The sequence below is a fragment of the Somniosus microcephalus genome, chromosome 25 (assembly GCF_052327205.1).
Source record: "Somniosus microcephalus isolate GS21.2 chromosome 25, FLI_Smic_1.0, whole genome shotgun sequence".
Classification (NCBI taxonomy): domain Eukaryota; kingdom Metazoa; phylum Chordata; class Chondrichthyes; order Squaliformes; family Somniosidae; genus Somniosus; species Somniosus microcephalus.
Genome location: NC_141011.1, coordinates 29,412,168 through 29,483,862, shown reverse-complemented (window position 1 = coordinate 29,483,862; position 71,695 = coordinate 29,412,168). Strand labels below are relative to the sequence as shown.

Below are 71,695 nucleotides of genomic sequence, written 5' to 3'. Positions count from 1 at the left end.
AGATTCAGAAGCTGAGGCAAACGCCCTGGAACACAGTGTGCCCCTCCCTCAGCCAGGGACTGATACCGACCCAAGACGATCTAAAGTGAGCAGGACATTCCTGACTATCCAGCTCTTCCTGGGGTTTTGCTCCATGTTTTAATTTGTTCTAAAAGGGTTTGGAGAATTTAAAAGGTGAGTAATGGCTGGATGAGGCCTTGAGATTAAGCAGGCCTTGAGATTTTTTTCAGGAAAAATCAACAAGGAGCAGATTTGAGTATTTTATATTTCCATACCAAACATTTCTGGAGTAACTGTTAATGGACAGGGCACGCTGTACCCCTGCTGTTAAAGGGACAGGAAACCCTGTACCCCTGCTGTTAAAGGGACAGGGTACGCTGTACCCCTGCTGTTAAAGGGACAGGAAACCCTGTACCCCTGCTGTTAAAGGAACAGGAAACGCTGTACCCCTGCTGTTAAAGGGACAGGAAACCCTGTACCCCTGCTGTTAAAGGGACAGGAAACCCTGTACCCCTGCTGTTAAAGGGACAAGAAACCCTGTACCCCTGCTGTTAAAGGGACAGGAAACCCTGTACCCCTGCTGTTAAAGGGACAGGAAACCCTGTACCCCTGCTGTTAAAGGGACAAGAAACCCTGTACCCCTGCTGTTAAAGGGACAGGAAACCCTGTACCCCTGCTGTTAAAGGGACAGGAAACCCTGTATCCCTGATGTTAAAGGGACAGGAAACCCTGTACCCCTGCTGTTAAAGGGACAGGAAACCCTGTACCCCTGATGTTAAAGGGACAGGATACACTGTACCCCTGCTGTTAAAGGGACAGGATACCCTGTACCCCTGCTGTGAAAGGGACAGGAAACCCTGTACCCCTGCTGTTAAAGGGACAGGAAACCCTGTACCCCTGCTGTTAAAGGGGCAGGGTAGCCTCTACCCCCAGCTGTTAAAGGGACAGGATACCCTCTACCCCCCTGCTGTTAAAGGGACAGGATACGTTGTATCCCTGGCTGTTAAAGGGATAGGATACGCTGTACCCCTGGCTGTTAAAGGGACAGTGTACGCTGTACCCCTGCTGTTAAAGGGATAGATACACTCTACCCCCGGCTGTTAAAGGGACAGGATACCCTCTACACCCGGCTGTTAAAGGGATAGGAAACCCTGTACCCCTGCTGTTAAAGGGACAGGGTACGTTGTACCCCTGCTGTTAAAGGGACAGGATATCCTGTACGCCTGCTGTTAAAGGGACAGGATACGCTGTACCCCTGGCTGTTAAAGGGGCAGGATACGCTGTACTGTACTGCAATGTTATTAAATACTACAGTCCTGCTGTCAATGAAAATTAAAATAAAAACAACTTTAAAAATCTTTCTTTAAATTTAAAGTAAAATACAATCACCCTCTCGGTAATTAGCCAGTGTTGCCCTCCCACAGTCCCCAGGGTTGCACTGTACACCCCCTAATCTTGACAATCTAGCCTCCCGACCTTGTTTCACAGTTGGTGCATTGGACAGTGACTGATATATTAGGACCAGTTGGCTGTGGTGCAAAGGATATGTTACTGGTGTCTGGGGAGAGGAGTGGAAGTCCGTTAGTGTGCGATGGATGTACAATAAATGAGTTGATTAGTTCCTGCAAAAATACAGTTATTAACCCCAAACTGGAGCAGAAAAAAGTCAGTAGTGACTCCTGCAGTGTGTGTAACAGATGTCAATATAGTTTGGTTTTGCTACCTTCACTGTTCCCACCATCGGTTGTCCGGTAAAATATGTGCTGCCTTGTCATACTTTGGAAAGTTTACTTGGCAACGCATTACCTGACTTACAAAAGCAAAATACTGCGGATACTGGAAATCTGAAAAAGAAACAGAAAATGCTGGAAATACTCAGCTGGTCAGGCAGCATCTGTGGAGAGAGAAACAGAGTTAACGGCCCAGAAATTCGGGTCGGGGGCTTCCCGCAGGTGCAAGCCCCCGACCTGCACTTACCTACCGCGACGGCCGTTGAGCTGTGGGCCCCCGTGGGATTCCGATCCTGGGCCTCCGCCAACTGCCGGCGCGCAGTGCTTGCGTATCCCAGGGGCGCAGTTAGTTCGATGCATCCCCTGGGATCACGTGGGCCATGGAGAGCCAATGGTAGCAGGGAATGCTTCATTCATAAGTTTGACAGGAAGAGTTGTCAAACCTATAAGTATTATAGGCCCCAAAACATCACTAAAACTTCAAATAAATTTTTTAAAAAACATCACATTTTTAAAATAACTTATAAATTACATGAAATAACTATTTTAAACAATAATTTAACATTTTTGAAAAAATTAATTCATTTTCTAACGGGGCTAAAAATAAACTTACCTTTCTTTAAAGTATTTAAAAATAATAAACCTGTGGAAAAAATGTTTTAATTTAAATTAATTCACCACTTACCTTGTTAAAAGCAGGCCTTGTGCCTGCTTTTTAAAAGTGTAACTGCCAGAGACTTACCCTCCCGGAGAAACCTGCAAAAAAAACGTAAGTTCGATGCGCACGTGCAGCCTCTCCCGCGCACGCGTTCCACCTGTCAACCCCTTCTTTCAGGGGAATGGAAGTGCCGGTTTCCCGCGCAGTGCATGCACGAAACCGGCACTTTCGTTGGGCCTATGTGTGAGTACCCCGTGCGTACTCACGTGTTGGGACCCGAATTTCTGGGCCAACGTTTCAGGTCGATGATCCCTTCGTCAGAACTGGAAAAAGCTGGAGATGGAACAGGTTTTTAAGCAAGTGTAGGGGCAGGGAAAGGGGGGAGGGGAGGAAAGAACAAAAGGGAAGGTCTGTGATAGGATGGAAGGCAGGAGAGAGTAAGAGACATTAAGAGAGATTAAGAGATGGTGCAAGGCAAAAGGAGATGGTAATGGGACAAGTTAAGAAACAAAAGATGGCTCTAGATGAAGTGTAAATGGCACTGGCAGAATGAAAGACAGCTGCCATGTGGGAGAGAGAAAAAAATAAGAAAATAAATAAATAGATGGGAAAAAAAAGGATAGGGGCAGAGGTTATGGTCTGAAATTGTTGAACTCTGGGTTGAGTCCAGAAGGCTGTAAAGTGCCTAATCGAAAGATGAGGTGCTGTTCCTCGAGCATTACCTGACTTGTTTGTTTTATATGAAATATATGATAAAAATACAGATTACAATCTAATGACATGTTACTTATTGTTATACACTCTTACATTGTTGGTCTCTTTGCACGGGCAGTTCCTCCAGACCCTTCACTGCACCTAACTCAGCCTAAAGCTCACCCTCATCCTCAGTATCTGAGTCCTGAGATATGGCAGTCTGCAGACAGCTGTTGAACTTTGCCATAATGGGCAATGATCCTTCCCTTTCAGTACTTACCTGGGTGCCTTGGGCATGTTTGAGCAACTGACGTGGAGAGCCGAGACAGAATTGGAATAACCTGTGACCCGGATCTGAGTCAACACATTGATGAGAATGTTGATGCATTGACTCAACCTGGCCTTGTGCTCAGTGCTGCTAAACCAGTGCTGGCAAAGATCAATCCTCATCTGGAAAGTCCTGAAGCTCTTTTCTCTCAGACTACTGGAACCTCACGTTTTTGCCGAATCAGATTGCAGCTGCCCACACTCCTCCCCATTTGGGAATTGAGGGATTAGGAGGGAAAAAGACCAGGAACTCCAGCACAAGGGTGGTGTGTCCCAACTGAATGACTCCTTCTGCTTGCCCTAGGCTGTGCTTATGGTGGTCCTGCTCCATTTTGCAACCCAGAGGGTCCAGGCTGGGGCAAACTTCCCTTTCTTGAAGAACTTGTCTTAAAACCGAATTTTTCAGAAGGAACATGATACACCCTTGTCCTAAAAAACAATAAATACTTTCATCTTGGAGAAATTGTTCAATTATTATTTTGAAACAACACATTACTGCACATCTGTCATCTCCCACTTGATATGGTAAAAGAAGCCTACAAACTTGCATTAATCTGTGGATAATTTTTCCTCCACTCATGCTGGGGTTTGGGTTCCATAGGTCCCAACCACAAATGGCCATTCTCCATGTGTGCACCTAGACAATGAGTGTTGGCAAGCTATTTGACTCTGGAGGCATGACATTAAACCCGATCCTGTCCTCATTCAACATCCATGCTTGCACCTTCAGGCAGGGAACCTAGTTAGAAATAAGGACCAGGAATCCTGGCCGAATTTTTTTCTCTCTTTCCTAACCAAGGGATGCAGAGGCCAATTGAAGCCCCTAGTGAGATCAGTTAATTCAGCACGCAGCCTGTGGATTTATGAACATTCAGCAACTTACCAAGGCTTCTTTGACAGCACCTCCCAAACCTGCGACCTCCACCACCTAGAAGGACAAGGGCAGCAGGTGCATGGGAACACCACCACCTCCAAGTCACACACCATCCTGACTTGGACATATATCGCCGTTCCTTCATGGTAACTACATCAAAATCCTGGAACTCCCTCCCTAACAGCACTGTGGGGGTACCTTCACCAGATGGACTGCGGCGGTTTAAGAAGAAGGCCCACCACCACCTTAAATGCTGGCCTTGCTATCGATGCCCATATCCCTGGAATGAATTTTTTTTAATAACCAAAGGTATTACCAAACAAATGTTAACGGGCATGAGAGTTTAGAAGAATGAGAAGGGATCTCATTGAAACTTATAAAATTCTAACAGGACTGGACAGACTGGATGCAGGAAGGATGTTCCCGATGGCGGGGAGTCCAGAACCAGGGGTCGCAGTCTAAGGATAAGGGGAAAGCCATTTAGGACTGAGATGAGGAGGAATTTCTTCACCCAGAGAGTGGTGAACCTGTGGAATTCTCTACCACAGAAGGCAGTGGAGGCCAATTCATTAAATATATTCAAGAAGGAGTTGGATATATTTCTTAAGGCTAAAGGGATCAAGGGATATGGGGAGAAGGCAGGGACAGGGTACTGAGTTTGGATGATCAGCCATGATCTCATTGAATGGCGGAGCAGGCTCAAGGGGCCGAATGGCCTACTCCTGCTCCTATCTTCTATGTTTCTATGCATCTGTTTAAAAGGAAAAAATAGGCAAAGCGATTTATTACAGAGTTACTTCTCATTCGGGCCTTGAAATCCCAGTTTGCTGCCTGCACCCTGCTGAGGTGGGCAGTGTGCCCATTAGCTGAGGCGGATGACTCTGTGTCATCGTGTCCACTTCCAGCTGTCTTCAGACACATTAATCTTGTCTGCAGTGTCTTCTATGGTTTTTCCTCTGTGTGATCCTGGGGTGGATTGTCCTAACATGTTCGCCTTGTGAAGGATTTTTCATTGTCTGCCACAGGATTCTGAATTTGCCTTTGCAGTTGCTGCTATGATCGCCCATTGCGGTTTCTACCATTTTGCATAGTTCCCTTTGAGGTAACGTGCCCTAAAACATTAAACTAAGGCCCTCAAACATCAGAGTTGTGTGATGTGCCATCATTGTCTGTACCATTTGACCGTGGGATTGAGGATTTTTTCCCAGCAGAAGGCTCACGAACGAAACTCTAATCTGAAAAATGTAGGAAGAGCTTTGCAAATTGCTTGGTGGATAATTCCACTGCCCAGCGGACAAATGGGCCACATTGACCAGAAGAGGCGGACTTGTTCCCTGGCCTGTGCTGGGTTAGCTGATCTCAGCTGGTGTGGTGGTCAGGGCTCCTCAATTGGCCCCAGCACCCCTGAGCGAGGAGAGAAAATTCAGCCAAGTTTCCCACTCCTGATCATTATCCAGTAAGCCTTGCTGGAAAGTACCTACCTGAAGAGATTAGGTGTGAACAGGTTTGGGGCTGGCTGTCAGGTGCCCCAGGGCAGACTATCCTGCCAATACTCGCCTACTAAACTCTCACATGAAAAATGATTATTTGGGAGAAGTAACAAAAGGAATGTACTCCCATGGGATTGCAATCCCCCCACCCCACCCAAAAGCATTAGTCAGTACCTTCAGGAGAGGAGGGAAGGACATTAGAAATGGAAGAAATTAAAAGTGTACAAAACTAGAGGTTCTACTGTTGCGCTGGTTGTAAGTTTAGAGAACTGAAAGTCAAAGCAGTCAAACTGTGAGATGGAGCAGCAGGAGGCAAACTGAGTGCAAAGGTAAATATTAAATCCTGACTCATTTGTGTTTAAATATCTATGGTCAATGATTAATCTCTTTGATCTCTCCTGGAAGACAATTTAGGGAAGGCGTGGGTAGATAGTATTTCTTAAACTGACATTTCATCACAAGGGCGAGGTTCTCAATCAGCTCATTCAGTAATTCCCGAGATTCTGCACTCAGTCTGCCTTCTCAAATGGATCATAGAATCGTAGAAATTTACAGCAACATCCTCGTAAATCTCCTCTGCACCCCCTCTAGAGCAATCACATTCTTCCTGTAATGTGGTGACCAGAACAGCACGCAGTATTCTAGCTGCGGCCTAACTAGTGTTTTATACAGTTCAAGCATAACCTCCTGTAGCGGGCCACGCTACAGGCAGTGGACGAGAACACTCCATTTCAAGTGGAAAGTGATGCGTCTGACTTCGCCTTGGCGGCCACCCTCAACCAGGCGGGGCGGCCCGTAGCTTTCTTCTCGAGGACCCTCCAAGGGCCCGAGATCAGACACTCCTCCGTGGAAAAGGAGGCCCAAGCCATCGTGGAGGCAGTGCGCCACTGGCGCCACTACCTAGCCGGCAAACGCTTCACCCTACTTACCGACCAGCGGTCGGTAGCGTTTATGTTCAATAATAAACAGAGGGGGAAGATTAAAAATGATAAGATTCTTAGGTGGCGGATCGAGCTCTCCACCTTCGAGTATGACATCATTTACCGGCCAGGGGCCCTTAACGAATCCCCTGACGCCCTCTCACGAGGGATGTGTGCCAGCGCCACCGGGGATCGGCTACAGACCCTCCACAACGACCTCTGCCACCCAGGGGTCACGCGGCTGTTCCACTTCATAAAGTCCCGTAACTTACCCTACTCGATTGAGGAAGTTCGGTCTCTGACCAGGAACTGCCGCACTTGCGCTGAGTGCAAGCCTCGGTTCTACCGCCCAGATAGAGCCCACTTAATCAAAGCTACACGGCCCTTTGAGCGGCTCAGCTTAGATTTCAAGGGCCCCCTCCCGTCGTCGACCGCAATGTTTACTTCCTGAACATTGTGGACGAATACTCCCGGTTCCCATTCGCCTTCCCCTGCCCAGACATGACCAGCGCCACGGTCATTAAATGCCTCAACAGCCTGTTCTGCCTGTTCGGTATGCCGAGCTACATCCATACGGATAGGGGGGCGTCCTTCATGAGTGAAGAGCTACGCCAGTACATGCTGTCCAGGGGGATCGCCACGAGCCGTACCACCAGCTACAACCCCCGGGGTAACGGCCAAGTGGAGCGAGAGAACGGGACAGTATGGAAAGCAGTCACTCTAGCTCTAAGGACCAAGGGCCTCCCTATCTCCCGCTGGCAGGAAGTCCTCTCGGATGTGCTCCATTCGATACGGTCGCTATTGTGTACTGCCACTAATGCCACGCCTCATGAACGAATGTTTGTCTTTCCCTGGAAATCCACCTCAGGCGTATCCATGCCGTCATGGCTCTCCACCCCAGGTCCGGTATTCGTGCGAAGGCATGTGAGGGGCCACAAGACGGACCCTCTCGTGCAGCCAGTGTACCTACTCCACGCCAACCCCCAATACGCATATGTCCGGCACGCCGACGGAAGGGAGGACACCGTGTCCATAAAAGACTTCGCCCCAGCCGGTAACGACAACAACCACGGCGATAGCAGCGACAACGATCGCAGCAACCCTTACCCACCCACTACTCTTTCATCACCCCCGGAAGAACATCGACCAACGGCACCCTCACCAACTACCCCTTCAACAACCCTGGCGGCACCCCCGGCAGAGACCCAGGAGGCCCCCGGGGACACCCAGCCGACACCCGCGACACCACATCAGCCACGCCGGACAGACTAAATCTATAGAAGGGGTGAATGTGATGAAATATTCCATTCATCACTGCCTGTGACTGTGGTCGGTTTCAGGTTTCTCCTCACCATTGTATTGTATATCACTGCCTGTGACTGTGGTTGGTTTCAGGTTTCTCCTCACCATTGTATTGTATATTGGAATGTATGGAATGCATTGTGTGTAGGGCTCCGCCCATACCTGGCCCCTATGTAAGCAAGCAGTCTGGCCTCATATCCAGTACTGCAGATCTCCAGATGGAAGATACCTCTCTCCACTGCGTGTTATCTTCTAAGTTAATAAAAGCCTTGTTTTGTTTTGCTAACATCGAGTCTCGGAATTATTGAGGCACATCACCTCCCTGCTCTTATATTCTATGCCTCAGCTAATAAAGGCAAGCATCCCGTTTGCCTTCTTAACCACCTTATCTACCTGTCCTGCTACCTTCAGGGATCTGTGTACATGCACTCCAATGTCCCTCTGATCTTCTGCACTTCTCACTTATATTGTTTTCCCTTGCCTTGTTAGCCCTCCCCAAATGCATTACCTCACACTTCTCCAGATTGAATTCCATTTGCCACTGTTCTGCCCACCTGACCAGTCCATTTATATCTTCCTGTAGTCTGCAGCTTTCTTCTTTATTATTAACCACACGGCCAATTTTTGTATCATCTGCAAACATCTTAGTCATACTTCCTACATTCAAGTCCAAATCATTGATATACTGTATACCACAAAAAGCAAAGGACCCAGTACTGAGCCCTGCAGAACCCCACTGGAAAGAGCCTTCTAGTCACAAACACACCCTTCGACCATTACCTTTTGTTTCCTGCCTTTGAGCCAATTTTGGATCCAGCTTGCCACTTTGCCTTGGATCCCATGGGCTTTTACTTTCATGACCAGTCTGCCATGCGGTACCTTATCAAAAGCCTTGCTAAAATCCATATAGACTACATCAAACACACTACCCTCATCGACCCTCCTTGTTACCTCCTCAAAAAATTCAATCAAGTTAGTCAGACACGACCTTCCCTTAACAAATCCATGCTGACTGGCCCTGATTAATCCGTGTCTTTCTAAATGAAGATTTAGCTTGTCCCTCAGAATTTTTTCCAATAATTTTCCCACCACCGAGGTTAGGCTGACTGGCCTGTAATTACTCGGTCTATCCCTTTCTCCCTTTTTAAACAACGGTACCACATTAGCAGTCCTCCAGTCCTCTGGCACCACACCTGTAACCAGAGAGGATTGGAAAATGATGGTCAGAGCCTCTGCTATTTAACAGTCTGGGATACATTTCATATGGGCCTGGGTATTTATCCACTTTCAAAGATGCTAACAAAGATTCACTATGTTTATTTCATCTAATATTTCACACTCCTCCCTGATTGAAATGTCTGCATCGTCCCTCTCTTATGTGAAAACAGACGCAAAAGTATTCATTAAGAACCATGCCCATGTCTTCTGCTTCCACACGCAGGTTACCTTTATGGTCCCTAATAGGCCCTAATCTTACTTTAGTTATCCTCTTGCTCTTGATGTATTTATAAAACATCTTTGGGTTTTCCTTGCCAATATTTTTTCATGCCCTCTCTTTGCTGCATCTGCTGATGTAAAAGATCCCATGACACTATTCGAAGTAGACTAGGGTGAGTTTTCCCAGTGTCCCGGCCAGTATTTATCCCTTAACCAACATCATTGAAACAGATTATCTGGTCGTTTATCTCATTGCTGCTTGTGGGACCTTGCTGTGCCCATATTGGCTGCCGGGTTTCCCTACATTAAAACAATGACTACCAAAGCAGTTAATTGGTTGTAAAGCGCTTTGGGATGTCCTGAGGTCATGAAAGGTGTGATATAAATACAATCTCTTTCTTCCTGCGATTGTGAATCTGCCTATTGCACAGAGATGATGGCATCAAGTGCCTTCATGCTTTTCCCTTTAGATGTTTAAACTACTCCTCTGCAATACTTGACACCTCCTGCTCCCTGCTCTCAGAGTAGCGAAGTGAGATTCTTGAACGAGAAGGTAAATAGGCACATTCACCACAACAGAGCAATCCTCCCGGCCCAACTACATGGCAACACAACGTGGTCACACGCGCACAACAGCACCAGGAATGAAATGCTGATAACACTGCAAAATGCTGCAGATGCAGGAAATCTTGAAATAAAAACCGAAATGCTGGAAACATTCAGCAGGTCAGACAGCATCTATGGAGTGAGAAGGTGCAGATACCCTCCGTCCGCACCTCGATTTCAAAATTCTCATCCTTGTTTTCAAATCCCTCCATGGCCTCGCCCCTTCCCTATCTCTGTAATCTCCTCCAGCCCCACAACGCCCCCCACCCCCGAGTTATTTGCGCTCCTCAAATTCTGCCCTCTTGTGCATCCCTGATTATAATCGCTCAACCTTTGGTGGCCGTGCCTTCTGTTGCTTTGGCCCTAAGCTCTGGAATTCCCTCCCTAAACCTCTCCGCCTCATTAGTTCTCTTTCCTCCTTTAAGACGCTCCTTAAAACCGACCTCTTTGACCAAGCTTTTGGTCAGCTGCCCTAATTTATCCTTATGTGGATTGGTGTCAAATTTTATTTTTTTGTCTGTGAAGCGCCTTGGGACGTTTTACTACGTTAAAGGCGCTATATAAATGCAAGTTGTTGTTGTTGTCCAACGATCAATCCAGCAACCGCATTGGTGACAACAGTTCAGTGTTACTCGTTCGGACTGGCAGTGGTAGGAAGCCCCTCCCACAGACGGCCAGTGATACAGAGCCCCTCTGACAAACTGTCAGTAATTAGAAGCCCCTCCGACATTCTGACATTGTTTGAAAGCCTCCCCTGTCGCTGGCTGACAGCCACATAAATCATGCCTTTGACTACCAAATTCAAGATGAACAATATGACTGAATGGGATTCAGTTCATTTCCCTCTGCTGTTTGAATACAATGATTTAGGAGGGGGGAAGCAGCCCCTTCACCTTTAACAGAATTCTACTTGTTGCATAACTGTTAAAAATAGTATCAGCTTATTCCGTGTGACCGTTTGGGCTTCCCCTTTGTATCATTATTGACCCCTTGGGGTTATTGGCTGTTGTTGTCTCTGCAGAATTGATGCTTATCTTTGTGGAATTCTTACATGTTACACAGTCTGATAATTGGCACTCACTCCAATCCAGCAGGGTTTCCTGCTGTCAGTAACACACACACACAGCCATACTCCTGTATCTCAGCCAAGTGGCTGTTTTTATGTGTGAGCTTGGACTGCGTGCGGCTGGGCCAAAGACATTGTTGCACGTATCTCCCAGTGCATGTGCTGTGACAGTTGGGAGTTTCACAGCTATTGTCTAACAGTGTCAGGGTACTGGTATAACCCTGCCAGTGCACATCAGGTGCTGTTAGTATAACCTTGTCAATACATGAGATAGTGTTCCAAGAACCTCATTTGTATTGGTGCAAGACACCTTAATGTGTACGGACAGTAGATTGAGGGCAGGTGGGTGGTGGGCTGAGGATGGGTCTGCGGGTTTTAGGATAGACAGGTGGTGGATATAGGATGAGTTAAGTGGTGGGTTTAAAATAGGTTGGTGGTGGGTTGAGGATGGGCGGGGGTGGGTTGAGGATGGGCGGGTGGTGGGTTGAGGATGGGCGAGTGATGGGTTGAGGATGGGCGGGGTAGGTTGAGGATAGGCGGGTGGTGGGTTGAAGATGGGCGGGTGGTGGGTTGAGGATGGGCGGGTGGTGGGTTGAGGATAGGCGGGGGTGGGTTGAGGATAGGCGGGTGGTGGGTTGAGGATGGGCGGGGGTGGGTTGAGGATGGGCGAGTGATGGGTTGAGGATGGGCGGGGTAGGTTGAGGATAGGCGGGTGGTGGGTTGAGGATGGGCGGGGGTGGGTTGAGGATAGGCGGGTGGTGGGTTGAGGATGGGCGGGGGTGGGTTGAGGATGGGCGGGGGTGGGTTGAGGATGGGCGGGGGTGGGCTGAGGATGGGCGGGGGTGGGCTGAGGATGGGCGGGGGTGGGCTGAGGATGGGCGGGGGTGGGTTGAGGATGGGCGGGGGTGGGTTGAGGATGGGCGGGGGTGGGTTGAGGATGGGCGGGGGTGGGTTGAGGATGGGCGGGTGTGTGTTGAGGATGGGCGGGGGTGGGTTGAGGATGGGCGGGGGTGGGTTGAGGATGGGCGGGTGGTGGGTTGAGGATGGGCGGGGGTGGGTTGCGGATGGGCGGGGGTGGGTTGAGGGTGGGCGGGGGTGGGTTGCGGGTGGGCGGGGGTGGGTTGAGGATGGGCTGGGGTGGGTTGAGGATGGGCGGGGTTGGGCTGAGGATGGGCGGGGGTGGGTTGCGGATGGGCGGGGTGGGTTGAGGATGGGCGGGTGGTGGGTTGAGGATGGGCGAGTGATGGGTTGAGGATGGGTGAGTGATGGGTTGAGGATGGGCGGGGGTGGGTTGAGGATAGGCGGGGGTGGGTTGAGGATGGGCGGGTGGTGGGTTGAGGATGGGCGGGTAGTGGGTTGAGGATGGGCGGGGGTGGGTTGAGGATGGGTGAGGGGTGGGTTGAGGATGGGTGGGTGGTGGGTTGAGAATGGGCGGGGGTGGGTTGAGAATGGGCGGGGGTGGGTTGAGGATGGGTGAGGGGTGGGTTGAGGATGGGTGGGTGGTGGGTTGAAGATGGGCGGGGGTGGGTTGAGAATGGGCGGGGGTGGGTTGAGGACGGGCGGGGGTGGGTTGAGGACGGGTGGGTGGTGGGTTGAGGACGGGCGGGGGTGGGTCGAGGACGGGCGAGGGGTGGGTCGAGGACGGGCGGTGGTGGGTCGAAGATGGGCGGGGTGGGTCGAGGATGGGCGGGGTGGGTCGAGGATGGGCGGGGTGGGTCGAGGATGGGCGGGTGGTGGGTCGAGGATGGGCGGGTGGTGGGTCGAGGATGGGCGGGGGTGGGTCGAGGATGGGCGGGGGTGGGTCGAGGATGGGCGGGTGGTGGGTCGAGGATGGGCGGGTGGTGGGTCGAGGATGGGTGGGTGGGTGGTGGGTCGAGGATGGGCGGGGGTGGGTTGAAGATGGGCGGAGGTGTGTTGAGGGTGGGTGGGGTGGGTTGAGGATGGGTGGGTGGTGGGTTGAGGATGGGCGGAGGTGTGTTGAGGGTGGGCGGGGTGGGTTGAGGATGGGTGGGTGGTGGGTTGAGGATGGGCGGGGGTGGGTTGAGGATGGGCGGGGGTGGGTTGAGGATGGGCGGGGGTGGGCTGAGGATGGGCGGGGGTGGGCTGAGGATGGGCGGGGGTGGGCTGAGGATGGGCGGGGGTGGGCTGAGGATGGGCGGGGGTGGGTTGAGGATGGGCGGGGGTGGGTTGAGGATGGGCTGGGGTGGGTTGCGGATGGGCGGGGGTGGGTTGAGGATGGGCGGGGGTGGGTTGAGGATGGGCGGGGGTGTGTTGAGGATGGGCGGGGGTGGGTTGAGGATGGGCGGGGGTGGGTTGAGGATGGGCGGGTGGTGGGTTGAGGATGGGCGGGGGTGGGTTGCGGATGGGCGGGGGTGGGTTGCGGATGGGCGGGGGTGGGTTGAGGGTGGGCGGGGGTGGGTTGCGGGTGGGCGGGGGTGGGTTGAGGATGGGCTGGGGTGGGTTGAGGATGGGCGGGGTTGGGCTGAGGATGGGCGGGGGTGGGTTGCGGATGGGCGGGGGTGGGTTGAGGATGGGCGGGTGGTGGGTTGAGGATGGGCGGGTGGTGGGTTGAGGATGGGCGGGGGTGGGTTGAGGATGGGCGGGGTTGGGTTGAGGATGGGCGGGGGTGGGTTGAGGATGAGCGGGGGTGGGTTGAGGATGGGCAGGTGGTGGGTTGAGGATGGGCTGGTGGTGGGTTGAGGATGGGCGGGTGGTGGGTTGAGGATGGGCGGGGGTGGGTTGAGGATGGGCGGGGGTGGGTTGAGGATGGGCGGGGGTGGGTTGAGGATGGGCAGGTGGTGGGTTGAGGATGGGCTGGTGGTGGGTTGAGGATGGGCGGGTGGTGGGTTGAGGATGGGCGGGGGTGGGTTGAGGATGGGCGGGGGTGGGTTGAGGATGGGCGGGGGTGGGTTGAGGATGGGTGGGTGATGGCTCTAGATGAAGTGTAACAGGGTCTTGGTTTAACATCTCATCCAACAGACATCACCTCTTACAGTGCAGCACTCCTGCAGTACTGTACTGAGTGTTATAGATGTGTTCAAATCCAGTGGAACTAACTGAATTGCTCTTCGAAAGAGCCAGCGCAGACTTGATGGGCTGAATGGCCTCCTTCTGTGCTGTACTGTTCTATGATTCTAAGGCCTAGGCAGTTGGGACCCTATAAGAGAGGTCTAAAATTTGGAAACCAAAATATCAAACGTGGATTCAGGTGAAGTGGAGTCAGAGGGCGGGGGATGACTGGACCAGGGCAAGCAGACATAATTTAGTCCCTATTTTAAAGCCATATATTCTGTCCTCATTATTGTATAATACTTTGATTTATATTATTATATATAGTTAAATAGCAAAACTTATTACAATTAGAAAGCGGAGTTGAGTGGTTGAAACATGGGAGTTTCTCTGTAGTACAGGCTGAGGAGCTGGGAAACTGTGTATGGCAGAAGGATCTAATTATAGCATGACATATTTACACAGGCAGATTCATTTATAAATGTGGACATTTATAATTTATAATCAAAAAAGTTGGCAAAAACATGACACCAGGAATGTAAAGGTTTATTAAAAAGGAAGTGCATGCAGATTTAAGACATTTAATATATTATATATATATGTATTATATCATTGTTCATTATTTGTTTGTTTGCCTTTGGTGGAATAAATCACTGAATAATTTATCGTTAAAATGAGGCCAGATGTTGTGCTGCTCTATAACTTATTGAAGGTGGCAGAAATCCTATAGAGGCACAGGATAATTAGAGTAGTTAAAAATGTAACCGTGAGATTGGGCTGGGTGGATGTTGCATTGAGGATAGATAGGTGTTGCAGATATAACATGCTGGATTGTGATTGATGTCGCAGTCTATGTCTGCGAGGGACCTGAAGGTGACAATCTTTATTTACACTTTCACAGACAATTGCTTCCACCTTTAACAGGAGACTAATTGAGAAGATAACCTGTTAGGGAGGGGATGCTGAACTGGGATAGACTGATGATAAGAGAAAGCAGAGAGAGATTGTATAAGCAAAATGTTCAGAGTGTTACTTGGTGGAGAGCCAGAGGAATTGGTTCCTGCTCTTAACCTTTGTCCTCAGATGAGGTGATATTTGGTGTAAAAATTTGTAATGGCCCATTTCTGGGCATATAACTGACGGCATATAACGGGCTCAGTCGTTGAGTACATTCAAGACAGAGATCGATAGATTTTTGAATATTAAGGGGATATGGGGATAGTTCAGGAAAGTGGAATTAAGGTAGAAGATCAGCCATGATCTTATTGAATGGCGGAGCAGGCTCGAGGGACCAAATAGCCTACTCCTGCTCCTATTTCTTATGGCATGCTTCCACCTGCTCCAGGAGGCCCAAGGATCTACACAAATTAGGCCTCAGGCCATTGTAATAATAGTGGCGAGTTGCCAGGGCTGCCTCCAGAGGCAGTTCGCTGGTGCACAGCGAGCCAATTGAGCTCATTTACCTCACCAGCTGCAGCCCTCGGGTAAGTCCTTGACGGGGCGGGGAGGAAGGAATAACAACCAAAAGACTGAAAGTGCCAGGAACACTTTACAGCTCAGTTAGCATCTGTTGAGAGAACCAATTTCTTCAGTTCTGATAAAGGGTTGCATAATGTGGCATTCCAACTATTTTAGGTGCAACTTGTGTTATCGTGACTCAAGAACATCCAGGAGCTGAGAGGGACCCCGATTGTCTCCTTTCCCTCACACATTGATGTAATTCAGTTGGTCTGTTTGACCAGTAAATAAACTTGTTTGAGAACCTGAGCCTGACATTTTTTGCAGCGAGCCTCTCAGCAGTGCTAACACGAACACAGTGGAAGCTTTGATCCCCCTCGGGGGTGGAGGGGGGGTGGGGGGGTTGGGGGTGGTGGGGGGGGTTCTTTTCAAGCAAAAAGTGTTGGGGTCTTTAAAAACATTTAAACAAAGGAAACAGAAGTCTGTGGTGCATTGCACTGATCAGAAAGCTCCAGGCCTGATTTCTGATAAATGCACTGGTCAGCCACTCACAACCAGGACACCAGTGGGGCAGTAGGCCCTAGTGTCCCTGAGGCTGGGGAGGAGTAAAAGAAACCAGTTCGGATCCACGACATATGCACAAAAGTATGACCGGCTCTAAATTCCTCTGTTGGCATTTTGAAGTGTTGTACAGACACTCTTCAGTCCACCCACTTGCACCCCTTCTTCTTCTTAGGCAGTCCCTCGGAACCGAGGATGACTTGCTTCCACATTAAAAATGAGTTCTCAGGTGACTGATGAGTCCACTGCGGGACCTACAGTCTCTGTCACAGGTGGGGCAGACGGTGGTTGAAGGGGTGGGTGGGTGGGGTGCTTGGGTTGACGTGCGCTCCTTGCGCTGCCTGCGTTTGGCTTCCGCTTGCTCCCGGCGAAGAGACTCGAGGTGTTCGGCGCCTTCCCGGATGCTTCTCCTCCACTTTGTGCAGTCTTGGGCCAGGGATTCCCAGGTGTCGGTGGGGATGTTACACTTTTTCAACGAGGCTTTGAGGGTGTCCTTGAAGCGTTTCCTCTGCCCACCTGGGGCTCTCTTGCCATGCCGGCGCTCCGAGTAGAGTGCTTGTTTTGGGAGTCTCGTATCGGGCATGCGGACGATGTGACCTGTCCATCGGAGCTGATTGAGCATGGTCAAAGCTTCGATGCTGGGGATGTTGGCCTGAGCAAGAACACTGACAATGGATTTGCAGGATAGAAACATAGAAACATAGAAGATAGGAGCAGGAGTAGGCCATTCGGCCCCTCGAGCCTGCTCCGCCATTCAATGAGATCATGGCTGATCATCCAAACTCAATACCCTGTCCCTGCCTTCTCCCCATATCCCTTGATCCCTTTAGCCTTAAGAAATATATCTATAGAAATCTTGCGGAGGCAGCGTTGGTGGTACCTCTCCAGTGCCAAGGAATGCTGCGCCATGATCTTCACAGAGACCTGGCTGAACAACGACATCCCTGACACCACCATCCAACTAGAAGGACGCACGGTCTTCCGCGCCGACAGAACTGCAGACTCCGGTAAGAGCAAGGGAGGCGGTTTGTGCATTTACACTAACAATGCCTGGTGCACTAACATGGACATAATCGATAGATCCTGCTCGGCTGATTTGGAATTCCTCATGGTAAGGTGCAGACCCTTCTACCTGCCTCGGGAATTCATGGCTGTTATCATCACTGCGGTCTACATCCCACCACACGCTAATGCCAAACTAGCACTGAAGGACCTCTACAGGGCCATCAGCGAACAACAAACTGCGCACCCAGATGGAGCTTTTATCGTTGCGGGGGACTTCAGTCACATAAACCTAAAAACTGTACTACCGAAATTCCACCAGAATGTCTCCTGCCCCACAAGAGGGGAGAACACTCTGGATCAAGTCTACACGAGCATTGTAGACGCTTATAAGCCCATTCCCTGCCCCCACCTTGGGAAGTCTGACCACCTCTCCCTGTTTCTAGCCCCGGCATACAAACCACTCATCAAAAGAGGGAGAACATCAGTGAGAGCAGTGAAAGTATGGCCAGAGGGGGCAGTATCAGAGCTTCAGGATTGCTTCGAACGCACTGATTGGGGCATGTTTGCCCATAATGACATCGAGGAATACGCATCCACAGTGCTATTCTACATTAACAGCTGCGTTGAGGTCGTCACGACCCATAAAAATATCAGGACATACCCCAACCAGAAACCCTGGATGAACGGAGAGGTCCGCTCACTGTTGAAAGCACGCGACGCAGCATTTAAATCTGGCGACGCGGCGGCTTACAGTGCAGCTAGGACCAACCTAAAAATGGGGATCAGGACTGCCAAAAGGAAACAGACACTGCGGATAGAGGATCACTTCCGCAACAACTCGGACCCCCGGCGCATGTGGCAAGGCATCCAGTCCATCACTGACTATAAGGGCAAAAACACCAGCCCCCCGGTTAGCGATGCCTCCCTTCCGAGGAGCTTAGCAACTTCTACGCTCGCTTCGACAGGGACAACAGGGAGCCGGCTACCAAAGCCTTGCCACCCCCGGAAGACCAGGTGCTCACTCTGTCGACCTCTGATGTAAGGGGTGTTCTACGCGGAGTGAACACACATAAGGCTGCTGGACTGGATAGCATCCCTGGACGGGTACTCAAGGAATGTGCTGATCAGCTGGCTGATGTCTTCACCGCCATCTTCAATCTGTCATTGGCCCAGGCAGTAGTCCCTACATGCTTCAAGACCGCTACCATTATTCCTGTGCCAAAACAAATGGCTGTGACGTGCCTGAACGACTATCGACCTGTCGCACTCACACCCATCATAATGAAGTGTTTCGAGAGACTGGTCCTGGCTCACATCAAAGCCAGTGTTCCCGCCTCTCTTGACCAACACCAGTTTGCCTATCGTGCAAACAGATCAACGGAGGATGCAATCACAACTGCTCTACACTCGGCACTGAATCACTTAGATGGTAAGGAGACCTACATCAGAATGTTGTTCATAGACTACAGCTCAGCATTCAACACTATCGTCCCCAACAAGCTGGCCACCAAACTCCAAACTCTTGGCCTGAACACTTCCCTCTGCAACTGGACCCTGGACTTCCTAACAAACAGACCCCAGTCTGTCAAATTAGGTAACCACACCTCCCCCCCCCCGACCCTGAACACGGGGGCCCCACAAGGATGTGTGCTGAGCCCCCTCCTCTACTCCCTCTTCACCCACGACTGTGTGGCTGTTCATGGTTCCAACACCATCATCAAGTTTGCGGATGATACCACGGTAGTAGGCCAGATCACCAACAACGATGAGTCAGCCTACAGGGAGGAGGTCCAGCATCTCGTGAAGTGGTGCGCCGATAACAACCTGGCCCTTAACATCAAGAAAACCAAAGAAATCATTGTGGACTTCAGGAAGTCTAAAGGCGGAAGTCACACCCCCAGCCACATCAATGGGGCTGTGGTGGAAAGGGTGGACAGCTTTAAGTTCCTCGGAGTCCACATCACGGAGGACCTCTCCTGGTCCCTCAATACCTCCTCTCTGGTGAAGAAGGCCCAGCAGCGCCTATATTTCCTAAGGAGGCTGAAGGGATGTAACCTGTCACCCCATATCCTCTCTAACTTTTACCACTGCACAATAGAGAGCATCCTGACAAACTGTATCACAGTATGGTATGGCAGCTGTAGCTACTATGACCGGAAAGCCCTGCAGCGGGTAATCAAAACTGCCCAACGCATTACCGGCACCCGGCTACCGACCATAGAGCACATATACCAGAAACGCTGTCTACAGAGGTCACGGTCCATCATCAAAGACCCTACCCACCCCAGCCACAGTTTGTTCGCCCTCCTGCCATCTGGGAGACGCTACAGATGCATTCGCACCCGTACGACCAGATTTAGGAACAGCTTCTTTCCCAGGGCTGTCATCCTACTGAACTCCACAAATAAACTCTAAAGCCTGCACATCTGCCAATGCACTTTATTATGGTTATGTTTATATGTTAATGTATTACAAGCCAAATGTATGTTGAATGTTTAAATGTCTTAATCTAAATGTACACTCTCGGGAGCCGCAAGCCTACATTTCGTTGTACTGCACTTGTGCACTAACAATGACAATAAAAGTTGATTTTGATTTGATTTGATTTGATTTGAGGTGCCTGCTGTACATGGTCCATGTCTCTGAGGCATACAACAGGCGAGTATCACTGCTGCTCTGTAATAAACAGCTGTAATAAACGTGGTGCAAAAAAAAGGGTCAAAGTCCATTGTGTACGAGCAAGGTTTGAGAAAGACAAAGTACATGTAAAAGCGGTGGTGGGCAGACTGCCAAGCCTGGCTTTTAAACACCTTTCGTAGGCGGAAGGTATGAGGAATTCCTACTAATGAGGCACTGCAAAAGTAGGAGAAATGGTGCGATAAATCGCGATTTCAACACGGTAAGGGAGGAGCATCTAGGATGGTGCTTCGGAGGAACAAGACAAAAAAGGTCAAAGGAGCAGTGAACTTAGTTTCCAAAGGAAAATAGAGACAGGTTGGAGACGACGTGAATGACTTGACTCAGGTGTTGGGTTAGCTCCAGCCTTTCAAACGCAGAATTAAATTCTCCCCAAAGCTTTAAATCTACCTGCCCGGGCCTGTCGGCTCGCCGCTAATGACAGGGCAAGTCAGAGTGCAGTATGTGGGAATAGCAGAATTCTCAGGCTCCTCGCCTCCTCCCAGTCCCGGGCTGGCAGCCAAAGCCCCGCCCCCTGAAACTGACACACTGCCCAGGAATGTCGGCCGCCCGCTGATTGGATGTCTCCAGGTAGATTTGTATTGTTCAATGGAGAGGGGGGCGGGGCCGTTTAACGTCACTGGGGAATGAATGAAAGTTTGGCAAAAGTTTCCTCAAAGTTTCAATTGAAGTTTGCTCGCGTCCGGAACGGCGGCCCGCATTCAGCATGGAGCCGCGCCACCTGCACCTCGCCGGCCTGCTCTCGCTGCTTCTCTGCGGCGTGCTGCCCACACACCAGGCCGAGGAGGGTAAGGATCGCTTCTCGCCCCCCTTTTAACGTTTAATAACCGGACCGGGAGATCGTTGCGTTCCGCTCCGCTGCTCGGTTCCCTGCGGTCGATCCCGGATTAAGGGGAAAAAATAGGGAGGGAGGGGATTTTTTTTTTAGGAAATTCCCAATGTTTCTCAGACATCCCGGGGCTGAGAGCAGTCCTGCCTGCAGTGTGTGTATGTGTTCACTTTGAAATCGGATAGGCAGGTGTCCCATTCCCTGCTCTCCCATTCCCTGCTCTCCCATTCCCTCCTCTCCCATTCCCTCCTCTTCCATCCTACGGGGAAAAGAAAAGATATCGAGAGTTTGAAAAACTTTTGAGTGAGTTTCATCCTCGACTTGGATCGATTGCAGGGACTCGGAGCCTGTCGTCTCTGTTGGGGAACAGCCCGTGATTGTTTCTCTCTCTCTCTGTAACTTTGAAGAACTGCCGGTGAGTGGGTCCCGGATCACCGCACCTGCCACTCCCTCCCTCCGGTGTCTGACGGCGCCAGAGGGAGTCTATGTTGTGAAAGGTCTGTGAATCGTACAATGATACAGCACAGAAGGAGGCCATTCGGTCCATCGTGTCTGTGCCGGCTGTTTTGAAAGAGTCTCACTCCCTTGCTCTTTCCACAGAACCCTGCGATTTTCTCCCCATCAAGGATTTACCCATTTCCTTTGGGATGGAGGGGATTGAGTTTCTGGAGCGGAAAGGACCTCTTCATTCGGTGTGTGTGTGTGTGAGATGGTTTAACACAAGTACCTTATTTGATCAGTGATCAAGGTCTTGGCTGTATTGGGAGGAGACAGTTTGGGAGGACAGGGCATAAACTGCAAATGTTGAAATAAAACCCCCCAGAAAATGCTGGAAATGTACAGCCGGCGGGTCAGTGTCTGACAGAGATAAGACAGTTGAATGCTCCAGGGTGGACGCTGCATCACTACTCAAATTCTGGCACCTGGAGGTTCCTGACATTTTTCTCTCTCAGATACTGACGGACCTGCTGCATCTTTCCAGCATTTTTCTCTTTTGTTCGGGGCGCTGCCCAGTTTGAAAGTCTTGGAGTAGTTCTGATCGAATGGGGACTGGGTGTTGACTGGCATCTTTCAAATGAGTCCGATGCAGAACAAGCGACTCTGGCACTGACAGTAGCGGACATGAGGCCGCATAATTGGGGCGCTCGAGTTCGCCTCGACGGCCCTTGGTCAGAGGCAATCGGTCAGAGTGGCGGCTCCTGATCCTGCCATGTGTGGCCGTCATTGGACTCGGCTGTGATGGCGTCCGTGGTCGAAGAGCCAGCCGGCAGTGGTTGTCTACGCGTGAATGACCATGTGAGGCGGCTACAAGGTGACACGCAGCGTCTGTGGAAGCTTGTCAACACCTTCAGGATAAATTTGGACAATAAAATGGACAAAAAGATGGGGGGACCCCGCACTCCCTCTGAGTTTAAAAATCCTGTACGTTTGAAGTACGATATGTGAGGTGTGAAATGGAAGGTGCCGGTTTAGATTTCAAAGTGGTTTAATCCTTTGAAGCTTTAACGAGACTGTCTCCCGTTTTCTCTAAGCAGACATACACAGGCTGGGAAGAAATGATTCCTCCCAATTTCTTTCATGCAGAAAATGCCTGCAATTATTGTTGGGGTTTCTTTATTTTGTTTTACAGCTAATTAAATGACAGATTCTGCTGGGAATTGGGTATTGTTTGTTGTCGATTGGATGAAAGATCATTTCTTTGCCCTTTGTGTACACTTTAAGGATCTTAATAAAGTGAAGGGACAAAAAAAACGTAATTGGACCCCTCCCCTTGACACTCTCTGTGCATTTTACACGGCCTTCTCCATCCTGTTACAAAATTCTTTTTGACCGCAAACAAAATGATTCCTGTTTTCAGGAAACGTGAAGTTAAAATGCAGCTGGCGGAGTTCCTTTACACTCTCCCTGTGTCGTGATAGCGTCTTCCCATTTGGCTCCTGACTGTGTTGCTGAGAGGATGTGAATGAAGTATAAATGTTGCTGTAGAGCTGCTTTTCCTGCGAAACCAACAATAATTCCCCAGGGAGGGCTGCTGGTATCCTGTTACTGGCTGAGTCGGTTACTGGAGCTCGCGGGGGGGGGGGGGTGGAGAAAGCGATTCGAGGCCGGAAGCATATCTTTCAAAGTTGACTATATCCCGGGCGGGAGTGATCAACCTGTGTCTCCTGAGCCCTGGCAATGTGGCGCGGGAACCCCAGCCGAACTCCTGCTTATTTATGTCCACACATTTCTCATTTGCTGGTTTGTCCTGGTTTGAGTTGTGTGGGTCTGGAGGTTTGGTCAGGGTTGCTTTTTTTTTAGCACTGTTGTTTCGTTGGCGGATCTGAACATCAAGGTCTGTTAGGTCCCAGTAACTGGAGATGTATGTAAATTAATGGGAACGTGTGCGTGGCCCCTGACCTTCCATGGTATGCCTCTATTCAGCCCACAAAGTCAAGAATTTGGTCGCCCTGATCTAGGAAATCAGTGAAAAACCGAATTCGCTGTAACTAGATACTTGAACTAAAAGCCGAGAATGTTGGAAATGTACTGCAGGTCCATCTCATCTGAAAGGTTACCGTTTCATGTGGAAGCCTCCTATCAGAGCACAGTGGAGACACTGACTGACCTGCTCTTTATCTCCAGCATTTTCTATTTTTACAGTAGATCTCTTCAACTTTTTGGGGGCTCAGTTTTTGTTGTCTAGAGCAGTTTAGAACCTAGTACCCAGTACTGTTTGAAATGTTAGAGTCCTGATTTAATGTACTCACCTAAACCCAACCAGTGGAGAATTTGTATCCTGGCCTTCATTGAAACTCTTCCCCGAAGATCCAATTTCAGTAGTTGCATTCAATTCTGATTTTTTTTTTTGCGGGGGGTGGGGGATATAGAGAATATCATCATCATGAAGTATATAATATATTGCCATGGCCCTACTCTCTGGAACTCCGTCACTCCTCCACCTCTACTGCGCAGTCCTCTTTTAGAAACCTTTTTTTTTTCAAACCCCATTTTTGACCTAACCTTTAGTGACCTCTTCCCCGTGGCTTGGCGTCCGTTCCCCATATAATTTCTCTATAAAATGCCTCGGAAGATTTTGACTGTTAAAGGCACCGACGCAGGTTAATAAGGCCATTTAAAAAAGCAAACACAGCACTGGGGTTAATTTCTAGAGGGATAGAATTGAAAAGCAGGGAAGTAATGTCAAAGTTGTACAGAACATTGGTTAGACTAAACCTGGAGTACTGGGCACAGTTCTGGTCTCCATATTATAAAAAGGATATAGAGGCATTGGAGAAGGTGGAAAAAAGATTTACAAGGGTAGAGACTAGAATTAGGGACCATAAACATAACATAAACATAAGCTAGTCACTAATCAATCCAATAGGGAATTCAGGAGAAACTTCTTTACCCAGAGAGTGCTTAGAATGTGAAACTCGCCACGGCAGGGAGCGGTTGAGAAGAATAGTATCGATGCATTTAAGGGGAAGCTAGATAAACACACGAGGGAGAAAGGGATAGAAGGATATGCTGATGGGGTGGTTAAGAAGGCATACCGAATGCTTGCCTTTATTAGCCGTGGCATAGAATACAAGAGCAGGGGGAGTTATGCTTCAACTGTATCAAACACTAGTTAGGCCTCAGCTAGAGTACTGCGTGCAGTCTGGTCACCACATTACAGGAAAGATGTGATTGCACTAGAGAGGGTACAGAGGAGATTTACAAGGATGTTGCCGGGAGTAGAGAATCTTAGCTATGAGGAAAGACTGGATAGGCTGGGTCTGTTTTCCTTGGAACAGAGGAGGCTGAGGGGAGACCTTATTGAGGTGTATAAAATTATGAGGGGCCTAGATTAAGTGGATAGAAAGGACCTATTTCCCTTAGCAGAGGGATCAAAAACCAGGGGGCACAGATTTAAAGTAATTGGTGGAAGGTTTAGAGGGGATTTGATGGGAAACTTCTTCACCCAGAGGGTGGTGGGGGTCTGGAACTCACTGCCTGAAAGGGTGGTAGAGGCAGGAACCCTAACCACATTTAAAAAGTACTTGGATGGGCACTTGGGATGCTCTAACCTGCAGGGCTACGGACCAAGAGCTGGGAAGTGGGATTAGGCTGGAGCATGGACCAGTTGGGCCGAATGGCCTGTTTCTGTGCTGTAAATCCACTAATATTATGTATGTAGTCTGTTGAGTACTAAATCTGAATTTGTCAGGATGCTCATTATCAATGACAGCAGATAAGATTACAGAGATTCTTAAAAAAAACCTGAGAAACTTGGGTAAAGGGATAAGGGTCATAGTGAAGGACAGCGTCATGGGGTAGAAGAAAAGTTAAAATAAATCCAGAAGAAGTACTGATTTAAGTGACTCTAAACATGGGTTTAGACATAGGAGGAAGGTAGGACTTCCACAGACCAGTTTAGTATGTCTGTCCTATCCCTGAACATCGTTCTAAGCTCATTCTTGGTAAAATTCTGGTTGGAGCAGGAGTGTTTAGTGCGGGACAGTCAGAGACTATTTCAGAAAGTGAACAACTAGTGCTCTCCCTCCCCGGGACACGAGGTGATTGGTCTTTTTATTGGTCCCCGTTACATTGCAGGATTTTGTTACTGGCACCAGTCGGAGCTCCACGTACACAACTTTCTCACAGACTTTTAGTCTCGCCGAGGTACCCCTCCCTCCCGGTCATGACCACCTTCCTCAAACAAAAAAGCTACCGTTGATTCCTCCACCCTCTCCTAGATCCTTTGAATGTGTCATCTCCATCCAGCTCTGCTTCACCTCTTTCACAACCTCCTTTGTAGAATCCCTGCATCGGGCTTTTGCCTTGTACCCGGCAGTGATTCAGCTCTCGCCACCAGCGATACTGTCTGTGACCGTGGGACGCTGTCCTCTCCCAGGAGTGACTGGCTCCGTGAGCTGCTTGCTCAGCAACAATGAAACTCTTGATTGGTGCAGGAGGGGAATTCAGGAACTAGTAGTGAGCTCAGGTGATCACGTGGGCCAGCCAGTGCATGAACTCCCACCACAGAAGTCAGCGGAGCCAAAGTGGCCCCCTAGGTGGTTTAGTGGGTAAAGAAGCCTCTTTGTTGTGGTATTGAGCCAAATGGACGAAGAAGGCCCCAGATCCATGATCTGGGTTTACTCGGACACTGGATTTGGAAGGGGGCAGGGGCGTGTTACATTGGCTTCAGTTCCTGCTCCAGGGAGGGAAAATCAGCTGCTAAAATTGTGTCCTGAAGCTGGATGAGGTGCAGGATTGAACCCCTGATCGCCACTGCTATAGCGGGATAGCTTGTTACCAATTTGTAGCTAAGCTTGCATATAAAGTATGCTGACTTGGGTATGATAATTGCCAGCAAAGTTGAAGCCCATGGAATAAAAGGGACAGTGGCAGCATGGATACAAAATTGACCAAGTGACAGGAAACAGAGAGTAGTGGTGAACGGTTGTTTTTCGGGCTGGAGGAAGGTGTACAGTGGTGTTCCCCAGGGGTCGCTTCTAGGGCCACTGCTTTTCTTGATATATATTAACGACTTGGATGTGGGTGTACAGGGCACAATTTCAAAACTTGTAAGTATAGTGAACAGTGAGGAAGATAGTGATAGACTTCAAGAGGACATAGTGGAATGGACAGACACGTGGCAGATGAAATTTAACACAAAAATTTCGGTAGAATTTTGGTAGAAAGAATGAGGAGAGGAAATATAAACTAAAAGGTCCAATCCTAATGGGGGTGCAAGAACAGAGACCTGGGGGTATATGTGCACAAATCGTTGAAGGTGGCAGGGCAGGTTGTGAAAGCAGTTAAAAAAGCTTATGAGATCCTGGGCTTCATGCATAGAGGTATAGAGTACAAAAGCGTGGAAATTATGATGAACCTGTATAAGACACTAGTTTGGCCTCAACTGGAGTATTGTGTCCAATTCTGGGCACCGCACTTTAGGAAGGATGTGAAGGCCTTTAGAGAGGGTGCAGAAAAGATTTACGAGAATGATTTCAGGGATGAGAATGATTACGTGGATAGACTGGAGAAGCTGGGGTTGTTCTCCTTAGAGCAGAGAAGATTTGATAAAGGTGTTCAAAATCAAGAGAGATCTAGACAGAGTAGATAGAGGGAAACTGTTCCTATTGGCGGAAGGGTCGAGAACCAGAGGACACAGATTTAAGGTGATTGGCAAAAGAACCAAAGGCGACATAAGAAAAAACTTTTACCCAGCGAGTGGTTAAGATCTGGAATGCACTGCCTGAAAGAGTGGTGGAGGCAGATTCAATCGTGGCTTTCAAAAGGTTGGATAAGTACCTGAAAGAAAACAATTTGCAGGGCTACGGGGAAAGGGGAGTGGGACTAGCTGAGGTGCTCTTGCAAGGAGCCGGTACAGACTCGATGGGTCGAATGGCCTCCTGTGCTGTAACCATTCTATGATGGCAGCCGGCTCCTGTGGAGCCTGGACCCTAGCAAGATTACTACTTTCAGGATAAGAAGGGGGATACAATTTGAGGGGGAAAGTGTTGCATTCTTTTTGACTTATGTCCTCTTTGTTCTGGTAGTTTCTGAATGGTTTTACACAAGAGTCCTCTTATCTTATTTAATGATGGACTCCGTGGAATTTTGCTGACAGCCCACAGGAATGTTCAAAGGCCGAGTGTGGCTCAGACACTGATTAATTCTGACAGGTTGTCTGTGTCCCAACAGTAAAAAGGAGATTGGTTTTTACAACAAAAAAAAACCCCTCAGCAGCCCACACCAGTTTATGACATGAATCAACTTTCTGAGGTTCAGGGGTCACTCTGCATTTTGCTTTAAGTGTACTTTCTAATGAGCTGCAGATGTCAGTGTATCCGTGTTAAGAGTATGTAAGTGTGTGTGTGTGTGTGTGTATAAGTGCAGTGTAATGTAATTCTGCTGCCATTTTCCTCCAATTTGATGAGGTTTCTGCAGGTGTTTTTCAGTTGAGAAATCTAGGTGATGGGGGCCAAGGCCCATCATGCAGACAGCCCCAAAGTTGGATAGAATCAACCTGAAAGTATTGATTAGGTGATGCCAAAGATGGGTTTTAAAAGCATGAAGATTGTAGAGAAAGGAAAAACTGAGGAATGTCAGGAATTTCACAGTTTCTGAATCCCGAGATAGAATAGGAGACAGTGCAATGTGTCTTGATATCTACGGAATGAGGATGCAGCGAGGAGAGTGTGTAGGATGGGGTATCTGAAGCCTAGCAGGAACGAGAGAAAGTCCAGAGAAGCATTGACCAGAATATTGATACAACAGGAACTCTAGGGTCTCCGCAGGTGCTTATTCTGGTGCACTGGCTGTTGAGAGGACCGTGTCCAGTAACTGACCTTGTGCCATGTTCTCAGGGGACCCTTGACCTGTGTGCCCGAGTATGAAAATACACATCGGTTTTGAGCAGGGCTCCTGCAATGAGTCTGAATCAATGGAACATTAAACAGGCACCTGGGGCACTTGGAGACAGTCTTCCGTGAAAAATTGAATCACAATAGTCATGCGTTGGATATTTTCAGATATTCCATGCTGCCTGTATTTCACCTACACAGTGATTCCTTCCAATACTTCATTTAATATAAAAATTGGTAAATGTTCTGGAATATTTTATGGTTTCTGTATTTGACTGTTGTAGCGTTCCCCGTCACATGGTATAGTGGATTACCATTTGAGGCTCACTCTAACGCACTCCTGTATGTTTGTCCTTCAGTTGTCCTGTTGGATTTCGCTTCAGCACATGGAGAGCTTGGCTGGCTGACCAACCCGTACAACGCAGCTGTAAGTACAGAGGCTTGATGGCCTACCACCCCTTGCCACTGAACGGCTCGAATCCATCTCCAACTCGCACTAAAGTACTGATGATGGATTCTATATTAAGGAGTGGGGGTGGAATTGGCAATTTCAAAGTCCACGGGGAGAAGTGATGTGACAAGAGTTACAGAGGGAGGGGCAACTGCTTGAAGTGGAAAGGATGCCCTGTTGGCATTAATTAATTGGATATAAAGTCAAGGCTTACTCGCTTTCTTTTCCTGATCTCCTTCCTTTCACACCCCCGCCCCTGTCACTCCCTCCAATAGCTTCTTCCTCCTAACAGGCAATGATTCTTTCTGGGATATAGTTCCCTGGCCACTAGCCTCACTTATCTTATCTAAATGGCCATTCCTCATCTGTGAGCTATTCAGCTGTGGAAGCATCACCGTTAAATCCAGTTGAACCCAGTCACTCGACATCTGCACTTTCCGGTCAATGGCCTGTGGTCAGCAGTAGTAACCCTGGTGGATTTTTTTTCTCTCTCTTAATTGGGATGCTATAACTTCCTGTACCACTCCAGGGTTAGAGAAGGGTAATTCAATTGGGGTTTCTGTTCCTGATCGCTATCCAGTGACCTGTGTAGGAAAATGTACCCATGTGGCTGTTGGATGAGGGCAGGGTTAGGCTTGGCTCTGATCCCCCCCCCCACCCCCCCCACGGTCTAGTCATCAGCTAACACTCAAGACATTGTTAACTGCTATATACTGGTGGCATACTGGAGGTGACTGTTGCCATGACGCTGTACTTAGAAAGTTGTCACCTTCAGGAGAGATGGGGAGAAGATGTGGGGGGGTGGGGAAAATAAATGTCCTTTTTTCAATTAAACCTTTCACCTTCAGCTTTGAATAGTTGTTCACTTGTATCTTTTGCTTCCGTTCTTGTTTCAAAGTGGGATCTTCTTCAGAATGTGTGGAACGACACACCCATATACATGTACAGTGTGTGCAATGTGGTAGAAGGTGATCAGGACAACTGGTTACGGACTAACTGGATCTACCGCGGAGAGGCGCAGCGCATATTTGTCGAGCTCAAGTTCACCGTGCGCGACTGCAACAGCTTCCCCAGCATCGCAACCTCCTGCAAGGAGACCTTCAACCTCTTCTATGCCGAGTCAGACTTTGATTACGGAACAATCTTCAGGAAAAGCCAGTTCAAAAAAATTGACACCATAGCGCCCGATGAAATCACAAGGAAAGAGGACTTCAGCTCCCGAAACGTGAAGATAAATGTCGAGGTGCGCGCTGTTGGCTCACTGAAGCAGAAAGGCTTTTACCTGGCATTTCAAGATGTCGGTGCCTGTGTCGCGCTCATATCCGTGCGCGTGTACTACAAGAAGTGTCCGTCCATGGTGCGCAACATGGCCGTCTTTCCAGAAACCATAGCCGGGGCAGATGCTCAAGCACTCTCTGAAGTTATCGGGACTTGTGTCGATCATTCAGTGGCCCAGGAGCCTCCGAAGATGCACTGCAACGCTGATGGGGAGTGGCTGGTCCCAGTTGGTCAGTGCCTGTGCGAGGCTGCATTCGAGATGGTGAATGGTACTTGCAAAAGTAAGTGAAGCTAAATGTTGTCCAGTCCGGCCTCTCCTACCTACTAGAATAAGGACTAACCAAGCAATAGTTTGAGCGAGTAGGGCCAAGACTACTAGAGGGGACAGATAATTATATATTGCAAGGCCTTTACTTCAAAGTCCCAATCCATCCATTAATACATGGTTCAGGATTAGTCGTCTTTACGTTTATTTCAAACCTTTCTGTTGGCAATTAGATTATTGATTATTTAAATAAATTTCATTTTGGTCACAATTTATCTCCTGTGTTCCATCCCTGCCCAATGTTTGGTGGTTTGCCTTGTTGCACAATTTTCTTGTTTGTTTCTCTGGGATGAAGTTGGGGCATAATTGTATCACGTTGGTACGGTCCACGTATAAGTGCACTTTGCAGCCAGATCCTAGTAGAGAATCTGCTCCTATTATACTCAAATACGACCAATTCTGCCAGAAACCTGTGCATTGTTTGCAGAGTCTGTGTGTGTTCACGTGTACGGTTTGTTTTGTGTTTTTTGTTGTTGTTGCTATATTTAAATTGCACAGATGTACAGTTGTGTTGGGTTCTAGTCTCAGGAACTGACTTCACTTGGATACAGCAGCAGAACGTGGCTGGGCGAGAGAGGGAGTGCTGATCACCGAGCAAAGCTATGCTTTAAAAGTTGACGAGGGACATTACACGTGGGAGGGGGATGGGGGGGGGGGGGTTGCGGGCTGGGGAAAAGAGAGCTGCAGAAAGAATTCATCGGACAATGGGCACTGTTGTGCAGCGAGTTTGTTTAATGAGATATGGCCTCCATCACTCATCGGTGATTTACTGGAGACCCTCCCTATTTCTGGGCATATGTGAAATTCCATTACTGTATATAATAAACAGACATTCCACAGACTCTGCCTCCCTGTTGCTGGTAGGAATTTGAGAGTCGATTTTTTTTTTTCTCTTTAGATTTTAAGCAGTTTTAACAAGTTGTAATGGGGAGAAGGTTTCTTTTTGTGCCCCGTGCTGTCCTCACTACTGTTGGTGAGACACCATGAAGAAACCTGGGGACATTTTATTTCTCCGTGCTGCCCTTGCGTTCTGTTAGTGATGTTGGAATATTAACCATTTAGTTTTGATCTTGTGGTTTAACTCTGACGGCGAGGCTAATTTCTGTCCTTACTCGCAGCAAAGAAGTTTTAGGAACAGGTAAAGGTCAAACATTAGTACGATAGCAAAATACTGCGGATGCTGGAAATCCGAAATAACACTTTAGGCACTTTACAGCCTTCTGGACTCAATATCGAGTTCAACAATTTCAGATCATAACCTCGGCCCCTATTACATTTTTATATATATTTTTTATCCACACCTTTGTTTTGTGCCCTTCCCCCTTTTTCTCTCTCCCACATGGCAGCTGTCTCTCATTCTGCCAGCGCATTTCACACCTCATCTAGAGCCGTCTTTTGTCTCTTTACTAGTCCTATCACCATCTCGTCTGGTTTTGAATACCTCTTAATGTCTCTTCACTTCTCTCTTGTTCTTTCATCCCCATTTCCCAGCCCCACAAACCGGTCTTTTAATCTGTTTCATTTCCTGTGTTTTTTCAGTCCTGACGAAGGGTTTCGACCCGAAACATTGACTCTATTTCTCTCTCCACGGATGTTGCCTGGCCTGCTGAGTTTTTCCAGCATTTTCTGTTGTTATTAAAGGTCAAACATGCCCATCCCTGTTTGATGGATCCACCCACCTACTCGCCATATCCCTTGATCAACTCTATACACACGTCTAATTGTCGGTTTATTCCATTTACCTTGTCTGCTGCAATGTCCTTCCCTGGGAACAACTCTCTTGGGTAAATAAGATTCCCCTGACTTCCTTTCTTACTGCCGGGTTCTGCCAGGGGATTGAAGTTTTCACCACAAATGACTGGATCAGTTTTTGTCCAATTCCCTGTATAATCCTGAAACTTTAATTGGGTCAGCTTGACATCTCTCTTGTTACCTCACAGTTTCCAAAACAGATTGCCCCACCTGGCAATGAATAGAGCCGAATGTTCCATCCAGGAATAAATCCATCCTTATTCCAAACTAATCAGGAGCTCAAGTTAAGCCCACACAAGCTATAAGAGCCGTCGCTCAGGACTATGTTCCTATAGTTTGATGCCCCAGTGCCTATCTCCTGATGCTTATTACATTAAAGGGTAAATTCGTTCTTCTGTATTTGACCTCTTTAAACCCCAGAAGCCCATTTGAAGTGCAGACGATATTTCAATTGGGCAAGCGAGGCGAGTCAGGGGGCCTGATAAATCATTAAGCCTGCTTCCCAGGTGTTCAGCTCCATTTGGGCTCTCTGGGAGCGGCTGCTTCCATGCAAAGAATGAGAATGTGTCAGTTGCCGGAGGACGAGGAGGAGGAGGAGGAGAGGAGAGCTGCTCTAACTGTAGGGAGCCCGTGTAATCTGTGTATCAACCTATTTCCTCTGCCAAGGCCTCAACCGGGCTTTGTGCGCCATTTGGCTAATTACAGGCCGGTGCGCTCAGGAATGTCCTTCACTTGCAAAACAGGAAGTTAGTTGCGGAGGTGGAGGTAGAATTATTTGACAAAAGGCATTGAATTTAGTGGATGACGTGATTCTGTAGAAGTCCATATCTGCGGGTCGCGCTCACTAAATGTGCAGCCCTCTCGCCGTATGACCGAGAGCTCAGACGTCCTTGGATTTGGTACAAAGCAAAAAAAAATGTTGACTGTAAAAGGGAGTCTTCCATTTCAGCCAGTGTTGTTTTTGCAAAAGGAGATTAGGTGATCATATCGGGGGAGGAACTGGATAATCCACATCTTGTATAAGATCCAATTGTAGGTAGAATCTGGCAAATAACCAACATCATATTAGATACATTCAATAACTCTGTTCCTCACAACTAAACAAATCATGCACATTAAAGACAGACACAGGTGTCAGACTGGTTGGCACCAGCCAACTCTTGTTTAAAGAAGGTTTAATAATCTGGTTATAAAGTTAATCCAATAATCGGTAGTTATACCAGGATGTGTTTACATAAGATTTTACCAAGCAAGAGTTGGGAATTTCACTGTTAAAAAGATCTCCCGTAGTCCTCTGTACAGGTGACTGCTGCCTACTGCGAGGGTCTCCAAATTCCTGTGATGGCTTGGTGGGTAAATGCATCGCCTGGTACGGGCCAGAAAACATCCAACACGGATTCCCATTCTGTGCTGAGTTAATGGACCTCAGTTGGGGCCTCAGCAAGGCCTCGCCATTTGGCCCCAATGCTCCTGGGAAAACATTAATTGCAAGGGGGGGGGTCCCTTTTCCTGATCATTATTCAGTACTCCCTGCTGAAAAGTGCATGGGACATTTGGGTGAGGGCAATGATTGGGCGTGGCCGTGATGCTTTCCATGGCCAAATAGCCTGCTGACACTTGCTGCCTGTGGCTCTTGCACGAAGAAGAACTGGTTCGGTGAAGTTCTGGGGTACAGGAGAGGAGGGCAGGAAATCTGGAGGGCGGAGAAGAGGTTCAGAAGGCTCCTGTGAGGTCCTTCCAACAAAATCTGTGCATAAACATGCTGCCTCCCCACCTAGACATCCGCCTTCTCGGTGTATCAGGATCACTTCAAAGTGGGCACAGCTTTGGCAGCTACCCCGAGAGGACAGTGGGTCTCCGTTTGAACATTCCTGAAGTTTGGTGCTGGGAGTATTGAACAGTTTGCCTTGGATCTGGACTTGCTGATGGCACGGTGCATGGACAATATGCTGCCATCACTGGTAATTCAAATCCCGTATTCTAATTGGACAGGAGTCCACGCCAAACCTCCCGGCCAACACTCCTGTCGTGCTGAGGGACAGGTGGCGTGTATGGCAGGATTGGGGTTAATGTGCTAGAATTTCAAATCTTTCAGCGGTCCTGCCCTGGAGTGATGGAATGTGAAACCACAGGCTGTTTGAAAGTCAGCAGAGTAAAACTAGAGAAGCCACAGGGGCTGCAGGAGAAACAACACCTTTATTCTAGGGAAAGGAAAAAAGTATGACTCGAGCTTTGACACAACTTGCTCATTAAAGCATTGAGAATAGGAAAACATCGCATTAGTTTGACTGCAGCAGTAGCATCGAGCTCCCCTGTGATGAATGTTGTTTTTGTATGGGCACTTAGGCTCCTGCCCCAGGAGAATACCAACGTTCTATAAACATTCTGAACTTTGCCATTCTACATTTAAACAGGCTTTTTTGTGCCAGTTCCCCTTTCCTCCTCCCCCCCACTCCCTCTCCTATCCTATCCTGAAGGTGTTCACTCTTGCTGGGGTACAGGGTCCCTGGGCACCAGCCACTCTTCCATTACCTCACCCAAATGGCCATTCTTCATTGTGTGCACACGGCAGGTCACAGCAGCAGGATGTTAACCACAGGGGCAGCACAGCCGGGCACTGTCCCCTCCTCAGCTGACAACCACATGCACTTTCCAGGTTATTGGATAGTGCTCAGGAGCAGGAACCTTGCCTCCGCTTTCCTCCCTAATCCAGTAAAAAAAAATACCACCTCCAGTGAGATGTGCTAACTCCGTACGGACTGGGGCTGAAGCTGGGACCTTCTGATCAGCATGTTTTGGTGCTACACTACAGGGTGTGTCTTTGAGTATAGAAGATTGCAGGGTGATCGGATCAAGGTGTTTAAAATCTTAAAAGGATTTGATAAGGTAGATACAGAGAAACTGTTTCCTCTGGTGGGGAGAAATCAAGAACAAGGGGACATAATCGTAAAATTAGAGCTAGGTCATTCGGGGACAAAAATCAGGAAGCACTTCTTCACTCAAAGGCTAGTAGAAATCTGAAACACACTTTCTTCCAAAGGCTGTGGATGCTGGGACAGTTAGAGCTTTCAAGACTGCGATCGATAAGAGTTTTATTAGGCAAGGGATATGGAGCAAAGGTGGGAAAATGGATTGAGTTACAGATCAGCCATGATCTGAATAAATGGCGGAGCAGGTTCGAGGGGCTGAATGGCCTAATCTTGCTCCTTTATGTTCTTTTATCTGTCTGTTCATTGGGAAAGTCACAGTTGGGTTGGGTTGCTGTCTTCTCCGAAGTTTAAAACCAGTAGACAGCAGGATAGGGGTAGGACAGAAAGTGGGATCGTGGCTCGAGTTCTGAGGTCTGGATTTACTGATGATCAAGATTTATTGAAAACGCAACCTGTTCCCACCACTGGCCACAAAGGACAGCAACCCTAACTGACATGGTGACAACAGGGACTCCCCCCTCTCACCCCCAGCCTAACTAACCCTCAGAAACCAAGACCAAACAAGTTGCCTCAACTTTCTGCCCAGCATGGTCATGCCAGGAGGTTAGGATACATCGATGCACTCCTCCCACAAGCACCGTGTAATTGATATGTGTAATTGTTTCATAAAATATATATGGGAATATTCACCTAAAAGTATAATGAGTAAAGTGTATATGAACATGCAGTTCATTTTACAATTGCTTCACAATATACACAATGACTTCATTAAAGTTTAAAAAAAAAGAAAACTTTGATAACCTCAATAATTACTGTCTGCACATCACGAAACACAAAAGATAGAGGAAAAATTGAGTCAAAGGGTTTCGACCTGAAACGTTGACTCTATTTCTCTCTCCACAGATGTTGCCTGGCCTGCTGAGTTTTTCCAGCATTTTCTGTTGTTATTTCGGATTTCCAGCATCTGCAGTATTTTGCTATCGGAAAAATTGAGTCTCCATTTTAACAATCAGACCGGTGATGTGTGGGTTGCAGTTTAGAAACTTATAGATATCTCGCTCAAAAGCCAGACTGCTGGTGACTCTGGAATTGGGCTTGTCTGCTCCATGTCGAGAGCTTTGTCAATTTCCCTGTCGGATATATGCTTTTGCTATCTCGATCACATCCCTTAAGCAGAACAAACTTCCTTTTGTGTAAAATCAGCCACCGAGTGAGGTATCTGAAGGCCTCTAACTTTGGTTTTGCCAGTATCTCTGTAGGGAACGGGTATTGTACCATTCCAAATCTAGAACGGTGCCCAGGAGCAGAGATTAAACAAACTCCATTGGCGTCAGCTAATCAACGCTTCTTGACTTACCCGGTCTCTCCTACGACGTTAGCCTTGCTGCTGTTCTGCACTATGCCCCTCCCCCAGCACCTGGGTTCCTTAATTATATGGGAGTGAAAAAAGGTGGGAGGTTGAACCTGGCTTCGTTTCGACATTTTGTGCTGATGCAATGTTTGTATTTTTGTTTTAAAGTTTATCCCCAATGTGTTTCTAAGTTCACGGTGTGTACGCTGGTGTTGTCCGCTGCCGGCTGCGACCCCACTACTTTATTCAGCACTTTTCACTGAAAATCTTTGGTGTTATTTCCTTTTTCGTTGGGATTTTATTTTGCGCAGTCATATAAATTTACTGTTGAATTGTGGCTAGATTGTCAGCCACAAGAACGTTGTGTCTTGGATATGAACCTAAAACGGAAAGCCACAGGGAACTGTTTGGCTGACCAAAGACTGGGGTGGTGACTGTTAGCTGGAATAGTCCATGTGACCGGCCTGCTGCTTGTGGGCTGGGTGGTGACACGGGCCTGAGATGAATCCCCCCATGATGGTGAACCACATACAATGAGTGGGTGGCTGGATTCTATCCATCATAACCAGCCTCTGGCTACCGAAAACCTGAAATTGCTGGTGTACTAATAAACTCTTGTGAACTGGCCCTTGGACCCTGAAATGCGAAAACCGATGCATTGTTCTCCACTCGGCATGGAGACGCCCCACAAACACCAACAAGTGGTTCCAACCCCACCCCCCAGCTTTGACCTGATTTCAGTTTTTTTTTGGTTCCCAAAGGAGTATCCATTTTTGTTTCCCTTGGAGGAAGCATTTAAACAAACAAAATATCCACTCTAGGTCAATGCCACAGAGGACTTGCTGTTCCACGTCTCTTTCGGGCACTTTCTTTCCTTTTCTCGGTCATTCTTGGTTTTATCGACGTGCTCGCAGGCCAGGAAAGATCGAGTCTTATCTCGATGTGCCAGAGTGTGGCTCGGTTACTGCTATAAAGCTTCTCCTTTTCCAGCTAGCCTGATAACTGGACAAGCATCTCTGTCTTTGCTCTGCCCCACCTAATGTTTTTTGCATGAGTCACCCTGTTATCTTTTAAGTTGGATGGTCAGTCAGTTCCTTCCTTAACCCTGTCACAGTTTTGAGATTTTCTGATTTTTTTTTGTGTGGGCGGAGGGTTGCTTGGCTCCATGTTAGTGTTTTTCTGTGTGTTTAGGCATGATCCCATTCTAGCTTTTAATAGCGCAATCAATCTGAAGGCAAACAAGCTTTAGGCCTTCTGGAAGTTTTTCTTTCATCATCTTTTCATAAAAGACATTTGACTGATAACTAAATGCCTGTAGTATTTCGGTGAGGGACACAAGAGCATGACTGAGCTTCTGGCATCAGTTAACGATCTATTGGGATCTTTCCTGAGTTAGAGACTCCATGCCCCGGGGGTCTAGGAGGATAATGACAAGACTGATTTATTTTTCCCTGTAAACACACCAGACATTTCACAGTCATTGTCCCCTGTATAATGAGACTATTAAATGTCTGGAGAATTTTCACTCTACCTCAGTGATCTGAGCCCCTACTTTTCAGATATTGCTATTTCTTGTTAATCATCTAATAAACCTTTTTTTCCCCAATATACGCAAATGCTAGGGTTAACCAGGTTGCAATCTGGCACAGGTGCGATTAGCTGAATGGCCTCCTGTGCTGTAGTTCCTGTGATTTCTATCTGCTCTCCCCAAGACTCTGGCTAAACGCAGTGCTTGGTGTGCTGCTAAGCTGCGTACACCAGGAGTAATGCCCCTTAAGAAAGGAAATCTGCTGCCTTTACCCGGTCTGGCCTATATGTGACTCCAGTCCCAACCCAACGTGGTTGGCTCTTAACTGCCTCTGAAGTAACAAGCCACTCTGTTGTATCAAACTACTAGAAGGCCCACAGGGCAACTAGGGATAGGCAATAAATGATGGCCATGCCAGTGCTGCTAACATCCTGAAAATGAATTAAACCTCTTGGGTGCCATCCCCAGTTAACTGATCTGATTTGGGAGTTGCGATTAGCTTCAGTGCATTTAAGCCAGGGAAGAGGGAAAAAATCATTTGAGGCTGACACATGAAGAATGCATACTAGAGGGAGATACCAGGATACCTGCCACCCATGGAACCGTACTCCAGTCACAAGTCAGTGCCTTCAGGGAAGGAAAGAAGAAAAAAATGCATATACTGCTTAGTGATGCAGTCTCTTGTACAGTGATGATTGATATGAGAAACTACTTGCGGCAATTGTGGGCTCAATGCCGACGTGAACAGCAACTCCGACAGTGCAAGGATCAGCCAGGTAGTCCATTAGGCTGTATTAGGGCTAACCTTGTGCTTTAGTATCTGTCCAGTAGCCCTTGGCTATACAGGAGCAGTCACCTACGTAACATTTAATCTGAGTTTGTGCAAGTCTTGTCACAGCGTCGTCGCCATATCCTGTAGTAAATGGGAATGCATTTAATTTTCCATGTGCTAATTTATGGGTGCCATTATGGACTCAGCTGTGATTATTATGTTTTTAATTTCCTCTCTTTAGCCCTATCCCAGTATCCAATTTTACTGTGGAGTGACTCTAGGGCAGTGTCAAGCCATAAATATGCACTTAAGCTGCTGATTCACATCAGTCCTGGGCCCATCACAGCAGGAGAGGAGACTTTTATCCAGCTGGGCTTTGTCCTAAAGGCAAAAAGACTGTTCCGTGCCCTGCCTCTCTGCCCATAGGAGAGAGGAAGCCTTCATCCCCTCTGCCTGGGCTGAATTTGAACCCAAATCAATTTTCTAACCTTGTACTCAGTAACCTATTCCAGTATATGAGTGACTTGAAAAATCCCTTCAGGTTGGTCAACCAGAAAGTTTAGACAAAGTAAAGCACCTCCAACGCTGGAAATGCACAAGAGGTTTGTCAGTATTTGAAAGGGAAAAGTCGGGTCATTGCTTTGGCTGGAGACGCTTCAGTTCTAATGAAAGATCTTTCCATGAAACATTAACAAAAATTGTCCCCTCTTAGACCTGCTGTGTATTTCTAGCACTTTATGAAAGTTTCCAAAATTGCAGCTGGGACAGATTCCCCTGTCTTTATGCAGATGTAATTGGCTCTTGTTGTCGACCCATTCCAACATGTTACTGACCTGGGGCCTGATTCTTGGAATGCTTGTGCTAGTGGAGACACGCTGTCTTGTCCAAAATATGTTAAGTCCCCAGTGAGTCCTGTTTCCAACCCTTCACTTGGCGCGGCGCAGTGCGATTCTGCCATAAAGTTTGAGGTCGCACAAAAAAAAGTTTGTTTTAATAGACTTCCCATTCCCTCTCCCAAAATAAAACCTCTTTCCAGCCTTGTTGAATGGACGTTTACTGCAAATTACTCCTATGGACAGACGCATGGCAAAAGTTTGTTACATTATCATTCCGTGGTTTGATGTGCTGATGTGGATTACAGAGTGGGGTGAAAGAGCGCACACTGCTTATGCAGTGACTAATTGCGTAGAAATACTCGCTCAGTGGTTTGGCTAGTTAAGGCAGTGAGAATCTGAGCCGTTCTGACCAGGAAAGTCCCAGGGATATTTGGTCTGTGCTAAAGTAGTGGCCAGGGCTGTGGCAGAGTTGGTACAATTAGACTCTGTTCCTGGGCCAGCAAGGCAATAATTGCCCAGGGTTCTGGCTCCTGTTTGCTGTCCAGGGTGTGTATGCTGGGCGAGAATAGAATGGGACTTGGTCATAATGTTCCTCCCAAAAAATATCCTGCTTACACTCATTATTCAAATTCATACATGACGAATCGGCACTTGGGATAGGCCCTGGTGGCGGGTTGGGGTGGGGTGGCGGGACGGGGGACCAGTGACATCGCCTTCGGGAGAGGAGAGAAGTCGCCAGGAAAAGAAGGGGAAATAATTCACCTAGAAATTGGAACTGAAATTTGGCATTAAATGAGTTAATCTGTAGACATTCTGGATACACCCTGATTAGTAAGTGCAAAATAAAGGCTTTTCATAATGGCCTCCTGTGTCAATATTTGAACAGGCCCAGTCCTGCCTCGTACGGGCCCAGCGTGTTTCAGTCTGACACAGTTTGAAGTTGCAGTGTGGCATTACGGAGTCTGAATTCTTGCTGACATTCTTGAAGGGTTTGCTCATTTCCTTGGTTGTGGGCTAGAGTTTGATGGTGGATATGTCTGGGCTTGTTTTCCCCGGACTCCTTGCCACCATTTCCCAAGAGTTGGAGTGCGCTCGCTGACTCGGTTGGTAATGATGCCCATTCCCTCAGGCTGTCCAGTGTATGGTTCCTCAGAATCATGTCGCCATCAGGAGAGTCCGACCCCATCAGTCAGGAACCACCACTCGCCAGACCTCACAGGCAGAGAAGAGTCCGCTGAACCCAGTTGTCTTTTTTTTTAATGTTCAACCACAGGTCTGCATTGTGCATTCCAGGTGTGCCCAGGACTGGAATTGGCAGCACCGGGTTAGGAGATGGGTGAAAGATATTTAGTATATTTACAGCATGAATATATTCTTGGAAATTTTTTAAAATCCTACTGGATTTTAAGTGAAACCCGGCGATTCACACTGGATGACATCATTCTATTCAAAGATTTGAATCAATAGTTCCGCAGGATGTGCACAGTAACTCCAGCAAAAACTCCGAACTTCCTCTCCCTGCTCCAGATGTGGGGCAGCATCAGGAAAGCACTGACTTGTCGTCCTCCAGAAGATGAATGAGGCTCCTTGGCTCGATTCCAGCCCTGGTTTTTCCCTTGCTCTCTTTCTCTTCTAAACAATTATGCAAATACTGATATTCTTCTAGGCAAACCAATATGGCACTGAACATAAAAGCCAGATCTTGACCATCGCCTGATGTTCTTTAACAGACTGCTCCAGGCCTGCTGTTAAATGGGTAACAAGGACAGCAGACCATTGGCACTGTGTGACCAAACAGATTTCCTATTGTATAAATGATTGTGGTGCTTATGACCCAACTCCTTCAGAACACAATCACTTGTGCAATTACCCTACATTTAAGCCTTTGCTCCTTGGCTTCTTCACTCAATTCCCAAAATGTATATCCAGTTGTCCCTCCGAATGGCTCTGTTTTCTAACCAATCCACTCTAGTTCATGGTGTCCTTTTTTTCTTCAGGGTTCCCTCATCCCTTCACTCTGATCCTTGTCATTAATTGCTCTTGATTTTCTTCAGTTCCTCACTGAGTTCTCTCCTCGTGCTTTGCACTTTCTTTCTGTGTTCTCTGTCGTGGCTCATTCAGCTCCCTCATTAATTGGACCCTCATCCACTTGTCCACCAGCAGACCTGGGGTGTTGAGCTATCATTGCTTCCATCTGGGGACAACTCGTCTGTTTTGCTGCGTCCGGGTTTTCTCTTGTGCGTCTCAATTGTTGCCACAGATGGCTGTTGCTTGACTGCAGGTAGGCAGTGCCATGCGTGGTTGGAAGGTGGGGGGAAGCCCTTGGGTTCGACCCCCTCACTGTACTGTTAGCTGATCTCAACCAGTAGCTGGGGTGCTACAATTTACTTCAGAGCCTTTGGATTAGGCAAAGGAAACTCCAGCTCCTGATCACTATCTCGCTTCCCTCCTCTGGAAAGTGCATGTGTGAACATCGGATGTAGATAGGATTGGGTTTGTGTGAAGCCCCGCATGATCAAATAGTCTGGCAACACTTTCTGTCTAGGCTGACCTATGAAGAATGGTCCCTAGGGTGAGGCACTAGAGGCCAGTTGGCACCTTTTGAGACTGTATGCCAGTGGCACTCGGTGACTTTGGTGAGGGGGGCAGTGCGGTAAAGAGGGTTATGTTGGCCTGCAGTTTGTTTGCATTCCATACTCGTTGGCAGCTGTGGCCAGTGTGAATGCCTTTCCAGTATCTCTGGAATGCTATTGCATGTCGATTTGTACCTTGTGACATTGCCAGTGTACTCACTGAATTGTTTTACTGACCGGGCACCTTCCTAAATCAGGCTCATGGTGTACCAGTCTGGCTCTGATACCTGCCAGTCCAATCTAGCCGATCACCGCCCCATTTTCCAGGTCATATCCTTCTCCGTAAATGCTCCAGTCTGATTGTTGAGGCCTCATTGTCCCTGAGGGACTGATGCATTTGTGTTTGTGTTGCTAGTTAATTGGAGGATCACACAGAACGGAACTGTAGCCAGGCTGGTGCTGACAGCTCGCTCCTAATGACGAGTCATTATCCTTTCCTAAAGCCCTGTGCACCCTACGTGATAAAACCCTGGGCTTTCAACTTCCTTTCAACTCTGCTCACTTACAGAAAGGTTAAGAACTGTGACCTCTTTCTGTCTGGCTGTTCTTTCTCTTCCCCAGATGAGCCCCAGTCAGTCATAATGCATTTGAAATGAGGTAGAGGCACTGTCGCCAGGACCATATCTTGGAGATGGTGCTGCTTCTCGTCTGCTATGAAACACCTACCTCGAAACCTTAACGATTAAATACACGCGACATGACCTTGGCAACCTTTGAACTGTTCAATCTGCAATGTCAGACTAGATCTCATTCAAAAATTCGCCAACACACATTCCAACCCTCCTTTTGTATGTTCTTTCAAAAGAAAAGTCTGAATCTAAGTTGTGGGTGTTTCTTTAATAAAATAAACAGCTCTGATTTGTAAACTGACATCCCGTCCTATAGTCCTGCTCAGATTGCTAAGCATGTTTTACCTAAAGATTGATAGAAATAATCTGAGGGCTTTGATCTGCTTGTCCCTTTAGTTTTATCCCACCCTACCTCTGCAACTTGCTGAAGTCTTGTATTTCCTCCCATGCCCTCAGGTTCTTTAACCCTGGTCTTCTTCCCTACCCACCCCCAGTCCACCATTAGTGACAGAGCCTTCAGTTGCCTTGATCTTAAGAACATAAGAAATAAGAACAGGAGTAGGTCATATGGCCCCTCGAGCCTGCTCCGCCATTCAATAAGACCATGGCTGATCATCGACCTCAACTACACTTTTCTGCCTGATCTCCATATCCCTTGATTCCCCTAGAGTCCAAAAATCTATCTATCTCAGCCTTGAATATACTCAAAGACTCGGCATTCACAGCCCTCTGGGGCAGAGAATTCCAAAGATTCACAACCCTCTGAGTGAAGAAATTCCTCCTCATCTCAGTCTTAAATGGCCGACCCCTTATCCTGAGACTATGCCCCCTAGTTCTAGACACTCCAGCCAGGGGAAACAACCTCTCAGCATCTACCCTGTCAATCCCCTTCAGAATCTTGTATGTTTCAATGAGATCACCTCTCATTCTTCTAAACTCCAGAGAGTATCGGCCCATTCTACACAATCTCTCATCATAGGACAGCCCTCTCATCCCAGGAATCAATCTAGTGAACCTTCGTTGCACCGCCTCCAAGGCAAGTATATCCTTCCTTAGATAAGGAGACCAAAACTGTGCACAGTACTCCAGGTGTGTCTCACCAAGGCCCTGTACAATTGTAGCAAAACTTCCTTACCCTTATACTCCTTCTGCAACAGCCCTCCCTAACTCTTCTGCCTCTCCATGATCAAAAGCCTCCTGAAAATTTCATCTCCTTGACTGAAATTTTGGTCACATCCTTAACTACCTACTGGGGCTTGGGGCTTGGTGTCCATTCCTTTCTTCTGCTGGGAGCAGTTTTTCTACTTGTAATGTAAATACAAGTTGTTCTGAATTAACTCCAATTTGAAGTTAGCTCAGATTTAGCTCAGATGATAGCTTCTGGTTTTAAGGTTCCATCATACATTAACCACATTGACTGTGCCACTTACACCTGAAGAACTGGCACAAAATCTGTGCTTCCCAGTGACCGCATTTCATCTTTCCACCTTTTCCTTTGGAACAGGTTGGGAATGCCAGCAGAGTAAATGATGTTGGATTCAGCAGGTTCGAAACTGCTACATTTTGGTGTAAATGCTATTTGTTCATCTTTCCACACAGGACAGCCCCTCTTGTGGTGAAGGTCACGGTGCTTTACCCTTGGTGTGTTGGCAGGGACACTCATCCCGATTAGAAAAAAGGCAGCTGGGCTGCGTGTTTACATTCTGTTACTGATTTACAGACCTGTTATTTGATGCTTAAGTTATAATGTATGATCTCCCCACCCAGGAAATGCCAGTGTGAAGAGATCATCTCCTTGAAACTGTAAGAAAGCCGTGACTAGCACTTCCCGCAGCACTGAACAGCCCTATTCAAAGTCACGAACAACATCCCTTGTGACTGTGACTGTGACCATCCTCCTTTACCCACCCTCATTCTCCTCAACCTCTCTGGTATTTGACAAGGTTGACCTCACCATCCTGCTCCAACACCTCTTCTCCATCATTCAGCTTTGTGGGTCTGTCTAAACCTGGCCAGTTCATTTCCCACAATGACTTCTCTTCTTCCCCACGCCGTCACCTCCGGAGACTCCCAAGAATCTATCCCAGGCTCACTCCTCTTTCATGCAGGGGTACAGCTTCCACTGTATTCCAATGACACCCAGCTCTACTTCTCTACCACTCTACAACTTGTGCTGTTAGATTGTCCAACATTCAGTCTTGGATGGGTCACGACTTCCTCCAGCTCAACATCAGTTAGACTAAAATCATTGTATGCGGCCTCGTCACACCAATTCCTCCGGCCACTATATCCGGTTTAATCAGACCGTTTGCAACATCAGCATCCTGTTTGACACTGAACTTAGTTTCTGACCCCATATTCCCTCTTATAAAGACCGCTGACTTCCATTATGCTAGGATCATGCCCACTGGTAACCTCCAACACTGACCGTGCCCGAATACGCGGGTCAGTGGCCGTTCACCCGTTTTAAATAATGCTGGTTGGTGCCCAAACCACTAGGAGTACATCTCTGGTTCCTGACTATTGCAGGATGCCACAAATGCAGCCTTGCTGTCCAGGCCAGAGGGATGTTAAAGGCCCCTGAAAACATTCCGATTCAGCCTCCAACAGTCCCCTTTGTAAGGGGGCTGTATTACAGATGCTAAAATTGAGCTTCTACAGTCCAGGCTGCTTCCCTGGAGCCCCAAAGTGGTCTTCACATCTGGCAATAAAGGCCTCTTCCTCGTGGGTGTACCAGTCTCCAAAGATTCCCCGACCTTCCACCAGGCTAAGGTCCCAATGTAAGGAGCCCCTGCCCCGGAACACTCAGTGGCTTTGTAATGGGTGGGCGGGCGCTCTGTCCCTTGGAAGATCGAGTAGGATCTCCGATGTAAGGCCGGGATCAGGCATGTCCAGGTCCTGGTCTGCTTTCCAGCTCTTCTGCTGCCGGAAGGCCTGAGGAATTCCTGCCCCAGTGTGCGTAGGTAATCATGCAACTCCTAGAGAAGAGGCCCTTCTAGAGAGTTCTCCTCCGTATAATCCCGCTTGAGTTTAAAAGTGTTTTCCTTTTTGGTACTGTATCCAACAATACAGGTCCAGCAGAGACGTGAAGCCACTGTTGTACCATAATCTTGCATCCGATTTCTGCCCCAAACTGGAAACTCACCAGTGACCCAGAATAAACAAACTGAGATATTCTTAGAATTCCTCCTCTCCACAGGAGACGAAGACGATCTCTGCTTTACATGGGAATTCTGAGTGCTTTTGAACTGTGTTAGCAGATGTGTATCCTCCTGATCAGGCGGAAATCTACCCTCCCAATAACAGAGCAGTGTTACTTCGCTCAAACTGTATGTTCACCAAGACTGTCAGAAGAGGCCAGCCCAGCACTTGAAGTGGAGGGGGTGGGGTAGAGGAGGGTGTTGCTCTGGTAGACAAAACTCCTTCCTGTGATTTTTTTTTCATTCCAAGGGTGCTCTGGGCGTGATCTCTCCTGGTATGTGCTGCGCCATGCAGTCTGGTCTCTACTGCTAGCACCAGGCACAAAGAGGATGTCCCCACATCCTCAGGATCTCTCTCCTGTTTGGGGGGAACAATTGAACTCTCATTTTGAAAGAAACACCATAGTTTTGTGATGAATGCTAAAATTTATTCGTGGGTCATTGGTCCCATGTGATCTAAACCTTTTCCATTCATGAAATACCATGTACTATTGGGTGCGTACCAGGCCACGGGAATACGACAGATACAGAACCAGTGTTAATCCCTCAACAACGAGCAGTATTGAGGCAGCCTGTAGGGGCCCGGCTTCACTTTGTTAACAATGAATAGACAGAATAGCCGGGCATTCTGACTGAGCCCTGAGCATGTCAGCCTCGCTCCTGAGTGCATTAGTATTACTGCTGCCGAGATAGACATTCCTATTCTATTAACTGCAAGCCTGGCTCAATATGAGCTCTTAGCTCGAACAAAGCAGCCTCACCATTCCTGCTCTCCCAGGGTCTCCGCTATAAAGCAGCTGTGCCATTTGAGGTCTCTTGCTATTTGGGCAGCTGTTTGACATCATTATTAAGCAGGATGTCAGTGCCGACACGACCCTGTCAGTGAATGTCCTCTAGAATATGAAAATGTGTCTTGAGTTGCTGTCAAAGGGACTCTCGTTCCCTTTTGATTCTGATGATTAATGTTCAGATGAATTGGGACAACCCAAAGGCAGTGAGCACAGTTTGAGAGATGAACAATTCTTGCTGTCCTTGTGTACCAGCTCCGCAGTTATTGAAGACTGCTTGTACGAGAAATGCAGGCCAATTTGGACAATGGGGTGTGTTTATGCTTTAGGACCCAGTCATTCCAAGTCATCTTTGGGGTTTTGCAAATAGTTTGTGTTTCATTCCATAATAAGGGGTCAGCCAGGGCTCAGTGGGTAGCACTCTTGCCTCTGAGTTGGAAGGTTGTGGGTTCAAGTCCCACTGCAGGGACTTGAGCACAAAAACTAGGCTGTCACTCCGGTTCAGTACTGAGGGAGTGCTGCACTGTTGGAGATGCCGTCTTTCGGATGAGACATTCAACCTCTCGAGTGGAGGTGAAAGATCCCATGGCACCATTCAAAGAAGAGCAGGGGAGTTCTCCCCAGTGTCCTGACCAATATTTATCCCTCAACCAACATCACTAAAACAGATGATTTGGTTATTATCTCATTGCTGTTTGTGGGAGCTTGCTGTGTGCAAATTGGCTGTCTTGTTTCTTGCCTTACAACAGTGACCACACTTCAAAAGTACTTAATTGGTTGTAAAAGGTACTTTGCTATGTCCTGAGGTCATAAAAGATGCTATATAAATACAAGTTCTTTATTTTCCCTCTAAATGGCTCTCATTGCATAGAAAGAAAGAAAGACTTGCATTTATATAGCACCTTTCACAACCTCAGGACATCCCAAAGCACTTTACAGCCAATGGAGTACTTTTTTGAAGTGTAGTCATGTAGGAAACATGGCAGCCAATTTGCGCACAGCTAACCTGTTTTAGTGATGTTGATTGAGGGATAAATATTGGCCAGGACACCGGGGACAACTCCCCTGCGCTTCTTCAAAATAGTGCCATGGGATCTTCTACATCCACCTGAGCGAGCAGACAGGGTTTCGGTTTAACGTCTCATTGGCACCTCCGACAGTGCCGCACTCCCTCAGCACTGCACTGGTGTGTTAGCCTAGATTTTTGTGCTCAAGTCCCTGGAGTGGGACTTGAACCCATGACCACCTGACTCCGGCCAGAGTGCTGCCCACTGAGCCACGGCTGACCCGGCATAGATGCAAAAACATCATCAAATGCTGTGAACCTAGGAATTGGTGATTTGCAATGTGCGGTGTTGGCGTATGAACACTGTGTACATTTACATAACATCGAATAATAGCAGAGGAGCGTCAACACCTCTGTTGAAATTGCAGTCAGAGGGTTGTCATATGAACATGTAAAGCAATCATCTGCTAATATTACAAATGGTAATTTTCAAGCAAGAGGTGAATGGAACATCTGGAAGTTCATAGAATGCCCAACAGCAGGCAGATGCTAGTGTTTAAGAGATGGGTGCAGGACTGGGAAGGGGAATCTCCATGTTCTGTTTAATGCATGCTCCGTGCTCAGTTAATTTGATGAGCCAGTTGGTTGTCTGTCACTTGGTTGCTGGCGAAGTGGAATGAACAAACCAGTTGGGGTGAGAATGCCTGAGGTCGTGTGAAGAACCCGTCCTTTTTTTTTTCCCCCCTCCTCCTCTTCAGCCTTTTGTCTATGTTGGGAATGTTCTCTCGGAGTGACTGGATGCGCTCAGCACACAACTTGCCTACGAGGTCAGCTGTGCTCTGCTGTGTACACAGAGGAACTGTTATATCCCCTGTCATAAACTCAGGCCCCCAGCTCTGAACCCACTCTGTGTAACCAACAGGAGGTGGCTGTTTGCTTGGAGCAGTTGTCCCCCCAGCTGCTGAGTACGTGTCGGGTTGGAATGCAGGAAAATACCAGAAATTCCCCCAAAGTGAGAGAAGCAGCCTCCGGACGGACAGGGTTTCAGGACTGCACAATTGGTACCTACTGACTCCTTTCATTAGAATGACAAGCTTGACAGTTACAATAGTCTGATTGTCAGGCAGTTGACATTCTGTTTACACAAGTAAATTGAAATCACTTAACCCAGCCACTCATGAGCTCTCGACTGGAGAGACATCTTGAACTCTCCTACACAAAGTAGCCTATCTCTCTCTGCTCCACTCCTAAGTGCAAAGCCAATGCTTCTACAGAAAACTTTCGATTTACCGGCACCTAAATAACCGGAAATCTCGGTTAACCGGCAAAATTCAGGAGTAGGTTTTACTTCATATTGTATTTGCCGCCTTCCATCTGTGCTGTGCAAGGGTGTGGCTGCAGCTGTTGCTAAGCTACAGAGACGCTTGAAACTTGTGGCCATTGTTCTACAGTTGTTGCTAAGCAACAGGGTTTGTTGCTTCATATGGAGCTGTCAGCTCTCCCTATCTTTTACTACAGCGTTCGGTTATCCGGAATTTTTGATGAACCGGCACCACGTCAGTCCCGTCCGTGCCGGATTAAAAAAAAGTTTCCTGTAGTTGGTTTTCATATCTGGTTTAGTGGGGTGCTAGAATTGTGTGGACGCTGGCATCCCCGCAGTGTGAACTTGTTGGATTTATTAAAGCTGGTGTGGAAACCCAGTAAATAAACTGGTCACTGATTGTGCTACTAACATCCCACCAAACCAAATATTAAAGCCGTTCTGTTTTTGAGCGCCCTAATCTCGAGTAGTTGGCTGGTGCTTCTTCACCTGTTTAAACAACAAGTGGTTCCGGGTAACTTTTAAATAGGCTTTTTACACGACAGGCGGTCAGCTGACTGCAGAGGTACAGGTTCTCCCTCCTTCAGCTCCAGTCCATTAGTGTAAACAAGCCCAGGAACAGATGGCATCGTAAACCCATGAAAATGTAGGTTTATCCTGTGTGGGGCTCTGTAAGAGTGGAGCCAGTGGTCTGCGGAGATCAGCTTCCCCAATCCATGTGAGGTGGCTCTCCTGAAACGTGATGTAGTGATATCCCCAGAGTATAAAAGTGCCTTGAATTTGCTCAAATTAAACAGCATCAGGTTTGACTACAATGGCCCCACAGTTGAACAGCCCAGCAACTCTTAACAAATGAAAAATGGGCACTTGTACGAGCTACCAGAAAGGGGGGGGTGGGGTGAAGAAAGAGGCGTGTGATACTGATATTAAATATTGCTGCTAGATCCGAGTCAGAGACTTGGACATTGATGATCCTGTTGAGTTGTTCTTGATGTCTCTGCTTCTACTGATTCTGTACTAAATCGTGCATCTGTGTTTTCCAGTGTGTAAGGAAGGGTTCTTCAAGTCAAAGGCCACCAATGACCCCTGCTTGGAATGCCCCGCCAACACCCAGCCCTCTGCAGCAGGTTCCAGCTCGTGTCCATGCGAGGAGGGTTTCTACCGAGCCCCCCGTGACCCCGCCACCTCTGCGTGTTCTCGTGAGTATAATCACCTTTTCCACACTTGTCTGTGTGCACTGCATGTAAAGGAAGGCAGATGGTATGTTGGCCTTCATTGCAAGAGGATTTGAGTACAGGAGCATGGATGTCTTACTACAGTTATACAGGGCCTTGGTGAGACCATACCTGGAGTACTGTGTGCAGTTTTGGTCTCCTTGCCTAAGAAAGGATTTACTTGCCATAGAGGGAGTACTGCCATCCAGACTGATTCCTGGGATGGCAGGACTGTCGTATGAGGAGAGATTGGGTCAACTAGGCCTGTATTCACTAGAGTTTGGAAGAATGAGCGGGGATCTCATTGAAACGTATAAAGTTCTGACAGGGCTAGACAGACTGGATGCAGGGAGGATGTTTCCCCTGGCTGGGGGGTCTAGAACGAGGGGTCACAGTCTCAGGATACGGGGTAGGACATTTAGGACTGAAATGAGGAGCAATTTCATCACTCAGAGGGTGGTGAACCTGTGGAATTCTCTACCACAGAAGGCTGTGGAGGCCAAGTCACTGAATATATTTAAGAAGGAGATAGATAGATTTCTAGACGCAAAAGGCATCAAGGGGTATGGGGAGAGAGCGGGAATATGGTATTGAGATAGAGGATCAGCCATGATCATATAGAATGGCGGAGCAGGCTCGAAGGGCCGAATGGCCTACTCCTGCTCCATTTTTTTCCCCATGTTCTAAAGCCTTCATTGTTGAACCCTGGAGTATAGGCCTCTGCCCCTGTCTGTCCCCAGAGTGAGGTTGGGGCCAGCCAGGATGAGCAGTGTGCTCATGTGGGTCTTCTCTATCGCCGAATAAGCCGTCCCCCGGCAGCGGTGTGGTGACTTAATGTTTCTATTGTGTTTAATCTACAGGGCCGCCCTCCATGCCCGAGGCCGTTACCGCCACTGCCGTGGGTTCCACCGTTCTGTTGAAGTGGATGCCGCCCAGTGACACCGGGGGCCGCAGCGACCTCACCTACAGTGTGGTGTGCGAGCGCTGCGCTTGGGACACGGGAAACTGCAAACCCTGCGAGGCGGGTGTCCGCTTTACCCGGCAGTTCCCATTTATGGAGACCACCGTGAGTGTGGTGGAGCTGGAGCCACACACCAACTATACCTTCAAGGTTGAAGCGAGGAATGGAGTGTCCGACCAGAGCTTCACGCGCAGTGTCGCCAGCGCTGTTGCCTTAATTAACGAGACGGGTACGTGTTAAACTGAACAGCAAAGTGAGGCGGCATTCCGATCAAGAGCGAGGGCCACCTCGAGTCAGGAATGTGGATTGTTGGTACTTACTGCCCCCTCCTCTAAGGACATCAACTATCCTGATTTTTCCCCCCCACCCCACCGTCTAATCTTGTCTACTCCTCCGCTGCGGGCGCTGATCACGGGTCCTGGCAGCCTTCCTGTACCTTTTGCTCAAGTGGCCCTCCCTTATGTGGGAGCTGGACAATGACTGGTGTCCTGTTTAGGACTCCCAGCCAAGTCTGATCCCATTGCATCTGATGTATACACGCAGGCACTTCCAGCCGGAGTCACTGAATCGCGATCAGGAGTGGGAACTGGCTGACTTTTCTTTCTCTTTCTCCAGTCCGGGGTACTGAGGCCAACTGTTGTGCCAAAACCGCTGCCTTACTTGAAACCAACTGAGGATACAACTAGGGACCTCTGGTTTGCATGGCTTAGTACCGCCCAAGCATTCAATGGGTTCCAATATAGAAACGCACTTCCCCTGTTCACGAACCCTTGCGGTAAATTCACCAATCCCGTGCTCCTACCGTGGAGCCATGGTGAAAGGGAGCAAGGGTTAGAGGTGGGGCTGCAGCACAGTGAGGCTGATGCCCAATCCGGCACTCTCTCTTTGAGCCTACTCCATACTCGGAGCATTTACCCTCTTGTTTAACATGCAGGGGACAGAAATTTAAAGCTGTTTATTTGCAGTGTGTGATGTATGTTCGAGAGAAATATAGAAAAAGGGCGATATCAGCCAAATCTCTTCATGAACCAGAGAAGCTGCGAGACTACCATAAGAGTATCAGATACAGTCACTGCAAAATTGAGGACTCTGATTCTCCAGGGCTGAATACCAACAAAAAACCAAGACTGGGACATAAGCCACAGCTCTACCAATGCAACATCGATATCCCGCAGCCCAAACCCGTCTTGCTGGAGTCTGAGTAATTCAGCATCTTATCGTGCCACTCAACTGTAATCAATGAGTATTGTGGGCACTGTGCCCTTTAGGCTGGGTATAAAAGCAATGTTGCATTGATATAGCACCTTTCACATCCCAGGAGGTCCCAAAGTGCATCGCGGCCAATGAATTACTTTTGAAGTGTAATCACTGTTATGTAGGTAAACACAGCAGCCAATTGGTGCACAACAAGGGTCCTATCAACAGCAAGTGAAATGAATAACAAGTTCATCTGTTTTTGGTGGTATTGGTTGAAGAGGGAAATGTTGGCCAGGACAGCGCCAAAGCCAAGTGTTGTGGAGCAATGAACTGCCCTTGACATCGAGATGTGGGTGGGGGTGGTCTCTGGGCCAGGCGTGCAGCTTGTGGATATGCAGTCACTGCATATCACAACTGCTTCTTAGCTTTGCAGGTAGCGTGTATGCTGGAGTTTGGGTATTCTGTCGTAAGCCAGTGTTTTAGTTCCTCACTGTGGTGTGGAACATTGACTAGTGTGTTGGGCACCTTTTACCCAGTCCAAACTGGGAGCAGAATTTTTTTTAAAAAATCCTGTGCACATCCAGCCAGGTCTTTTCACCGTGCACATGACCTTTTTAAAAAATAAAAAAAAATCTAGCATTGCAAAATGACTTTGGTTTTAATTTCTCAAAACTACTGGGCTGCCACCCTTCAAACTGAACCAGGTGACCACCCTTCGGATGGGTACTGAATGGCCCAGTACTGAGGCAACCTGCCATTGTGTTCAACTAAGACACTTGCACAATATTTATTACCTCTTGTTTCTTGCTACCACAGAACCTCCTAAAATCACCTCAATAGTGATGAAGAAACGTGAGAAGTCCAGCCTTACTCTGTCCTGGGGTGTTCCCAAGAGGCAGATGAGTCGCATTTCAGGCTACGAGCTCATGTACAGCAAGAAGGTGAGAATATATCAGTGGACTTGCCCCACTTCAGTGCTGTTGGTGCCGTCACTTCCTGGACACTTGGCTCTGTCCCCTTATTGCTGCTCCTCCAGAAGCCCACTGATGTGGGTGGCTTCACAGCTGCCACTCAGGTTCTCTGTCCAGAGTCATGGCCTCTACCACTTCCTTTTACCTTTTCTATAATTCCTGTCTAGAGATGTTTAAAGAACGGTTGTTCTTGGTAACATATTTGCCTTTGAGTCACCCAAACAGGCCAAACTGGGCCAAAAGAACGATTTTCCCCTAATTTTCTCATCTGCTCTCTTGGAAGTGCTGAGATGTTGAGGCTCCAATCCTCAGATACCAGTCTCCCTCCAATACCTCATCAGTTGGTCATTCTTCATTTTTGAGCCTAGGTTGTGACTGTTGGCAGGCTGTCTGTGGTAGGCCTTACATAATCCATCCACACAGCCATTGGGTAGGGATTGGCAATGGGAACCCTGATTACTTTTCTTCCACTTGCCCCCAGGCACTGAGGCCAGTTGTCCTATCCATTATCCTGGCTGCGATCAGCTAACCGGGCACAGACCATGGGTCAAACCTGGCACTCTGGTCATCAATGTGGCTCTACCACACTACATGTTGCAACTAGTCACTGATCCATGAAAGACAGCACCTACCCAAATAAGCCACTGCTGTTTGAGGATCCTGTCAATCCATTGTCAAATTCTCAGTTTGGCATCTTGGGGATGGCCTCAGGGTGTCTGTTCCAGACATTTCGGAACATATTGCGGCACTCCTTTTCACGGATGATATTGTGTTACTGACAGATTCGGCCAGGGATTTAGTGTTCCCTACTCACTATCTTCAACAGTGGGCTAATTGATGAGATACAGTGGTGGGTGGTGTCCTAAAAAATCAGTATTATGGCCTTGCACAGCTCAAGAAAGGACCTCCAAGGTATTGATTGGGAAATCAAAGGGCATTTCATCCAATTGTTGTTTTATATCGGTACCTGGAGGTTCTGGTAAATGCCTGGACACAGCCCTTCAGAATCACACTGAGAAAGGGCAAAGAGCACTTTGGTCTTTTTCATCTTTCTTGAGGATGGCAAAATCCCAATGTAGGTTGTTTGTAGTGTATGACGCAAGTCCAAACAGTTCTCCTTCATGGTTCAGATCTCCTAGGCACACAGCAGAAGGGCTTCCTCCAGCTCATGTGGGAGATCCAGGACCAGGCTGTGAGGTGGATTTGTGCCAAAAAGTGAAGCAGCTGAAGGGACGGAGGGCTTTCTGGACGGGGAGTTAACCTGGTGATAGTCACACCTCTTTACCAAAGCCCCTCACATGGATTAAGCAGTTAGTAATGAGTAAGCCTGGTGCACAGTATTGGACATAAGCTTCAAGGAGGCTGGCATGACGCAAGCTGCCCTGTGTAGGTCCTTCCATCACACTGAAAGCAGATACTACACCGGCACCTAAACTCTCTGGACTTGGGTAACCTGAGATATGCCCCGTGTGGGGAGCAGGGGGAAAGAGTGTGCACACTATATTGGGGAAACGGAAAACCCTACAGGTTGGGTGTCCATTTCTCAATAGCTCGATTTAGATTTAAACATGGTGATGGTTTTCATGCATAGCAAACATCCAGCTGACAAAGAATTTCACACCAGTAGATGCGCTTGAAACAAGAAGTGATCTGAAGCCAGTCTGCAATTTAATTAAGGAAACGTACAAGCCAGTGAGGGTGTTGGACTTTGGGCAGCTGCAAGGCTGTGTTGTCTGTAATAAGTGTAACATCCTGAAACACAGATACTGTTACATATATCTGAGGACTAGTCAAACTAATCCCTCATTGAGATGAGTAAGCAACACCCAGATAATTCCCCCGAGGCGTTAAGTGTAAACTGACAGACTTGTCAATGGGAATTAGTGAAACTCCAGGCTGCAACATCGCTTCCATATCCTGTGGAAAGGAACTTTCTTGTGTGAAATTCACTCTCAAATAACCTTGATGTTAAAAAAAAAAAAAAAAATCCCATTTTGAGAGCAACTCACAACCATCTGAGAAAGTGCAAGGATGTTGGTGGCTGCTGTGACCATCTAGTCCTTTAAAACAATACTGAACAGCTCCAGGTTTGAGCCCTGATCTGTGCTGAATGAGTTGTTCTCGACAGGAGCGGTGGTTGGAGGTGCTAAACTGGCCTTTGTCCCTGGGCTGGAGATGGGGAGTGGGGGGCATAAATCGACAGTATTCCTGATCACTGTCCAGTGACTCTTGCTGGAGCGCACCTGTGCTTGGATGTTCAGATTTGGGTGCGATGCATGCCATGGTCAAATGGCCCAGCAATATTCACTATCTAGGCTCATGCCGGAAGAATGGGTGAAGGGGGCCGACCCACATGGAACCCATTCCTGAGTACCTCATCATCTTGAATGGGGAGAGGAAAATAAAACTCTATTTACGTAACAAAAAAAGAATCTTTGTCCACTAACACTACATTCGCAACCTCTGGAGTAACTGATGATGAATTAAAGTAGCTTGAGCTTTGCTTTGTGGTTTACGACGCAGATCTTTTGTTGTTTTGTGAATTACAAAAGCTGTGTAGTCCCCCTGTTTAACATGCATGTATTCCTTGTGCTTAACTCTGGGCGCATCTAAAGGTTTACATATTAATGAGACTCCTTGAGAACCATGTTCCCCTTATGTGATGGTGGCCATTCACTGCTCCAAAGAGATCATTAGCGTCTCTTAATCACCAGGGTCCCTTTGCAATACAGAACAAGAGAAATCACAAAAAGGAGAGGTTTAATTCTTTTCACTTTACATTCTGTTGAGCGCAACTGCCCTGTCCTGACCCCCAAGAGGCTGGGGTCAGCTCGGTTGCCTTGATGGTGGGAGCTGCTGTTTTATCTCTCTCTTTTTTCCTCCCCCAATGTCCTCCCTGTAGGTGGATCAACAGAGCTACACAGTGCTGCGTTCTGACAGTACCCTTGTGAAGGTTTCAAACTTGCTGCCTGGTACGGTGTATGTTTTTCGTGTGCAGGCGCTGACACCAGAGGGGGCCGGGTTTTACAGCGAGACGTATGAGTTCCTGACTCTTCCGGATAAAGGTGATGCACCGTTCCAGTTTCTCAGGTTGTTCTTCTCCTGTTAGTAGATTTGTAATGCTTCCCCCATTCCTTTGAAAAATGAAAACGGAAAATGCAAGGCACACAAAGCAGGTCTGTCAGCATGCGAGAGAAAAGAAGTTTCAGAGGAAGACCCTTCGTCAGAAACTAACTCATTAACTCTTTCGGATGATGGTGGGATTTCGGATGATGGTGGGATTTGCAGTGTATTTCCAGCAGTTTTAAAAAATCTTTAGACTCAATTTCAAGCATTTGTACATTTTTTTTTCTCCTTTTGTGATTCCTTTGCTTTTAAAACTGCTCGGGTCCTTGCAGTCCTGTCCCAAGAGGTCGGGTTAGCGGATTAAAGGCTCCTGTGCCTCCCCAGTTTGATCTGTGAGCTCGTTGAATGCACTGTGTGGTTCCAGTGCTTTGTATGACAGTCACTGCGGTTCGCTGCCTGGATGCAGACAGTAAATTCTACCGTTGAGTGCTGCTTTAAAAGAGAGTTTGGGCCGGCCGGCTCTGTACTGTATATGACCAGCATCCACTTGATGGGATGGGTAAGCTTCAAGTTCCTAGGAGTTTCACCAGAAATAGAATAGTTGTAGGAAATCAAAAGGAAAACTGTGCACAGTGTAAATCTGAAATAAAATAGAAATGTACAGCAGGTGGAACCCAGGATGAGAAAATAATTCTCTTCCCTTTCTTTCAGCAGATTCTAATTGGACAACCCTTATAGTGGGGATGGTGGTTGGAGGAGTCACGATGATACTGCTGGTGATTGTTTTTCTCTACCTCAGGCGGAGGTGCGTTTTTAACTTGCTTGTAGCAATCAATTTAACCCCTTCAGTACTCTTTGTAGGATTTTCTTTCAATGTGTTTCCATGCAAGCTATAATTTTACAGCTTATAACTGATACTTGCGTGATGTGCTCCAGATAGGGGCCTAGCCCAGATGCACCATGAGGTGGTAAGCCTTTCAATAATGTTGTATTTAGCACTGGGCTCCCGGTATTTCATAAGTCAGTGAGTGTCTGGTATAGGGCAGAAAAAACCCATTGGACAATACCTTCCCAAGTCATGTTATTAGCCCAGAGGGGCCTTTTTTCCCCCATCCAAAACCAGAGAGGAGGCGGTGCATATTTAAAAAAATAAAAAAAATTGTAACATGAAAGGGCACAACTGGTCAAACGTCACACATGGAAGAAATCAGTCACTTCTTGCAGCAACTGAAAACGAGTCCTTTACCATCTGGTTTCTCATGATCAGAATTACCAACCACTCTTCCTCAAAGCCAGACTAGTCTGATATGGTCATTTTTGCTTTTCCTGAATGAACTTCTTTTTTTTTTAAACTCTTATTTTTTTTTTTTTTAGGAGACGCAGTTCCCGTGCTCGTCAGGGACCCGAGGATATTTATTTCACCAAAATCCCTGGTAAGTCTTATTTAAAGATCCTGCCTTCAGAGGATAAGCCGACTTAGAATGGAGGCCCTGAGAGATGATTTTCTTCCAAATTATTTATAAGCTGAGTAACGTCTTCTGGTTTTACCCCTTCTAACAGTTTTGAAAATATGGATTTTCAATTTTTAATTACCCCACTTTCACCCGTTCAACCCTCTCTTCTGCTTACTGCAAATCTTGTGTATTACTGACTGTATATTGAAAAAGCCAGTTCCTCAAGGCAGCACCAGGGCACAGCTCCCACAGGCTCCCTCATCCTGCTAGGCCACTTGGCTCCGTTTGGGTAACTGTGGGCCCCACCCTGCTGGGCCTGGTGGTTTTATTTGGGTATCTGCAGACCTCCTCACTGCCTTGGGCCTAATGGCAATCAATAACACGTTTGCAACTGTTAATGTTAGTATCTTACCCGCCGTGTGCAACAGATTACACGTATAAAATGTTTATTTTTTTTGTGTCCACAGACCAGCTGAAGCCTCTGAAGACCTATGTTGATCCACACACGTATGAGGATCCAAACCAGGCTGTCCTTAAGTTTGCTGATGAGATCCATCCATCTGCGATCACCAAGCAGAAAGTGATCGGAGCTGGTACGTAACTCTTTACCACGACAATTACTTCGAGTATCCAGCTGTAGAACTGTATGCTGCGCAACACAATGCCAGTAAACCATAGGCATGCTCCAAAGCGCCCTAAGTGTTGGGCAGAGCTCGTATTGAATCAGGCCTGTGCCATTGGCAGTGCCGGTAGCGAGCCAATACTCGGTGGTGTTCGGATGGTGCCTGTTCTAGCTGATTGTGCCTTGACAAATCACTGCCTGAAACAAATTCTCTGCTTTGTACCCGAACAGGTGAATTTGGTGAGGTCTACAAAGGAATTTTGAAGAAAGGGAGGAAAGAGATTGGTGTAGCTATTAAAACATTGAAATCCGGCTATATTGAAAGCCAAAGGATCGATTTTCTGAGTGAAGCGAGCATCATGGGACAGTTCAGTCATCACAATGTCATTCGCCTGGAGGGGGTTGTCACTAAATGTGAGTAACTCGGTTAAATGAAGAAACTACCTCTCAGTAAAGTATCAGTCAGTCTGTAAATGCCTCTGTGGAATGGCCCGGGGAGAGAGTGAGTGAATCTGTCCGCTGGAGATGCTCTTGTCTTACACCCTGTCCTCTCTGTCTCCTTATAGACAAACCCCTGATGATTGTTACAGAGTATATGGAAAATGGAGCACTAGATGCCTACCTCCGGGTAAGTATCTACGTTTTAGATCCCTGGTTGAAGTCTACTAGAACGAGAATCTGAAATATGTTTAATCTGTATTAAGCGGTGGAATGGAAATTTTCTGGCGCATCTTTACCCTGATTTGTATTTAGGACGACCTTCCAAATCACTTCTCCATGCAACTCCCAGTAAGAGAATATGATGTAAAAGATGAATCACCCATGCAGCCAGCACAGAGATCCTCAATTATGCACATCTCTATATTTTTGTACATTCCAACCCCATGGTCACCACACTGAATGTGCACAACTTGTAACCATTTCCTTGAATTTGATTTCTGCAATATCCAAAATGTGTTCAAAGAATCTTTCTTGCTAATGGTGAATGGTCACGAGTACTGGTCCACGAACCCTTTGACCCTTGCAGTTTGAACTCCAGGAGTGGAGATGGCACTGCAGGCACGCTGCGGGTATTGTGATGCAAGCAGCTTATTAAAATCACAATGCTGGAGTGTGAACATTGGAAAATACAGGAGCTGCCTTTCAGCGCAGTCTATAATTTTGCTTTGTGATGCTGCCACATCTTTCTAAAATCATTTTGGGTTCCGAGGATGATGACGGGGCTCGTAGGTGCTATATTTAGCTGACTCCTGTAATAGCTCAATGGTGTTCAATTGTTTAACTGCTGATTAATGTGAAGTGAAGTGAGTGGGTTCATGGATCTGGTCATGCTAGAGATTGATGGGAATTCATTTCTTCTTCCGTTGCAGAGTAACGATGGTGACTTCTCTTCTCTCCAACTGGTCGGAATGCTGCGTGGAATTTCGGCTGGCATGAAGTATCTTTCCGACATGAACTACGTACACCGGGACCTTGCAGCACGCAACATCCTGGTGAATAGTCAACTGGTGTGCAAAGTGTCCGACTTTGGCCTCTCCCGAGTGTTGGAAGATGACACCGAGGGGACGTACACCACTAGTGTGAGTATGCCTTTTGTGAAAAGAATGGATTTCTTTGGCAATGGGGAGGGGAGGAGAATCCATTTGCAAATTTTCGTATTGCCAAGTAGGGTCCGGGGAATCACGGCATTCCTTTCGTGCTTAACAAAACTTTGGATTGAGTGGTGCCACCTAACCAGATGTGAAATATAAATGTCCTCTTGCAACTTGCTGAACAGACTCCAAATCAATGAGTTGGATTGGAGTTGGATAAAATTACTGCCTGAATGTTGCCCCCGAACTGTGAATCGCTTTTGGTAAAGCCTGAATTAAATACTTAAATTTCTTATCTACAAAGAATAATATTTGATTTATTGCTGTGGAATTCACAATCTTACAAGCTCACTCCCAAAATAGGGAAGTATGAGGTTATTTAAAACCTTATCTTCACTGCCATTTGATTACGCCTTTTCCCCTACCCCTTTGTAATAAACCTGTTCTTGTATTTTCCCAAATGCAGAATGGGTACAATGAATGGGTAATGTGTAAGGATTTTTAGCAAGGGGAACAAATGATTTGGCCCAATGTTTTTCACCCTCTCGCCATATCGCTCGCATCCAGCTAGAACCCATTTATATGGTTTGCTTCAGTGTCCTTCCCTGGTAACGTACTCCACCATTCTATGCTCCTTTGGGTAAAAAAACAAAAGGTTTTGCACGGGCTTTCCCTTTCAATCCTAAATTCCTAATTTTTAACGTGCTCCAGCACTTCCATAAATGCCCCGTGAATATGGTGACTGCCATTTTCTCTGGGGCATCTTTGCATTTTAACAGAAATCTGTGATCCGGCACAGAGATCGATAACCACACACTGGGCAAATGGCTGAGTTGTTCCCTTGCGGCAGATTGTGCCCACGGAGCAGCAAGGATCTGGCTGAACGACGCATTTTGCGGAAAGTTTGAAAGTCATAGTCATAACAGCACAGAAGGAGGCCATTCGGCTCATCGAGTCCGTGCCGGCACTCTGTAGAGCAATCCATTCCCCCGCTCTATCCCTGTAGCCCTGCAAGTTTATTTCCCTCAAGTGCCTATCCAGCCTCCCCTTGAAAACATTGAGTGTCTCCGCTTCCACCACTTCCGTCGGCAGCGAGTTCCAGGTCATCACCACTTGCTGTGTAAAAGTGTTTTTCCTCACATCCCCCCTGTATCCCTTGCCCAAAACCTTAAATCTGTGTCCCCTAGTCCTTGTACCATCAACTAGTGGGAACAGCCTTTCCCTGTCTAGCCTATCCAAACCCATCATAATCTTGTACACCTCTATCAAATCACCCCTCAACCTCCTTTGCTCTAATGAAAACAAATCCAGCTTCTCCAACCTGTCCTTGTAGCTAAGATCCCCCATCCCCAGAACCATTCTGGTAAATCTCCTCTGCACCTTCTCAAGGGCCTTCACATCCTTCCTAAAGTGTGGTGACCAGAACTGGATGCAATACTCCAGTTGTGGCCTAACCAGCGCTTTATAAAGATTCAGCACAACTTCTCTACTTTTGTACTCTGTGGTGTGGGAAATGTACCTGAAGTGGCACAATCTGTATGGGCATTTATCATATAACAAGCTGAAACTATCAATAGCAAGCTCTGAATTCCTGGGACTATTATTTTTAAGGCTATTGGAGGAACTCTGCACTCCTCAGTTGCTGAAGATGTGTTTCTTTTAGGGAGGGAAGATTCCCATCCGCTGGACCGCTCCGGAGGCAATTGCTTATCGGAAGTTTACCTCAGCAAGCGACGTGTGGAGTTTTGGCATTGTAATGTGGGAAGTCTTGTCCTATGGAGAGAGACCTTACTGGGATATGTCCAATCATGAGGTAAGAGGCAGAGTTGCGCAAACAATACAAACTCTTGTGTCCTGGATTTAACCAAATAAGAGGGGCAGGAATGGTGTGCATGGGGCAACTAAGAGCACAGAGGGGCAGAAAAACAATGCAGGGGATACTGAAGAGCATAAAAATGCAGGAAGAGGCAATGCTGGGGCAACCAATAGCACAGAGGAACAGAAGAGGCAACACTGGAGTAACCAAATAGCACAGGTGCAGAAGAGGCAATGCGGGAGGGAGGAGGCAGTTGAAGAACAGTGAGGGGCAGAAGGGCAGCTGGGGGGGACAGAGAGGCGGCAGTGCAACAGTGCAGAGGAATGACTGCCTGCAAATACAGTAATACTTGCAGAAGGATGTTGTCTTTTAGAACTTCCCCAATTTCAAACAAACTTTTTAATCTGTTAATTAACAAACTACCACAAGATGCAGATGTGGAATAATAAACAATAGGAGCATGGTTCCCGTCGAATGATTTTTGAGGATTTCAACTACATAGTCTTGTTGCTTGGCTGTTTACATGTGAGGATGTTTGGCAATTTATTGCTCCGAGGACTGAATTTAACATTTTATACTAATTAAGATGAGGGGTGTTAGTGCTGGGGAATGGAACAGTTTCCATTTTGGGCACCAAGCACACTCAACTCAGTTACTACAGGTACACTATCCCTTATCCGAAAGCCTTGGGGCCAGCTGAGTTTCGGTTTTCGGAATTTTTCGGATTTCAGAAGGTATTATTATAAGACTGGAAAATTTGTATTTAATATAAATTTTAAAAGTTCAGGCTACCTCTTGCGACTGTTCCGTGTCTCATTCCCCTTCCTGCTTCTCTGGAAAGCCGGATATTGGCTGACTCCTACTAAGCTGGCCCGCAAATCAGGTCGGGGGTCGGGTGGGGAGGGAGAAAAGAATATCGGACGGGCCGCGGTTCAGGTCGGGCGGGGGTCGGGGGGAGAAAAGAATATCGTTCGGGTCGGGTTGGGTCGGGGAGAAAAGAATATCCGGGGGGGGGGGTGAAAAGAATATCGGACGGGCCGCGGTTTGGGTCGGTCGGGGGGTGGGGGGGGAGAAAAGAATATCGTTCGGGTCGGGTTGGGTCGGGGAGAAAAGAATATCCGGGGGGGGGGAGAAAAGAATATTGGACGGGCCGCGGTTTGGGTCGGGTCGGGGGGTGGGGGGGGAGAAAAGAATATCGGACGGGCCGCTGCAGCTATCGGACGGGCCGCTGTATTGTTGGGTTCACTCTCCCGGTACCTCCTTCACACTGCCCGGCTCGGCCTGCAATCTCCTACCCAGGAGGGAACTCTGACCTTCTGCCCTGCTCAGCGTAAGTCGTGCGCCACTCTGGTCATGTCGTGCGCACGACTTACGCTGAATGAAAAAACTTTTGGTTTTTAGAGGTTTTCGGAAGTTCGGATAAAGGATAGTCTACCTGTACACTGGTTAGATGCACTGTCCCAACAATGTACATCTTAACTTTAGCCTTTGAAAGCACCCTACTGCACCAGTGTGGCATTTTCCATTTCCCACACAACCTATCTCCCTGAGTGAGATTGCCAGTTTAGGGACTGTTTTTTGCTGTGGATCCATGCTTACTAGGGGCTCGACTACCCTCATTTTAAGTAGGAGCCTTATAACCAGCAGTTAGACTGAGGAACATGTTAAGAGTTTCTCGCCTCCCTTGACATGCGATCTCTTGATCATTGCTGGGCCTTATTTCCCCTGGCATTTCAAGTTGTAAACAGCTGGTACATGTCCGTGTCCCAGGTTATTGAATTCAACAGCTGCTGTTTGTATCTTTTTGTAGGTGATGAAATCGATAAATGAAGGATTCCGCCTGCCTGCTCCGATGGACTGTCCCTCGGCCATCTACCAGCTGATGATGCAGTGCTGGCAACAGGAGAGGACCAAACGACCCAAATTCTGTGACATTGTCAACATCCTCGATAAATTGATCCGCAACCCAGACTCCTTGAAAAACATCGCCGATTTCGATCCACGGTAGGTCCTGTGGGAAATGAAAGCGCCCCCACATTCTGTTCAGAAGGGCTGGAATCAGCTGATGACTTGCGTTGCTGAGTTCAAATGCATTTCACCTCACTCCCAAATCTGGTTAGTTGGTTTCAGATGGGGCACTGCGGTTGGCCTCCGTGCCGCTGAGGTAGGAAGGGAGATGAGCCTAAAGATCAGCCAGAGTTCCCAGTCCTGATCACTATCCAGTGACCCCAGCTGGAAAGTGTGCGCGTGTCGATGTTGGATGAGGACAGGATTGGGCTTGGCTGTGATGTTCCCGCTGCGGTCAAAGAGCCCGCTGACCCGCACTGTTTTAGCCTTTCACGTAAAGAATGGTCACTTGGGTGTGGTACTGGAGGGCATCCCAGCACAAATTAACACCGTGAGAAGAAAATTAACAAACCACTCCCAAATCAGTTCACTGTTTCTCTGCTAGTGGGCAAACTTACGCTAGTACACTGGCACCATCCTTCTGAAGTCAGACATCAGTACTATCCATGCTCAACTTTGACAACTAAATGAAGGTGAACAGGCTTTTTTGACCTGATAAACGGCCAGCAGTTGATTGATTGAAGACTTGGTTCAATATCAGAAGAAAATTGTCCAAAATACCTCGTAGATTGGTAGGCTCCATGGGACATCCGCCTGGGGTTTCCAGCTTCCTATCAGTTGTGAGTTGATGGGCATTGAATGGGATCACAAGTAAACCAACTTGCTTAGAGGTTTAATCTAGGGATTTACTGAACATTTAATGAGATTTGTTTGGTGACCACCAAGATCAATAAACTCATCCGCTTCACACCCCTACCCATCCCAGTCATGGTCACCCTGTTTATTTTGTGTTCGTGCGAAGTCAGGCTTATCCAACATGTATGATGTTGGGCTGTGTGTGTGAGAGAGAACGAAGTGGTTATCCCTCTGTATGTATGATATCTGAGTCCTCCATCTGAATGATGTTGGGATTGTGTTTCGTTTTCTATCTGTAAGTGTGATGTCTGGGCTATCCATGTGTATGAGTGTGTGTGTGTGAGAGAGAGAGAGAGGTCGGTATGGGTGATGTCTGGGCTATCCATGTGTATGATTGTGTGTGGTGTGAGAGAGGTCGGTATGTGTGATGTCTGAGTTATCTGTATGTGCTGGAAGGAATGAGGGAAGTGTCCAAATCATCTTTCTTTATTAAAAAAGCATTCTATGTTTACAAGAAAGCGATATTCTTTAACCATTGTACTGAGTATCCAAAAGTTTAACTCTCTACTGCTGCCAAAAAACATCAAAGTGTGGGGACTGAGTGACCTCTCCGTATGAGTGAGAAACGGTCAAAGACTCGCGCAGTGTATACATGAGATGTTCGAGCAAGCACGTGCAGCCAGCCATGCTGGTGCCAGGCAATCTCTGGTGCAGGTCCGGCCCACACTGGTGCTGTATACATTGGGGTAGCAATCTGGCCCTAACTGTTGAATTCGATTTGTTGCACTGCATATGTAGTAGTGGTAATGAAATCTCTGTGCTGGCGGGGATCCAGCTCTGTACTTGATGGCTCTGTAGTCTCCGAAGCACATTCCAGTGCTCCAGGTGCATGGACAATGGAGAAACCACAAAAACTCCTATCTGAACAATGCTGGGACCTGATCAAATTGCCCGTAGCCAATCAAGGCATGTCTGACTAGTTCAGGACAGAAAATAATTAAGGATTTATGTTTGCCGAAGGTGAGCATGTGAACTTGAGTAGATCTGTGTATTGTATTCGCAGTCTCTGCAGTGAACTGGCTCCGATATATTAACCCTTCACTGCCCTGGGTTGCAGTTACTCCCAAGCTTGGGACCATACTGAATCAGGCTAACTTTGCGGAGGTTAACAGGTCCCTGAATAAGATTAAGGATCGGAATAAACTCTTGTCACCCACAGGGGACTGGACTCCAGTCAAACCAGTTGATGCTGAGTCAATTAAAACAGTCAAAAAGAAGTCAAGTAAATCTCTGGTTTGGAATGGGATTGGGGGTTATAGGGACAGAGTTGATCAAACACTCCATGTGATGCAATGATTCCTGTGTTCCTGGGGCCTGTGAAGAATGCTGTCTGTGGACCAGGACTAAATCGTGAAGATATGATAATGGATTTCCACTCGCCTTGCAAACACAATCCTCCCCAGTAAATATCCAGCCAATCCACTCGCCCTGCCGACACAATCCTCCCCAGTAAATATCCAGCCCATTCACTCGCCCTGCCGACACAATCCTCCCCAGTAAATATCCAGCCAATCCACTCGCCCTGCCTACACATCCCTCCCCAGTAAATATCCAGCCCATTCACTCAGAACTGTTGCTGTTGGGGAAATGTTAGGAAGGCGGCTCAATGTAATCTAGTTTAAACACACACGGTTCTGTCCACATATTTAAGACGTATTAAAATAGGCAACCGTTTTCAATCAAAGTAAGTGTGTCACTCCAAATTTGAGCCTTGATTGGTCTGCATTTAATAAGGCTCAATCTGGAACTATGCTCTGGATTGGGATGAAGATCTCTGCGAGCTGTAAGGGCTGTCGATGAAATGGATTAGGGGCCATTTCTAGTGAAGTGAGTCCACAGCAGAGTTGTCCGTACCATGGCACAAATTGGCAGGCCTACCCAGGGAGACCACAAGGATAGCTGTGTAGACAATCCTGTAACATCTTTAACACCAGCGTAAGGAAATGATGGTTAGCCACTTCCCATACTCCTGCCTCAGCGGTTTCCATTTTGTGATGTAGCTGGACTTAGCACATTGCTGTGCATCCCAAGCTTGTAAATAAATTCTAATTGCCCATGGTCTAACGCATCTAATGTTTCTCTGCAGCGTGTCCATCCGCCTGCCCAGCACCAGTGGAGCCGATGGTATGATCTTCCGTACAGTCACCGAGTGGTTGGAGTCTATAAAGATGGGACAGTACTTGGAGAATTTTATGGCAGCAGGATACAGTACCATGGAGCACATTGTTCAGCTAACCACAGAGTGAGTACATTTAGGGAGGGCTGCTCCATCACCGTCCTGCGGGTCACGGCACAGCCTGGACTGTGCACCTCTCCTGGAGGAAATGCTTCCTGCTCGTGTCAGTTTCCAGGCTGTTGATTTCTCGCACTGGGAGCTTCCAACAAGTTCTGATTGTTCCCAGTGACATGGAGTCTGTGTCTCAATGTATAACTGGACAGGTTGCCTATGATGAGTCCGTTCCTAAACCTTCACAAAACCGTGACCGCCATGCCCACTCTCTTGGAGATGGTACGACAGTAAGTTGTGTGCCAAGTCACTCCAATGCCAGTGGCATTCTTTCTAAGAGGGATTCCTCGCCCCCCCCCCAATATAATCTAAATCTGCTAAACTTTTAATCTCATTTTGTTCATCAGTTTGCAGCTAGAGCCCTCGGCATGAAAAGGATGTTTAATAATATCTCAAGTTGCTGGGAAAATGTCTGCTTTCCTGGGGAATGTCACATGGATATGTAGGCACTTCAAGGAAGTGCTATTAATAGTTTTCATTGCACCATTGAGGACAAGCTAACCCCGCTGTCTGACACGGAGATATCACTTGACTAAATAAACATATCCGACCCAGCATACTGTAATCAACGTTGCCTTGGCCCGGTTTGCTGTAACAGTGGTTCAGTACTCCCACTGTTGCTGTAAGATGAGAGAAAGAGGCCGTTTCATCCTAATGGAGGCAAAACTTACCCATAGTCCTAAACGAGCGTGAATCTGCTCTTTAATTGCTGAGCATTGAGTGAAAGCTCCACCTTCATCATTGGTATAAAACTGATTCAACCTGTAGTAACAGCAAGACGGAGACAGACAGACACATAATGGGCTCCTGGGAGTGGTTGGGACAGACGGAATTAAAACGCCCAAAAATAATGTGAGTGCTCATATATTTAAGAAAAAAGGTGGGAGAGAAAACGATTGAGAAAGGAAAAATGGGAAGCGAAAACAAAGCAAACAGTTTACAAACCAGGTGTTTAGTAGCCAGAACTCCCAGTCACAACACTGGCGGCTTTCAAAGGAATTTACTGAAGGTGGAGGATTGTGGCAAATGCATTTGAGTGAAGTAGACCATTGCGTTCCTCAGTGTTGGGTAAATAAATGTAGGTATCCCGGGAGACAGGCGGCCTGTTCTGGAAAGCAGACCTAACTATCCGGGTGTAGCAAAAAAAAACCCACACTGCGGAGCTTTAAAACAAACCCGGCAAACAACGCAAGAATTTGCATACATCGTAAGTGCAGAACAGAGCAGTGAAACAGGCTGGGATCACCTTGTATAACAGGTTTGCCCCAGGATCTGCATGCTCTCTCACTGAACAGGAAGTGTTTTGAGTGTAAATGTCAGGTACTTTCTCTCCATCGAGACGAGGACAAGTGGAGGTGGACAAAGAAACCCAATGTGGTCCATGTCTTTACAGCCCTTCCTCATCTGGGAGGATGGGAACTGACCTGTTCTTTCCCAAGCTGTCCTGGAGACAAGTCTAAGCAGTCTCGGAGAGTAAAGCTTGCCTGTGGGGATCATTTCCTCTGGTGTCTAGAGCTTCGAAATGACTGTTGGAGATGTTGGCATGCGAATGCTTTTATCAGTTTGTTTGACATTCCTCCGTCTGCCATTCATACCGAGGCATTTGCCTGTTTATTTAAAATGGGTTTACCACTTCTGTTGAAAGGATCACTGTTCCAGGTGCCGATGCTAACATTGCAAACTGGCATCTAGGCTTGTGCGTAGTTGCATTCTAGCCAGATGCAGGAAGACTTCGCTGTTTCTAGCATTTGGTCACAATTTTATTAGAAATACCAAGTAGATGAAATCTTGCCTTTGTTTGCAAAGTCATTAGGCATTGGGGAATAGTGACTAAAAATCACCAGTGCAAAGATTTATTAAGAACAGAGGCGCCCCTTCCACTTTACATATTCTGACCCTGTTTTTTTCCCCCCCCCCAGGGATGTGAAAAAGATCGGAGTCCGGTTACCAGGGCACCAGAAGCGGATTGCTTACAGCATTCTGGGCCTGCAGGAGCAGGCTAGCAGCATGGGTGTATACACTGTGTGAACTCTTCCTGCATCCCAGGGGGTAACCCCCCCCCCCCAAAAAAACCTTTTCCACATGACTTGCAATACTTGAATGGGACAATGATTATGTACTTGAGAGTGCTGAAGGGACCTGGCGCTGGAGAGAAACTCGGTTCTCTTTTTTAAAATTTGGAGGAGGAAAAAAAAAGGGAACCAGGCGGACTTCATGACTTCTCTCTTCCAGTTTTTGGGATTCCCACTGGCAAGGGTCCAACACGACTCTGTCTTGGGAGGACGGGGAGCCATCCAGAAGATCTTGAGCTGAAGTGGCCATAATTGAATTGCTGAGTAGGTGCTGTGTGTGTGTGTGAGTGTGAGTGGAGGGAATGAAATGGTTCATTTGGATCCAAACAGCATTCAGTTCTATTGGGCAGTGTGTAGTTTAATCAGTACATTGTAGATTGGTTTGTTGGCTTCATTCTTTTATGAGCAACAGGGGAACTCCCCCCACCACCCCCCCCCCCCCCCCACCAGTGCCCAGTAATAGGACTGTCGCAGGGCATGTCTCCTTATCTAACCCCATCTTCAGAGTTTCTTTTATATTAAAGTTGAGACTCTCTCAGGAAACATTTATTTTTTTGAACTCTACATTTCCTATTTCTTAGGGTCTGATGCACCAGCTTGCTGTTAGCAAACTTGGAGTTAAACCAGACCAAGTTTAATAGATGGCGTGTAGAACACTAATTCAACGACTGTATAAATGTAATTTTTGCAAACTTTAAACATGTTTAACGCCATTTTAAACTCTAGAAATGATGTGACAGTCAAGCCACGACTGGCTGAAGCGCACACATCATTTCTCAGTTGGCTGACCTGATAATCCTTTCATCAGGCCCTAATGAATGATTTCCACATTGTAATGGTGCATTCCCGATCTCCCACGATTTGGGCTGGAACATGCTTGGTGCCCATGAAAGATGACGGTCGTCCTTGTGTGTGTGATCAAACAGTTGGAACACACTACCACACAATGGGGCACTGGGTACGTCCTCTGGATGTTGGGCTAGTGTTTAAAATCCAATGGGAGCACTATTGCCAGTCGGGCAATATTTCATCACATGTATAATGAGGGGCAGGTTTTCCTACCACATCCAAATGATGGCAGTCATGAGCCACTCGGCCAGTTCAAAGACTACCTCTACCCACTCCTGGAGGTGCAGTGATGGGTACTATGACTGTTAATACAAGCGGCCAACAATGCACCATATTGCTAAATCCCAAAGGTAAACTCCCCTGAAATTCAGTGTCTGATCTCCACGTCCTGCAAACATTCCCATTTCAGAGGTTCCCTCTCCTGATGTCTGTGTGTAATTGTAACGCACTTCCGTAATGATCCTTAAACAAAATAGCAATAAGGACAATGTAGCTCGTTGTCTGGGGGGGGAGTTTTGCACACAACATTATTGATGGGCGGGGGGGGAATCCTTTTTTCCAAATCTAGGTTATTTTTTAAATTAAAAACAAAAAAGAAAGTGAATTTGCACAGCCTGAATTTTATCTCCTGATTTATAGGAATCTGACAGATATATATATATATATATATTTTGTAAATCTTTTCAGAAATAGTTTGAGATAGAAACTTTTGCTTAAAAAGGAAAAATATGATGTTTAATTTAAGCTGTATTTATTCTGCGCTTTCCTACCTGACTCTCTTTTTTATTTATTTAACTCTGAATTTAATTTTCTTGCCTCCGGCTGCAAGTGTGTGATTTTACTCTTTATTGTCTTTAATTTGCTTGTATTTAGAAAATGATTTATTTATTCAGACCAAAACGAACAGAGCCTGTGGAGAGGCTCCCTGTCCAGGATTTTTTTTTATAATAAAAGCTGGTGTACTGGTATAGAGTTTCCTGTGATTTTTGTTTTTTTTCCTCTCGCTTTAATGTACGTTGTGGACAGTGCAAGTTTCTGCTGCCATTTGAGATTACACAGACGTAATGAAATGGTAAATAAATCCCAAAGCCTGGTGCAGATGCACACACAGTCTGCCAAGTTTGCATAGTGGAATTTTTGCAGCATCGCCCTCTTGGTATGAATGTCAAGGCCGTCGAGGTGGCTGGTACATTGCAAGCTTCCTGCAATATAGGTCTTTCCACCAGGCTGAAGGCAGATCTCTATCAAACAGCTGATGAAGAAACTCCAAGGCTGGGTATGTGAATGTACACTCAAATATCCAGGGTTCAGTGCCAACCAGTGACTTGAGTGGAAGAGAGGCAGGGAGTCACTGATGAAACTATAGTGTGCATCTGTCCATGCTGTGGCCTACCTGTGGAAGTAGGCCCTGTCCCTGGTTGCTAGGATTTCCCAATAAACAAGCCAATACCTGAACATTTAAGGTGGTCCTTGCTAGACAAGCAGTGAGAAATTCATCAGTGCTCTGTACTAGTAAGCATTCATTGAATCTTGCAGCACAGGAGGCCATGCACCCCATCGTGCCTGTGGTGGCTCTTTGAAAGATCTCTCCAATTAGTCAAAAATCCCCTGCTCTTTCCTCATAGCTCTGCAAATTTTTCCTTTTCAGGTACAGTATATATCCAATTTCCTTTTGAAAGTTACTATTCAATCAGCTTCCACCACCCTTTCAGGCAGTGCATTCCAGACATAACCACTCATTGTGTAAAATAATTCATCCTCATTGTCCCTCTGGTTCTTTTGACAATTATCTTAACAGAGTGATTATCCACACGAACACCTTTGCAGCCACCTGCGCGTGCGTGTTGTTTCCCAGAGCCGCGCGTGCACACCCGATCCCCTTCTGCGCAGTTTACCGAAGTCGCGCACGTGCATTACCCAACTATTGCGGCCTGCAGCGTGGGCCATGCTCTCATTGGCTGCGTAAGAAGAGAGGGGGGATCGGAGGGGGGAAGAGACTGGAGAGAGGGGGTTCGAGAGAGAGAGAGGGTCGGGGAAGGGAGAGAGAGGGATGAGGGAGAGAGATGAGGGAAAGAGGGTCAGGGAAGAGAGG

General features: G+C 47.5%; 1 protein-coding gene and 1 long non-coding RNA gene across 2 annotated transcripts; one reads left to right on the top strand and one right to left on the bottom strand.

Moving 5' to 3' along the window:
- The first annotated feature begins 20,491 nt into the window (after positions 1–20,491).
- On the top strand, positions 20,492–70,571 carry epha2b (eph receptor A2 b). The gene is made up of 17 exons (XM_085967012.1): positions 20,492–20,621; positions 28,359–28,426; positions 29,349–30,009; positions 49,783–49,938; positions 50,814–51,143; positions 52,928–53,052; positions 55,985–56,147; positions 56,863–56,953; positions 57,523–57,581; positions 58,070–58,195; positions 58,456–58,638; positions 58,791–58,852; positions 59,595–59,804; positions 61,480–61,629; positions 63,443–63,636; positions 66,482–66,637; positions 68,602–70,571. The coding sequence occupies exons 1-17, from the start codon at positions 20,540–20,542 to the stop codon at positions 68,708–68,710; spliced, it is 2,925 nt and encodes a 974-aa protein (XP_085823138.1). The 5' UTR covers positions 20,492–20,539; the 3' UTR covers positions 68,711–70,571.
- LOC147100594 (uncharacterized) lies at positions 30,766–36,161 on the bottom strand. Its single transcript, XR_015073523.1, has 2 exons — positions 36,093–36,161; positions 30,766–32,848 (listed from the first exon to the last, which is right to left on the bottom strand). It is a non-coding gene; the product is annotated as an uncharacterized LOC147100594 (long non-coding RNA).
- Positions 70,572–71,695: the final 1,124 nt, after the last annotated feature.

Excerpts from the sequence above, each read along its gene's own strand:
- epha2b (XM_085967012.1), top strand. The coding sequence starts at position 20,540 with ATGGAGCCGCGCCACCTGCACCTCGCCGGCCTGCTCTCGCTGCTTCTC. Across the intron at positions 20,622-28,358 it reads CACACACCAGGCCGAGGAGG|TTGTCCTGTTGGATTTCGCT; the intron begins GTAAGGATCGCT and ends TTTGTCCTTCAG. Across the intron at positions 56,148-56,862 it reads CCTGACTCTTCCGGATAAAG|ATTCTAATTGGACAACCCTT; the intron begins GTGATGCACCGT and ends TTCTTTCAGCAG.